Raw genomic sequence first — 72089 nt, 5'->3', positions numbered from 1 at the left:
GTGTTCGGTAGATGCAAAAAAAATAGTAAAATTAGAAAATTTATTTTTTGACCATAATGTCCCAAATGAGAGACCAGTTTCTGAGACGGACCCAAATAGATATATACGTAATGTCATTACGGTGTCATGACATTGCCATAAGCACTAAGGAAAAAAAATGCAGCCCATCTTTTTGCAAAAACTCTCTTTTTTGATTTTGTTTTTCTAAATTAGGCCTCGCTGGCTTTGGTCTGTCACATAACAACAATTTTGTCACTGAAATGCCAGAAATGTGTCAAGCTATAAACTGATTGCCATGACATTCTAGCTCAGATCTGCCAGGAAAAAGTCACCATGCAGCCTTTGGTTAGTAGCAATTATCTGAGGGGTTGAGGCAAATTGGCATCAAATTGGCATCAAATTGTCTGTTTTAACTGATGCTTATTGGAATAAGCTTTTCTAAATGATCATGTAAACCTATATAGACCATTAGATAAGGTGCTATCTATCTATCTATCTATCTATCTATCTATCTATCTATCTATCTATCTATCTATCTATCTATCTATCTATCTATCTATCTATCTATCAGTCATGAGAAAAAGAAAGTCAGTTCTTCAATTCTGTTTTTATTTATCAGGGGTAAATAACAGTTGTGTGGTGACAAATGCAGATGGTCACACACGGCAATGAATCAGGTGTAAATCTACAATCTAACAAGTCACAAAGTAAAAGCATGATATAATATGTGATTTATAGGTGCATTATGTGAGTGTAGATTGTGTAATTGTGTAGATTACAGCATCAAACTTGTGCTATTAATATGAACTAACATATTTTTTGGTCAGTTTATTTCTCTAAATGAACCTTGGTTACTCAAATTCCCTTCAGATTAATTACTTTCTATCAGGTTAAGTCCTGACCATGTGACATCTCACCAAGCCTTTCAGTAATTAAACACACAGAAATGCATTCATTAAAATTGGACATGGATTGGACATGCTTAAGCTGGAAGTATGATGATTAAAATGATGCTCATGTTCCCTCGGCAGAATGAACAGGATTAACTTCGTTTAATGTGGAAGAGCCATACGGTCACATGCACAGAGCTGAGAAAGAGGGAAGGTTCAGCGCTGAGATACAACACAGAAGAAAACAAGCAAAATCAGTCTGTCAGTGTATATTGTATACAGCAGATGTTCCCACAAATGTGGACTTTGAGAGAATTAACCATGCTGCACCAGAGCAAGATTTATTTTTTTTTTTTTTGCCTGTATAGGGTTCGATTTTGAGGTTTTTTGGCAAATGAATAAACATTCACCTGATTTTTAAAGTAGCCACTGCAGAAACAAATACAACCCCAATTCCAAAAAAAAAGTCGGGACGCTGTGTAAACTGTAAATAAAAACAGAATGTGATAAATTGGAAATCATGGAAACCCTATATTACATTGAAGATAGTACAAAGACAACATATCAAATGTCGAAACTGAGAAATTTTATTTTATTTTTTTGAAAAATATATGCTCAATTTGAATTTGATGTCAGCAACACGTTTCAAAAAAGTTGGGACGGGTCAACAAAAGACTGAAAAAGTTGTGTAATGCTAAAAAAAAAAAAAAAACTAATTAGGTTAATTGCCAACAGGTAAGTAAGGTATAAAAAGAGCATCCCAGAGAGGCGGAGTCTCTCAGAAGTAAAGATGGGGAGGGGTTCACAATAAATAATAATAATAATAATTATTATCTACATAATTAAAATCCATACATTAAAATGCGGGGCGGCACGGTGGTGTAGTGGTTAGCGCTGTCGCCTCACAGCAAGAAGGTCCGGGTTCGAGCCCTGTGGCCGGTGAGGGCCTTTCTGTGCGGAGTTTGCATGTTCTCCCCGTGTCCGCGTGGGTTTCCTCCGGGTGCTCCGGTTTCCCCTACAGTCCAAAGACATGCAGGTTAGGTTAACTGGTGACTCTAAATTGACCGTAGGTGTGAATGTGAGTGTGAATGGTTGTCTGTGTCTATGTGTCAGCCCTGTGATGACCTGGCGACTTGTCCAGGGTGTACCCCGCCTTTCGCCCGTAGTCAGCTGGGATAGGCTCCAGCTTGCCTGTGACCCTGTAGAACAGGATAAAGCGGCTAGAGATAATGAGATGAGATGAGACATTAAAATGCTTTCCAAAGGGAAAACAGGCAATTTTAAAAAAAAAGTATAATGTAAGAATCCCAAAACAGCAAAAAGGAAATGGAATCAAAATTAAGGTGAATTAACTACATTACAGGCATTTAGCAGACGCTCTTATCCAGAGCAATGTACAACATACCCAGAGTAGCAGGTACCTTAGTCAAGGGCACCTCAGCCATTCTTGCTGGTCCAGGGAATCAAACCAGTGACTTTTTGGTCCCAAAGCTGCTTCGCTAACCATTAGGCCATGGCTGAATTAAGGTGAAACAGTAATTGTATGAATAAAAAAGGAATTGTAGCTCAGAAAAAAAAAATTTAAATTAAATATTTAATGATTGAAAGCAAAACAGTTTCTAAAAATAATTGGTCTTGAAATTATATTTAAAAAATTAGAGAAAAGTCATATAAGCGAGAGAACGTGTTTATATAAGTCTTGACACACAAAACAGCAGGATAGAGAGAAAAGGACATCTAGTAGTTTGTGTTCCTGAATTCAGATGTTCTCTAATTCTCTATACACTTCCAGGATTGTGTTGTATGCATCATGTGATCTAAATCTCCAATCAGAATACAGAAACTAATACAACACTTAACCTTCATCCTACCAAGTGGGGTCCATCTGGACCCCGCACCTATATGTTTGTTTGCCATTTTAAAAATATGTGACATACTGCCTCACCGTTTTATGAATTTGTCGGAATTTATGTCTTAATTAAAACACTAAAGCACCGGAAGATCAGCTTTTTGCATTGTGAAGGTATAATTAATTTGTTACTGGGGTCCAACCGGACCCCAGAGTAAAGTTTTTATCTGTCTTTCATTTTATAATTGAATAGCACACTGAAAGTTAACTTCTTTTATTTCTTTTATGTTCCATAATGAAACTACCAAGGCATTCCTTCTTGGGGTCCGTGTGGACCCCACTGCTGCAATAAGCACAGGCTGCAAAACAAAAGCCCTAAATTATTTTACAATTACTTTTTTGTTTTAAATTCTGTAAGAAAAGACCTAAGTTGTAATCCAGAATGTTTTACAGCTGCATGAGCTGCAAAAATCATGGATATAATGCCAATTTTTTTTTTGTGGCGCTATAATTTGCTATATGTATGCTAGTTATTGCAATATTATTGCAATGTTATTGCATTTATAATACATCATTGATATTCAGCCATAGTGGATTTTGTTCTTCAATAAAGTTATGTCTGTTTGCTGCATTGAATTGGTTCTTACTGCATTGATTTCAAGCTATTCCCTCCTGGGGTCCATACGGACCCCGCCTGGTAGTTTGTGTATGTAAAATTGGCTGGTAGGATGAAGGTTAAGTGTGTTCTTTATGCCTTGGGCCCTTTAGTGTATTGCTGTTATTAATACAAGATGTTCTGAACAAAACTTATCTGGTGATTTTGTCTTTATAAGCTTTAATTTTAAAGAAAAGTATTGGGGTCCAAACGGACCCCACATGGTAAGATTAAGGTGTAAAATAGCATGGTAGGATGAGGGTTAAAATACACTCGCCGGTCACTTTAATAGGAACTTGTTCTTGATTCTTGGCTGCAGGAGTGGAACCCAATGTGCTCTTCTGTTTTCTGTTGCATGCTGAGATGCTTTTCTGCTCACCACGGTTGTAAAGAGTTGCTATGAGTTACTATATCCTTCCTGGCATAAAAGCTCGAACCAATCTGACCATTTTCCTCTGACCTCTCTTATCAACAAGGCGTTTGTTTCCACTCACAGAACTGTCGCTCACTCAGTGTTTTTTGTTTTCCGCACCATTCTGTGTAAACTCTAGAGACCGTTGTGTGTGAAAACCCCAGGAGATCAGCAGTTTCGGAAATACTCAAACCATATGGAATCAATTTTGTGCCAAAATGTTCATACAATACTTTTGAAATATCAAACAAAAACGACAAATCAAAATACAAAAAAACAAAAAAAAGTCCATTTTTTTAGACTGGCAAACAAATTATTCATCTAATCGTGCAAAATATCAGTCTATTACTCTTCAGAAACCTTTTATTTTTGTTCCATGTCTTTCTCAGTTTTGTTTGACGTAATTTATTTTGGTTGCGATTCCAGCTCTCTCATTTGCGCTCCCTGACTTTTTGCTTGCAGTTTTGGCACAAATTTCACGTGTGGGTGGGCTGTCCAGGAATGCATTCCCATTGGCTAACTTGTGTTTGACTGACAGCTACGCTCAGCGATTCCCTACTCGGATTCTGGCGGACTGTTTGACGAGTGACCGATCCATTGACAGTAAACAAGGATCGAGTGGACTTCAGTGGCGACTATGATATTGAATTTACACTTTGTTGAATTAATTCAATATCATAGTCGCCACTGAAGTCCACTTGATCCTTGTTTACCGTCAATGGATCGGTCACTCGTCAAACAGTCCGCCAGAATCCGAGTAGGGAATGGCTGAGTGTAGCTGTCAGTCAAACACAAGTTAGCCAATGGGAATGCATTCCTGGACAGCCCACCCACACGTGAAGTTTGTGCCAAAACTGCAAGCAAAAAGTCAGGGAGCGCAAACGAGAAAGTTGGAATTGCAACCAAAATAAATTACGTCAAACAAAACCGAGAAAGACGCGGAACAAAAATAAAAGGTTTCTGAAGAGTAATAGACTGATATTTTGCACGATTACACGAATAATTTGTTTGCCAGTCTAAAAAAATTGACTTTTTTTTGTTTTTTTTGGATTTTGATTTGTCATTTTTGTTTGATATTTCAAAAGTATTGTATGAACATTTTGGCACAAAATTGATTCCATAAAACCAGTCCATCTGGCTCAAACCAACACCCGCCACAGTGAAAGTCACAATTTGAGATATCACAATTTTTCTCATGCTGTTGTTTGAAGTGAACATTAACTGAAGCTCTTGATTTGTACCTGCGTGATTTTATGCTGTCAAGGGATCGGCTGATTAGATAACTGCATAAAACAGCAGGGTGTTCCTGATAAACTGGCCAGTGAGTGTAGATCTTTAGCCTTTCAATTAGAACCATTGAGCTACTTGTATAAAATAAACATAAGGTGCATCTTGTAAGCTGCTTTTTAAACATACTACTGCTAAAAGCATGTTACTGACAGTGCTGTAGAATAATTTGACGGGCTCATCGCTTGCCCTGCTTACTGGGAATGCTCTTAAAGCTACCACTAAAAAGGTGCAAGTCAAAGCATCCACTCGATGGTCATCTCAAGAGAACCATCTAAAATATGCAGAGCAAAAAGCCTGAGCTCAGGAGAGCAGGACAAGAGACTGACTGTCATCATAACAGGAAGTGATGAAGAACAGGACGTGGGATGTGAGAATGGAGGTCATATGCGAACCACATGGAAATGGAGTCAATGCAGCGTCTTCTATCATTTTGGTGACGCACACTCTTTGTGAGAGAGAAAAACTACACTAAGATCAATGGCCCTGACATGCTCATATTGTTGCAAATATCCATTTAAGTACACACTGTCAAGTCAAGTCAAGTCAAGTTTATTTGTATAGCACTTTTAACAATAAACATTGTTGCAAAGCAGCTTTACAGAATTTGAACGACTTAAAACATGAGCTAATTTTATCCCTAATCTATCCCCAGGGGCGGCACGGTGGTGTAGTGGTTAGCGCTGTCGCCTCACAGCAAGAAGGTCCGGGTTCGAGCCCCGTGGCCGGCGAGGGCCTTTCTGTGCGGAGTTTGCATGTTCTCCCCGTGTCCGCGTGGGTTTCCTCCGGGTGCTCCGGTTTCCCCCACAGTCCAAAGACATGCAGGTTAGGTTAACTGGTGACTCTAAATTGACCGTAGGTGTGAATGTGAGTGTGAATGGTTGTCTGTGTCTATGTGTCAGCCCTGTGATGACCTGGCGACTTGTCCAGGGTGTACCCTGCCTTTCGCCCGTAGTCAGCTGGGATAGGCTCCAGCTTGCCTGCGACCCTGTAGAACAGGATAAAGCGGCTAGAGATAATGAGATGAGATGAGATACCACTCAGTGCCAACCATCCATTATCTGTAGCCTCTTATCCTGTGCAGGGTCACGGGCAAGCTGAGCCTATCCCAGCTGACTATGGACGAGAGGCGGGGTACACCCTGGACAAGTCGCCAGGTCATCACAGGGCTGACACATAGACACAGACAACCATTCACACTCACATTCACACCTACGGTCAATTTAGAGTCACCAGTTAACCTAACCTGCATGTCTTTGGACTGTGGGGGAAACCGGAGCACCCGGAGGAAACCCACGCGGACACGGGGAGAACATGCAAACTCCGCACAGAAAGGCCCTCGCCGGCCACGGGGCTCGAACCCGGACCTTCTTGCTGTGAGGCGACAGTGCTAACCACTACACCACCCCTCAATGCCAGCCAATATTATTTAATTATATGATCGCTTGCTTCCTAAATGGCTTCTACATCAATAGTTCCTATTAAAAAAGCCTCAAGGCTGATTAGATATTTACGTATTCTTTCAAAATGTATTTCATCGCAGTATTTCATCACATAATACTTTAAAAGTAGCACATTTGACTTTCACTTGAATACATTTTAGTAAGATTTTGACATATCGTCGATACTTTCACTGCAATATACTGTAATTTCTCCATCCCTGACATGTGACTGAGTTGAAGTGCTAAAAGATTGTAGAAGAATATTGTGATGAGATGTGACATGGTTGCCGCTTCACACCTCCAGGGTCTCTGGTTTGATCCTGATCTCGGGTAACTGTCTTTTCTCTGTGTGCACAAACCTGAGACTTGGGGGGGAAAACTGGCTTTGAGAAGTGCAAATCTTTTAGGGTGTCCACGTTGGACCATCTACAGCAGCAGAGAGTGAGTCACATGTTCAGAAATCAAACATTAGGATGAATTTGGTCGTTCTGGAGGGTGAGAGGAGTGTAACAAGAACAGTACCACATCACATCACATCATGTCACATTTCAGGGCAGTCACCGGGACTGAAAAGCAAAACGTTAGAACATGCTACAAGGAATGATCACATGATAACATAAAGGTCTAAAATTTCAAGCCTAATCAGTAACTGTTACTCCAAGTCAGTTTTTATATTTGCATCAGTAAAAGGAACACATACAGTATAAAAAAAATTTTGAAATGTAGGACAAAACAGGAGTTGCCCAAACACGTACAATGTTTATTCATGCAACTTTAATTCAGATATATCGGATCAGTCCATTAGTCGTGCTTGACTGGTGATGAAACAAACATGAAAAGTGGCATTTGTGAAAAAAAATACAATAATTATCACCGCTCCATTACTCTCTCAATCAATTCACCTTGATTGATTAGTGACTCATTGTATTTTGAAACGAAAGGAAGGGTTCTATGTTTTTGCTCTCTGTTAACTACCATCATCCTCAGTCCAAGTCCAAGCAACCAAGAACGTTGGGGAAAATCTGGGAATCCCTGAGGACTGATGGTGCGTTCATGTGCTATGGGAATTATGGTAAATACCAAACGCCGACATGGAAAGCACACATGAACGCCCCCTCTTGTGGTATTTTCCACTGGGCAACTCGTAGAAAATTTTGATACACGAGTTGCCGAGATGAGATGGTTGCTGCGTTCATGTGCTATGGGAAGATGATATTTTCCAGTTGGGAAGTGGTATTTACCAATGTGTTGTGTTCACATGCTTTTGTTGTTGTTGACAAATTAAAGATGGTGGACCAGATTCAGAATCAGGCCTGTTATTTGGCTAAAACAATTATAGATTGCCTTGTTCATCAGCTGCAGCAGGAATATGAGTTATCAAAAGTCAAAAGGTAAATAATGCTGAATATTTCCTGATCATGACAAGTAGAGATTTTCTTAACACATTGAATGCCATGCAGTTTTTGGAAATTTGGCTGTAGCCACAATGAGAGTAGCCAGTATCTAGATCATTGTTGGCGTTCTTTGGACAGCCACAGAATATTTTGTATTAGGCTATAATATACATATAATAATAATAATAATATAATATACATAACATGACTCGTTTAAAAGGTGAGAGTCAGCTTTCCGTAGGTGAAAACCACTTCTTTCTTGGTTCATAAGCTTGTACCGCTCGCCGCCATGCTGAAAAGGTTAAAGTTCATCTCATCTCGGCAACTCGTGTATCAAAATTTTCTACGAGTTGCCCAGTGGAAAATACCACAAGAGGGGGCGTTCATGTGTGCTTTCCATGTCAGCGTTTGGTATTTACCATAATTCCCATAGCACATGAACGCACCAGAACTTTAACCTTTTCAACATGGCGGCGAGCGGTACAAGACTAGCTTATGAACCAAGAAAGAAGTGGTTTTCACCTACGGAAAGCTGACTCTCACCTTTTAAACGAGTCATGTTATGTATATTATATTATTATAATACGTATATTATAGCCTAATACAAAATATTCTGTGGCTGTCCAAAGAACGCCAGCAATGATCTAGATACTGGCTACTCTCATTGTGGCTACAGCCAAATTTCCAAAAACTGCGTGGCATTCAATGTGTTAAGAAAATCTCTACTTGTCATGATCAGGAAATATTCAGCATTATTTACCTTTTGACTTTTGATAACTCATATTCCTGCTGCAGCTGATGAACAAGGCAATCTATAATTGTTTTAGCCAAATAACAGGCCTGATTCTGAATCTGGTCCACCATCTTTAATTTGTCAACAACAACAAAAGCATGTGAACACAACACACTGGTAAATACCACTTCCCAACTGGAAAATATCATCTTCCCATAGCACATGAATGCAGCATGATTTGGGAAAACTGTGGTTTAATAATTTCTTCTCCCAAGTGCTACCACCAGGGGACACTGTCACATAAGTTGCTACAACATTCTGCTTTTTGTTCCAGTTCACATTTTAAGTAACTAAGAAATTGTAATTGCAGTTGATTTATTTTTTCAATGGCACCTTGTCCATTTCACAACAGCCTCTATAAACACTATCACAGATAATGCTCAGGCAGACACCAAACACTGCACTCACACTTCAACGACCAAATAATAACGGCATTAATACTGCAAATCTGTAATTAAAAAAAAAAAAACTGGCAAAAACAACACCGTACTACTAAGACAGATTATCACGACAATACAACCTGCTGTAACCCCGCCTTCAAAATCAGAGCAATATGAGATAATTAGCCTGCAGGTGGTACTGTAAGGGTCAGAGGTTAAAGGTGACAACAGACATTCCTGGACTGAGTGATCACCAATGACTGGTTGCACCATGGGACATGACCTCATGTCAGTCATCCTCCAGTTAACATCGAGACTCCAATGCCAGTTTGGAAGCCTCAGGCACCTTAAACACAGAGTCAAAAATTGAGGTGAAGCTGAGTGTGAAAAGTGATCAGAGCAAACACCCCCCTCACCACCAACACCACCACCATCTCACAAGGAGATGTCTTCAGGACAGAGACTTTGCCTTTGGTGGTATACCTTGTCAACAACATCACTGATTATTTAGCTACATCAGCACAACATGTCATGTTTTATTCCTTACTAATTCAACACACACATATTACTTAAAGCGAGACGGCCTTTCGACTTCATAAAATTGGTGAAATTTAGTTCCTTCTGAAATTTGGTCATTGTGATATATGTTTATTTCCGGAGCTCTTATTTTATTTCTTTTTCTATTTTTTTTTCTTTCCTGTGTGTTTGTGTAGTTTGGTGTTTGTTTGAGTGTTTTGTCCGCCGGTTGTGGTGTAGCTCCGGACCCAGTTTGGGGCGTCGGTTCCCTCCAGGCCTTGGTTCGCTGTGGGCGATGCCTGCACTCCCAGCTGTGGACTGCAGTGAGCCTGTTGCTCAATTTACATCGTGGTTGTCCAGCGCTCTGTGCTTTAACGCTTGGCGTGATGTTCCGAATGATGTTGCTCGGTGGCATCGCGGCGGCTGTGCAGGCGGTTTGGGACACACCAGCACTCTGCGTGGCGGAGCTTCTCTGCTCGCTGTGTGGATCCACGGCGTGGTGTTCGAGCGATGTTGCTGACGGCGTCACGGCGGCGGTGCTGGAGATGTGGGACTTGTTTTCGTGCGCCTTTTGGTGGGGCTGTGGCTGCTACACCACGGGAATTACATCCTGACCCCTACTTGGTGGACTTTTTACTTTTTATTATATTTTTATTTTATTTTTTTTTCCTTTCCTTGTCTATAATTGTAAAGCGTCCTTGGGTTTTTTGAAAGGCGTTATATAAATTTAACTTATTATTATTATTATTATTATTATTATTTCTGTAATAGCTCACAAAATATCAGGCCATTCTGTGGCTGGGAGGTTATTTAATTTGAGGGGATTAAAGCAAATAATGTGCATGAAATCACTCGCTTTGTGCAGTCAAGCAGACAGAGGAAGTCCGTGTGTGTGCGCGCATGCGCAGGTTTTCTTCTTCTTCTTCTTCTTTTGGGTTTTACGGCAGCTGGCATCCAGTGTTGCATTACTGCCATCTACAGGTTTACCTTTGACTGTGCACTGACAGTTCCATCATTCTGTCGCTAAACGAACAGTTGATCACACCGAGGTGCTCGCTGACTGCCGATATTTATTAATTTGGTCCTGCATTTCCTTTCCTTCGCAAATGTCTTTTCTTCTCTCTTTCCATTACTGTAGTCAGTCTTTCACGTTTCATTTGCACACTCACGTCTGCCATTTTCCTCTCCTGTTTCAAATTTGTATCCCACAATGCCTTGTGCGAACGGGGAAAGCCCACCACGTCATGCATGATGTAGTATCTTGAATTGGGTCATGGTGAAGCAGGAAAAAAATAGTGAAGAATTTAGGGCCACGTGGTCTTAAATTCATTAATTGTTCTATTTAGAAAAAAACTAATAAAATTGGAAGCCTGTGATTTGAATTCAGTAGCTTTCGGTCCACTAAACAAAAATAATTGGGTGTCGGGAAAATTTTTTTATGACCTGCACTTGAAAAATCTGAAAGGCTGTCTAGCTTTAAGGGCTTCCATTGACTTTACGCAACCCAAAGCAGGATACTGAATATCAATGAATGAAAGATTAATTATATAGTCATGGATACATCTCAGGGTATGACATTGTTCTTGCTTTACGTAATCTCCTCTATCATTTTTATGAACATACAACATACTGTTCTTCTTCTTCAAAAATATACATGTCATAGTCATAAACCATCTTCATTTATCAGATACCTCTGATGTACTGCAAACTTTCCGCTGCCTGCATCTGGAACACCTGCAAACTGAAAGGCCATAAATCACAGCTAGCAAGAGTGCGTGCTTCTAATTTGTTTCTTTCAAAGCCTAATGTACTTCCATGAATAAGTGACAGTCATAGCTCAAATACAGACACATAGAGCACATGTTGTTCACGGTCAAGTGCAAGTACTTTTACATCTTTAATACACTCATGTAGCTGTATCCTGTATCCTTATACATACTCTAAAACATATTGTAAATTGTAATTGTAATAGTTACTACACTCTCAGAAAATAAAGTACATTATTGTACCTTTAGAGGAACAACAGCTTGTCATTGGTGTAGTATCCTCTAAGGTACTTATTTTTACCCTACTGCTTAAGAATATATATGTACCTTTTTGGCCCTTAAAAGGTACACATAGCTACCTTGAGGTCCAATAATGAGCCCTAGGGGGTATATTAGTGTAGATTGTGTCTTGGGGGACAGAAATGGACTCCTACTGTAACCGTATTTCCGACAGTGTACACTATTCACCCTGTTTGTTTGTTACAGACTGTTGGGCAATATGCATCGGATAATTTGTTTGCAGGTACACTACCGTTCAAAAGTTTGGGGTCACCCAGACAATTTTGTGTTTTCCATGAAAAGTCACACTTTTATTTCCCACCATAAGTTGTAAAATGAATAGAAAATATAGTCAAGACATTTTTCTGGCCATTTTGAGCATTTAATCGACCCCACAAATGTGATGCTCCAGAAACTCAATCTGCTCAAAGGAAGGTCAGTTTTATAGCTTCTCTAAAGAGCTAAACTGTTTTCAGCTGTGCTAACATGATTGTACAAGGGTTTTCTAATCCTCCATTAGCCTTCTGAGGCAATGAGCAAACACATTGTACCATTAGAACACTGGAGTGATAGTTGCTGGAAATGGGCCTCTATACACCTATGGAGATATTGCACCAAAAACCAGACATTTGCAGCTAGAATAGTCATTTACCACATTAGCAATGTATAGAGTGGATTTCTGATTAGTTTAAAGTGATCTTCATTGAAAAGAACAGTGCTTTTCTTTCAAAAATAAGGAAATCGGGGGCGTCGTGGCTCAGGAGGCTAAGGCGCCATACCATAAATCCGGGGACCCGGGTTCGATTCCGACCCGAGGTCATTTCCCGATCCCTCCCTGTCTCTCTCTCCCACTCATTTCCTGTCCTGTCTCTACACTGTCCTATCCAATAAAGGTGAAAAAAGCACAAAAAATATATTAAAAAAAATAAATAAATAAATAAGGAAATCAGAAGCACTTGATTGCCAGGTATGTTACACACACGAGGAATTTGACTCCGGTTCGACTTAGCTTTCATAGTACAGGAGTACGAGAGAGCAAAGTCCCGTAGCAGCCGTCTGCGGCGCCATCTTGGATGGAAATTTCAAAGTGACCCCAAACTTTTGAACGGTAGTGTAAGGTTGAGGTGAACAGCAAGCAGTAACCAACAATCCTGTAAAAGAACATCTATTCAAGGCCTTCAATATACTCACCAGTATACATGCTCTGGGCTTGTAGTACCTGAGTCCAGGACTCGTGACTTAATTTTAAGGACTCACGACTTGACTTGGACTTGAGCACTGATGACTCGGACTCGTGCATTAACTGCATTCGGACTCATAAACTGGAGACGAGGACTCTGATTTTTTCTTTTATTTTTGTAACATGCCATAATAATTTGGCATAAGATATTTATATTTATATCTAGATTAATTTTTATACTAATTTCGTGCAAGAGAACGCACATTCGCCTGTTCATATGTCATGTTCAGGAACAAACTAACGTTAATGGCGCTAAAATGCCTGGAGAGAACGCCTCTAGGATTGTTCGCTTTGACTTCTCGTGCAGTGGGAAAACTCAAACTTCTGTGTGTTCGATATGTAGAAGAACTATCGAGTAGACGACGGGGACAACCTCGAACTTCAATCGTCATTTGGCAAGACTCCACCCAGAGAAGGAAGTGACACGCTATGTTTATTGCTCTGTTGATAGTGGGCGGGGCTTGCTGAGCGATGAACTAGCTAGTGTTAACCCTCTCTCATGTTATTTGCCCTGTTGATAGTGGGCGGGGCTTGCTGAGCGATGAACAAGCTTTTTATCTGTAGCCTATTCACTAAAATGGTGCAGTCGAGCAGTAACGTTAGTCCAACACAGTAGCAGAGACGCTTTCACATAAAATCAGCAACATCCACCGTCAAATGGTGCGGATGGAGTCTTGTTCTCGGACTTGACTTGGATCAATAGTGGACTCAATTCGAAATTTTTTTTAATGACTTGGACTTGAATACTGTGGACTCAAGACTCGGACTCGAGGTTGAGTGACTCGATTACAACACTGACAAGCTCCAGTAAATTCAGAGTGACCACGATGATGATTCCTGAAGACAACACTGGTTGCTAAAGTCACTGAACCTTCTTCTTCTTCTTCTTCTTCTGGCTGTTCCCGTTAGGAGTCACCACAGCGGATAATGTCCCTCCATCTCCTCCTGTCCTCTGTATCTTCTTCTGTCACACCAACCGTCCTCATGTCCTCCTTCACCACATCCATAAATCTCATCTTTGGCCCTCCTTCTACCTGGCAACTCCATCTCCAGCATTCTTTTCCCAATATACCCTACATGTCCAAACCATCTCAATCTCACCTCTTTCACTTTGTCTCCAAGCCATCCTACATGTCCTGTTCCTCGAAAAAACCTCCTTGTTTCTAATCCTGTCCAACTTTGTCACTCCCAGAGAGAATCTCAACATCTTCAACTCTGCTACATCCAGTTCAGTTCAGCCTCCTGTCTTTTTGTCATTCTACTATAACATTAAATATAAAAACACATCCCGTTCAGTATGAATAACAAAAGTAATCCAATGTCAACAGTCGTTCAGATGTTTCTGAAGAACTGAAAATCGCAAAAGTCAACGATCCAACCTACACTGAAACTCAGATCCGTGTAGAGGAACTCAGAGCTCGCATGAATATTGAAGCAGAAATTGGAAACTGGATTTTTCAAGCTTTATTCCTAATTTATTGTCGGGAAAATTCCTTTCTGTCTGTCAGTGCTAAGAAAGATAAGTCTTGTGCATGAGTTATCTTTCCGTGCATGAGGGGGAGCGCTGATTAATTCAGGAAACACAGAGATAGACAAGCGTTGATAACGTGTGTTTCAAAGGAGTAGACTGGAGGCTCATAGTGTTTTCATAAGATCATATTGACCGTGTTCATTTCATTACTTACCCCAGGCTGTTTTTTTTTTTTTTAAATTACATAACAAATCTGTAAACTGTATTTGAAACTGATTAGGATTATAAAGTATATTTATGGGAATGGAAACAACAGCATTCTTCATGATTGTGTGGGAAAGTAAATTAGAGATGGAGGAAATGAACCAATGACTAAGGGCCCGTTTACACGAGGACGCTGTTGGGTAAAAACGACTAAATATTTTATCAGAAGTGCCTTTCGTTTACACGGGGACGGCGTTTCCGAGGCTGAAAAACGGATAAAATTGAAAACGCCTTCCAGAGTGGATAAGTTAAAAACAGCCCCCATTGCATATCCGTCTAAACTACCCAATACGCGAAACTCTGCTCGGATCTGCTCACGTCGGGTACGCGTTTACGTCATACATATGTCATATACTGCACATGCCAGCCCGGGAAGTAAGAAAGTAAGTAAAAAAGTAAGAGCATGTCTGATTACATCGATCCAACGGACCTTCAAGCTGCTCTGTGTTTTAATGCAGTAGATGTGTTTTCCTGCTCACCCGCCCAGCTGGAGCTCCTCAGTTTGGTGTCGCCAAGTTACACACACACACACACACGCGCACGCGCGCCGCCTATTCAAGCCGCTCGTGAAACCATAAACCCGAGACTGAAAACAAAACTAGCAGCCGAACGGATTTATTTTGCTGAGATGGACACTGCCTTTTCTCTTCTTCACCGAAACAAGAGTGAGTGTTACTTAATAAAGGCAGATTAAAAGAGTTTCGGTTTGCTCCTGCTCCTCCCTCGAGCACTACAGTACCTCAGCCGGACCGGTGTTCTGTAAAGTTATCCTAGCAAGTTCTCATACAGACCGTTTTATTATTCAAAACAAGTCATTACAAATTATTTGACTCGGCCAAAGACTCGACCAATACGCACAAAACATAAAAATCGGCAAATGCGTGAAATTCTCACCGATTTTCTATCAGCCCAGCTGATCGGTGGGACAAAACTACTGTTAAATTTTCCTACCCTCCTGGATTTCGCGCATGTGTAGTAGGCTTGGTAGGATAACTTGACAGAACAGCGGCGCAGATGTGCAGATCAGACAAGACGGAAGATGTTGCGCATGCGTGCAGACATAGCGGAGACATTTATGCGTCACCGTATAGACGCAGATTTCCTCCTTGAAAACGGTCGTGTAGACGCGGAAAAAAGTGAGAACGAAAACGGACTTTTGCGTTTTTGTTTTATACCGTCCCCGTGTAAAGTGGGCCTAACAGTGAATATAATCTCAGTAACATATGCACACACATTTTAGTGCTGTAATATGAAATGTTTTCTGTCTTGTTCGTTTGTTCATTCATCTTGAGTAGCCGCTGGTCAGAGTCATGTGGATCTGGAGCCTATCCCGGGAACACTGGGTTCGAGGCGGGAATACGCCCTGGAATGGGATGCCAATCACAACACGCTCTTGTTGATTAGTTTCCTATAACCGCATACCCCGAAAATAATTTATTCCCTACCTATTATTCATTTTGAAATAGTCAGTAATGGTCATATCCATCACCTCACAACCACACCAGTTCACTTTAAATTAAGTGTTTACTGCTTCCTCCTTTAAATCTATGCAAAGTCATTGTAATTTATGTGTAATAAATGTGATGTGCCCTGAGGGTCACGTTCAGTGACATCGCTTCAAAAAGATACAACTACTGTACAAGCAGGTATATATGTTATTATTATACATACAGGACACTTTTTTGATGGAATAAAAACATGTGTTCTATTCCCTTCTAGCAGGTTTCATTCATTTAGTTTGATACGTAGCATGCAATATTGTTAGCATATCCTATGTGTATTACGTCACTGTACCCAATGGAGAATGAGCGTTGAATATGGTTTATGATATTGTATGGTTGTCAAGACAACATGATGTCACATGTCGGAGACGTAAAACGTCCGTGCTAGCGAGTGACTGGGACAATTTGTAAATAAACATGGCTGCCAGGTTTGCTTTGTTAAATATGGAAGATTTTGAGAGAATTTTGAAAGAGAAAGATGCGTTGAACACCTGAAAGGAATGTATAATAATAATAATAATAATCTCATCATCTCTCGCCGCTTTATCCTTCTACAGGGTCGCAGGCAAGCTGGAGCCTATCCCAGCTGACTACGGGCGAAAGGCGGGGTACACCCTGGACAAGTCGCCAGGTCATCACAGGGCTGACACATAGACACAGACAACCATTCACACTCACATTCACACCTACGCTCAATTTAGAGTCACCAGTTAACCTAACCTGCATGTCTTTGGACTGTGGGGGAAACCGGAGCACCCGGAGGAAACCCACACGGACACGGGGAGAACATGCAAACTCCGCACAGAAAGGCCCTCGCCGGCCACGGGGCTCGAACCCGGACCTTCTTGCTGTGAGGCGACAGCGCTAACCACTACACCACCGTGCCGCCAATAATAATAATAATAATAATAATATTGGCTGGCTTTTTTTCATGGTATATCAGATATTTTCCATTCTGTCAGTAAAAGCGTTGAAACCAGCAGCACTAACCGAGCTATAAACATGGCCACTCAGAACTACAATAACCAAGATTCACAGTGCCCCCTGTCACCGGAGTATTGAACTCAGCTGTTGCTCATCTCTCAATCAACCACCACAGTATTTAAACCTCTCCCTCACACAGTTTCACTGTGAAGTATCGTTCTGAATTCCCAGTCCGTACCAAACCTCTATATCTCTGCCTGTTTCTTGCTGTTCTTTGACTCTTGCTATCCTTTTACCATTTACGCTTCCTGTTTTGCCTACGTTACCCTGTTCGCTGATTGACTGACCCTCGCCTGCCTTCTGACTACGATTAGAGCGCCATGATTTGGCTCTGTACTGTTTGCTCCCCGCTTTTTCCAGCAATTACATCTGTAAGTGCCTGCATCCTGACACATTCAGCTACTCGTCTTTGACTCATTCAGTATTATGCTAGCTGAATGGAATATATCTGATATACCATGAAAAAAAGCCAGCCAATATTATTAAATTATTCTATTCACATTCACTGGATATGAGCAATCATGCGCTCTGATTAGCTACTTTACTACTAGGCTATCAGCTCATATACCGTGAATAGAGAAAAACAAAATGGCGGAGTGTGTTACTGAACCAACCGAGGATGAAATAAAAACTCTACTTGAAAACAACCCCCCCCCTAAAAAAAGCGCAACATGTGGAATAAAAGTATCTGATGGTAAGAAACTATCTGTTTTTATTTTTCAAGATCACATTTTTCACAAATTGCTCCTGTCATTTGTTGACATTCTTCATCTTTAATCATTAAAATATTTATTATTATTTTTTTTTTAGACTGGTTCAAAAGCTCAAAGAAGTTTGAAAATTACAGAACTGAAATGTCCAAGGAAGAATTAAATAAATGTCTAAAACTATTCTATACCTCGCCACGACAGCAAGATGGCACCGCCTACAAAAAAACAACACTAAAATCAAATCGTGCAGTCAATATTGTTTTTTAAGAAGTCTGCCTAAGGGGAAAAGATTTTGTTGGATGTTTTGTATAAAGTTTTTATTTATTGAATTTGCAAAAAATAAAAATGCTGTTTCTTGGTGGTGTAGTGGTTAGCGCTGTCGTCTCACAGCAAGAAGGTCCGGGTTCGAGCCCCATGGCCAGCGAGGGCCTTTCTGTGCAGAGTTTGCATGTTCTCCCCGTGTCCGCGTGGGTTTCCTCCGGGTGCTCCGGTTTCCCCCACAGTCCAACGACATGCAGGTTAGGTTAACTGGTGACTCTAAATTGACCGTAGGTGTGAATGTGAAGGTGTGTGAATGGTTGTCTGTGTCTATGTGTCAGCCCTGTGATGACCTGGTGACTTGTCCAGGGTGTACCCCGCCTTTCGCCCGTAGTCAGCTGGAATAGACTCTAGCTTGCCCGCAACCCTGTAGAACAGGATAAGTGGTTACAGATAATGGATGAGATGGATGAATGGATAGGTATATGGATGCTGTTTCTCAAAATCCAGTGAATGTGGATAGAATAAAACAGTTATTCCACTCAATCTCATCATACATGGCTTATAGCTGACTCAGAGCTACTTGTCTCATTGGCTATCAGCTCGTGTACAACTCGATTTCATGGAATAACTTTTAATTATATTAAAATAAGTCTCTGTGACACAGGGACACCCAGTGACCCCAGTCATCTCTCCACTCCCTAATCCAGGCTCATGTATTTGTGCTTTTATTTCCGTGGTCAAGTTTCCAAAAGAGTCCTTCACTTTTCTTTTGGAGGTATTCATGTCGACAGAATTGGAGATGAAGCTTTCAGGCTGGGACACTGGGAGACAGTTTCAGGGGAGATGAATGGCATATTTTAGATCCTGAACCTTTGTATTCGTGGCTCAAGGCGACTTCAATGCATTCCACGTCTCTTCTCTAAACACGGCTCCAAAACACGACCCTCACTGAACCCTGACTCTCACATGAACCCAGGGGTCGGACGCATGCTATTTCCATTTCAACCAAACCTGAAGCCCACACACACACACACACACACGCGCACGCACACACACACTTGTCTTACTATCCTTGTGCACACCTTCCATTGAGAATTATTAAAGCCGCTAATTAATGCTGCTCTTAACCTCCTTAAGCAAAAAGAGAATTTTTGGCTTTTTTTTTTAAATAAAGGCTTCAGCTTTCATTTACAAAAAGGGCCCACATACATTTTTCCTCATGGGTATCAACCAGTGGCGGCTGGTAGCCTTTCAAACAGGGGAGGCTGGTCGGTTACGATATTTCCAGATTTTAAAAGAAAAAACATCAATTTTGCCCATACTCTTGCCTCTGATATGGCTGATTGTTGGCAGGGTCACAAACTGTGAAATAACAGGGTTTTTTTGGCCCATTAGCCTACTGTCCAATATACATGATGGTGGTGTTGGGGGGGGGGGTATATTTTAACATTTTATATTTTAAAATTGTGGCATGTTGTTTAAAAATTGATCATTATTGAAAGCAGCTCTTTGTCAGGAACCTCAGCAGTAACAGCAGAGTGTTCTGGAATAGGCACAAGCACTGACCTTGGGGAGCCAAACATAGAGCTGGGTGCCACACATTCCATTCAATGACACTCTCCCTATACTTTACTTATTTTGACTGAGGAATGTTTTATTGACAATTTTGATAACCCTTCACTTTTAATCCAGGTCTGTAGTGTGAAATGTTCTCGGCTGTGTTTTTGTTTAAAAATGTTTTCCAAATTGTAGCTGTGTTTAATTCATATCCAGAAAAATATATATTCCAATATAATATACTCAGCATAAACATTTTAAATAGATTCTATATTTTTGGTCCATCCATGACATATTACTAAAGTAGCCTATTTACTGTTGTTGATGTGGGTCACGTATTATTCCCTACCTTTTTCACCAAGTCAGTTTGAGGCGTTGGTCTACCCTGCTCTTTAATTTTAATTTTTTCCTCAAAAGGAAGACTGGCAAATGGCTTCGTCAAAATTAAATCAGCAATGCTCGGCATCCGTGCGCAGCTTTCTTGCTAGCTGACTAGCCCCCTCAAGTTCAAGTTCAGTCACTCAAATAAACGAAATTTCTGGAACTAAGATAGCAAACTTGGCAACACTATATTTACACTTTATTTACAATGAAAATATATACAAACTAAAAAAGCTGGTAGAAACCGTATGTAATGAATGAAATCGAAATGTAAGCTGATCTCTTACAATACACCACAGCACTTGCGAATCTGCATGGGACTGAACTGAAATTCACCGCTGCCTGTCTATATTTGAAACGAGCTGTCAATCAAAGAAAATATCCGGCCGCTTTCACCAATCACCAGTCTCCTCGCGGAAAGCTTTGCCATGTCCCTCCCACTGTGAGGCTCGGAGTCCGGTGGGCGGGCGTTTTCGCAGTATTTGTCCAATAACCGTCTTGCATTTTGATATTGAAAAGCGCATAGCTCCCAAATGCCACTGAAGTCCACTGAGGCTGGGAGTCCGTGGGAGTCCGTGGGCGGGCGTTTTCGCAGTATTTGTCCAATAATCGTCTTGCATTTTGATATTGAAAAGCGCAGAGCTCCCAAATGCCATTGAAGTCCACTGAGGCTGGGCTGCATCGCGCTGTCACGAGGGGGAAAAACTCACGCACACATTAGGCGAACTGGGGAAAGTTATAACGGAATGATTTCGCGCTGTAGTGGGTTGAGCACATATATTTCTATGATTCTGGATCTGAAATAGCAATGTTATAAGGTCGGCTATAACATAAGCCTAGCGCAATTCATCCTACACGATGTTCGTCATTTTTAGAGGAGGCTGAGCCTCCCTCGTTGTCTTAGAGCAATCGCCTGTGTTTCACTCACAGGATAAGACTAAATTAGCTGGGGGAAAACCAGGCCCTATCACTCCTCCTAACCAAATTGCCTTGTGTAAGCTCATCTCATCTCATCTCATTATCTGTAGCCGCTTTATCCTGTTCTACAGGGTCGCAGGCAAGCTGGAGCCTATCCCAGCTGACTACGGGCGAAAGGCGGGGTACACCCTGGACAAGTCGCCAGGTCATCACAGGGCTGACACATAGACACAGACAACCATTCACACTCACATTCACACCTACGCTCAATTTAGAGTCACCAGTTAACCTAACCTGCATGTCTTTGGACTGTGGGGGAAACCGGAGCACCCGGAGGAAACCCACGCGGACACGGGGAGAACATGCAAACTCCACACAGAAAGGCCCTCGCCGGCCACGGGGCTCGAACCCGGACCTTCTTGCTGTGAGGCGACAGCGCTAACCACTACACCACCGTGCCGCCCCTTGTGTAAGCTTTCCGATGGTAAATTTTACTGAGATTCATTCACATTTTGAGGTACATTCTGACATATATTCACATTGTGAAGTATGTATAATCTGAGGCACGTTCATATTCCGAGACACATTGTAAAGTAAGTTCACATTCTGAGATATAGTTACATCTGAGGTGTATTCTGAAAGACGTTTTTGAGGTAAATTCACGTTCAAAGGTACATTTACATGCTTAGGTATATTCACATTGGGAAGTAGCTACAATCTGAGGTACATTTTTGAGGTAATTTCATATTCCAAGGTACATTGTCAAGTAAACTTGATTTCTAGGGCCCATTTAACAAACAAGAAGAGCTGTCCCAAAGGTTCTGCACAGTGAACCAATAATAAAAGAACATAGAATAGATAGTCATAAGATAGAAAACAGCTGAACATTATTTTTTGAATAAATGCACACTTTATACCTGGAAAGTACCTCGAGATATTATTTTCCACTAAAAGCCTAAGAGTAGGAGTGTTTTACAGTAAGACAAGATTTAAAACTATCAAGGGAGAGGTAGGCCCTTTTACCAAGAGGGAGTCCATTCCAGAGGTGAGGGGCAGCAACTGAGAAAGTGCAGATCTCCCTTTTATTTTAACCGGGACTGGGGTACCTGAGTGTCCTGGGAGCAGAGTACAGAGCCAGGAGTTCACAAACGTACTGTGGAGACTGCCCATGCAGTACCTTATAAACATACAATAAAATTTTAATGTCAATTGAAAAGCTAACTGTCTACCGGTGCAGTGAATCCAGGACAGGTGAGATTTGTGGTGTCTCTTTTTAGCTCCTGTTAGCAGTCTCGCTGATGCATTGTGGATGAGCTATAGGTGAGCTAGAGTCAGCTTCAGGAGACCAAAAGACAGAGAAGTGATCAGTGCATGGACAACAGTTGCCAAATCTTTCTAATCTGGCAACAGAGCAAAGATGAAAAGAAGCTGCTCTTGGCAATGACATTAATCCACTTCCCAAAATTTAGACATGGCAAGAATAACACCGGGCAGCACGGTGGTGTAGTGGTTAGCGCTGTCGCCTCACAGCAAGAAGGTCCTGGGTTCGAGCCCCGGGGCCGGCGAGGGCCTTTCTGTGCGGAGTTTGCATGTTCTCCCCGTGTCCGCGTGGGTTTCCTCCGGGTGCTCCGGTTTCCCCCACAGTCCAAAGACATGCAGGTTAGGTTAACTGGTGACTCTAAATTGACCGTAGGTGTGAATGGTTGTCTATGTGTCAGCCCTGTGATGACCTGGCAACTTCTCCAGGGTGTACCCCGCCTTTCGCCCGTAGTCAGCTGGGATAGGCTCCAGCTTGCCTGCGACCCTGTAGAAGGATAAAGCGGCTAGAGATAATGAGATGAGATGAGAAGAATAACACCAAGATTTCTGACAGTCTTTATGATTGATAGATAGTGAACCAAGCTGATTACCAACAACAGTGAGAGAGGGTGCAGGGTCAAAGATAATGACTTCTGTTTTATTTTCATTCAGTTGAAAGAAGTTATTTGCCATGCAGCAGTTCATGTCAATTTGGCAGTTTAACAGGTTACTTATGGCACAGGTTTTGTCAAGTTTAATAAGGACGTAGAACCGTGTATTGTTAGCATAACAGTGGTAAGGAATACAATATTTCTGAAAGATAGAACCTACAGGAAGCATATAAAGGGAATATAAAAGGGAGCTCAAAATGGAACCTTGAAATGGGTGCAGATGATGAGAAGGAACTGCCAATGTTAACAGAAAAGGTTCTGCCCTTGAGGTCAGGGGTGAACCAGTTCAGAGAAGAACCATGACATTGAAGCAAGATGTTTTGGTCAGTAGTATTGAATGCCGCACTGAGATCCAGTTGGACTAAAACTGCACATAGACCACAATCAGTGTTCACTGAAATGTCATTTGTGACTTTTAACAGTTCTGAGTAGTGTTCAGTTAAATTAGTGTAGATAAGAGAAGAGCTGAGTGAAAACATTTTCCATGACCTTGGAAAGAAATGAGAAGTTAGAAATAGGCCTTTAGCCATGATGAACAGAGGGATTGAGATTGAGCTTCTTGAGTAAATGTTGAACAATGGTGTGTTTGAGATGTGGGGGTACACTACCATTTATTAAATAACTGTTTATTATGGCTAGAACAAGGGGACCAACTGTAGCAAAAACCTCCATAAAAAGGCATGTGGGGACGGCGTCCAATGTGCAGTCTGTTGGCTTCAAATATAGAACAATGATCGCAGTGAGCTGAGAAAGAGATAATTGGCTGGAAGTGATTAAGATGGCTGAATGGTAGTATTGGAGCAGATGATCTTTGATGGAGGTGGAACGCTTGACCTGATATCCTGGATTTTACTGATGAAGAAATTTATGAAAAACTCACACATGTCAGGTGAAGCTTCCAGGAAAGTAGTGATGACAGGATTGAGGATGGAGTTGATGGTGTTTTTTTTTTTACGGTCTTTACAGTGGATTCATTTTGTTTCAAGAATTCTAGGAAAATTGCATAAGATACATGTAGCCTGTCTTTTTTCCACCAATGCTCAGCCATCGTGCACTCCCATCTCGGAGCATGTGTGGTTTCATTTAGCCAGGATTACATATTGGTTTTAGCAAAAGGTCTCCGAAGCTTTAGAGTTGCAACGAAATCAAGAGTGTTATTACATACACTATATAAGAGGCCCAGCAGCTCCATTCTGAGGTACATTGTTTAGTAAATTCACATTCAGAGGTACAGTCTGATGTACATTCAGGGCATATAACAAAAGAATAAGGTTTTAGCAAAAGCTAGACATTGTGAGGTGGCAATGGGGCTGACGTTACCTCCTCCACTTTCGAGCAGCTGCACCTTGCACCAACATTTCTCTGCTTGCACTGAGATTCATTTCACTTGCGTGCGGTGAGTTGTTGTAGGTAACGCCCGGAAAACCCAGAGTGGATTTTCAGTGGTATGTGTATTCTCTTATCGATCAAGTGGAATGGATTCTTTCACGAAGCAATAGAAACGGCGCTGGGTGAACTAATATTTTATGTTAAGTGTGGGGGGGTCCAAACGAAAAATTATGAAATGTGAAGGGGACATGTCCCCTTCACATTCAATGGTGGCGACGCCCATGAAACACACGCTCACTGCGAAGTATTGAGTTACATTGTGGATGCTTTACCGAGCCTTAGCTCTTTGTTTGCAATCCCGGTTTCCTGATTCCTGTTTGCGCTTTTGTCCTTGCCTATGATACTTTTGTGCCTTGCTTGACCATCCACTTTCTTTCATATTTACGATTCCTGCTCGCCATTTTGGATTGTTTGCCTGTGTCTTTTTTCTTAATAAAACTACTTCTGCAATTACATCCATCTCCAAGCCTTCCCTGACAGCTTGAAGTGATGAAGGTGGCTGAATGGCAGTATTGGAGCAGATAATCTTCTGATGGAGATGGAACGCTTTACCTGATATCCTGGATTTTATTGATGAAGAAATTTATGAAGAACTCGCACATGTCAGGTGAAGCTTCCAGGAAAGTATTGATTAAAGGATTGAGGATGGAGTTGATGGTGGTCCAGGAGCATTTTTGTGTGTGTGATTAATCCAGATTTTTTTTTTTGCAGTCTTTACAGTGGATTCATTTTGTTTCAAGAATTCTAGGAAAATACACAAGATGCATGTAGTCTGTCTTTTTTTCCACCAATGCTCAGCCATCGTGCACTCCCATCTCAGAGCATGTGTGGTTTCATTTAGCCAGGATTACATATTGTTTTTAGCGAAAGGTCTCCGAAGCTTTAGAGTTGCAACGAAATCGAGAGTGTCATTGCATACAAATCTGTGGTTGGTTGAAGACAGCAACTGGACTTGCTTGAAGATTCTTGAAAACGTTTCGCCTCTCATCCTAAAGGCTTCCTCAGTTCTGTCTGACTAAAGGGAGTATCCAGTATTTATCCTCTCGTGGATCATCATAGAATCCGAATCAGAATGCTGATGGCTGCATTGTAGGTGGCTGATAAAAGATGTCATAGACACCCACCTCTGTTCAATGATGGTCGTTCCAGGTTGACAAAAATGAACGATCCTCTCTGGCTAAGATGTCTGCCAGTTTTCTGGAAGTCCTCTCATACTCCCGCACCAGTCGAAGGGATCTCATCCCAAAGTGTGTAGAAACATATCTGTGACGAATCTCAGTCATCCAGGTACATAGTAATCTGTGGCTGGTTGAAGAGAGCAACTGGACTTGCTTGAAGGTTCTTGAAAATGTTTCAACCTGGAACGACCATCATTGAACAGAGGTGGGTGTCTATGACATCTTTTATCAGCCACCTACAATGCAGCCATCAGCATTCTGATTCGGATTCTATGATGATCCATGAGAGGATAAATACTGGATACTCCCTTTAGTCAGACAGAACTGAGGATGCCTTTAGGATGAGAGGCGAAACATTTTCAAGAATCTTCAAGCAAGTCCAGTTGCTCTCTTCAACCAACCACAGATTACTATGTACCTGGATGACTGAGATTCGTCACAGATATGTTATTACTAGTGCTGTCAAAAATGTCGCGTTATTAACGCGTTAACTTGACTCAATTTTAACGGCGATAATTTTTTTTATCGCGAGATTAACGCTCTGTGACATGATGCCACGCCCCGCACAGCCAGAGTCCTCTGCCTTCCCCCGAAGAGCCACGGTGCTCGGCTTAGGTTTCGTTTTCCCATCGTCGGCTCCAGCCCCACTTTGCAGTGGCTGTGACAAGACGTGTTATGCTCTGCAATAAAAAAAAAAAAAAAACATTGGTACAACCAGTGTTCAAACTATGCCGATATTTTTGGGGGGTCCCTTTATTCCCTTGGGGGGTGCTTGCGCTTGTCTCAGAGCGCGGCTCTCCATCGCGCGCTCACTTCAGATATGCAAATGCTTCCCGTTACACACGATTGCTGTGTCAATAAACATCATTTTGACAATACTTTAGAGACCCCCCAACATTTCCCAAATCATGTTTTCAAGGGATCTCATGTCTGTTTCAGGGGATCTCGGATCCCCCGAGTACCCCCGTAGTTCGAACGGTGAGCAAGCCCATTCACTGTTTTATGCTGATAAGAGAATTACAATGGTTTTTCATGTGACAAAAATGTGCGATTAAATTGCGATTAATCGCGAGTTAACTATGACAGTCGCGACATTAATCGCGATTAAATATTTTAATCGCTTGACAGCACTAGTTATTACATACACTATATAAGAGGCCCAGCAGCTCCATTCTGAGGTACATTGTTCAGTAAATTCACATTTAGAGGTGCAGTCTGATGTACATTTACCGTACCTTCTGGGATACTTTGCTACAAATGAAGATAAGCTGCATGTCATTAATTCAGCTCTCTGTTAAGCTGTGTTGTATACATGCAAACAAGTAAAAGAAGAAAAGACTCCATTCTGTAATGACTTTCACGGCACATAGCTGTACTTTATGCAAACAAATTCTTCATGATACCTAAAATGCACACATCGTATCCTGGACTTCTGATGAAAACTGTTATCAGTTTCTGAAAGCACAGAGGACTGAAACACTGCCACACACCTGATTATGAGATATCATCAGTTGCTTAGGTAATATGAAAAACAGCTGTGTGGAAACAGAAGACAGGAAAAAAAGAACACAAAGAGACCTACAGTATACAGTACATCACCATCATATCATATTCACTGTATACAGTGTTTGATAAAAGTTATGAGTTTGCCAATATGAAGTTGATACCATGCAGTGGACAAACGAGAACATACGTTTCAGGGGTTAATGGAGTTCATCGCTGCTGAGATATTAAAGCAGTAAGGTCTCTGTCATCTGGCCTCAGTTTATGCAAAGGGTTTGGTGGTTCCTTTTCACCAGAACTGAGAGCCTGCAAGTTGTGGATGTTGTTGCTGATGGAAAATAAAGCCCTGAAAGCAAAGGGATGGGTGGGGTTGATGAAAGAGGACAGAGATATAATGACATGTCTGTCCAGTTCAGGAGCAGAAGGTGAGAAGAAGACAAATGAACACACATCCTGGGAGGATTTATATTCACTGCTCCAGTAAAGTCCATCAGAAACATTACAGGTATGGATATCTTATTTTTTATGTGTGTATAGTTTAGTAAGAATCAAATAGTACCATTAATATCGATATAATATCTCATCTCATTATCTCTAGCCGCTTTATCCTGTTCTACAGGGTCGCAGGCAAGCTGGAGCCTATCCCAGCTGACTATGGGCGAAAGGCGGGGTACACCCTGGACAAGTCGCCAGGTCATCACAGGGCCAACACATAGACAACCATTCACACTCACATTCACACCTACGGTCAATTTAAAACCCACACGGACACGGGGAGAACATGCAAACTCCACACAGAAAGGCCCTCGCCGGCCCCGGGGCTCGAACCCAGGACCTTCTTGCTGTGAGGCGACAGCGCTAACCACTACACCACCGTGCCGCCCCGATATAATATCAAAGGTACAATACTCTGTAACTATACTGTAACACATATAAGAAATAATGTGTAGTCTATACAAATAAGTGAAGTGTTATTTGAAATCATTATGTTTCTTACCAAAATGGATCAGCTTATTTCAGTTGCACGGCTCTTCTCAAGAGAGTTTGCGAAGAACAGCTGTTTTTGGGTTCTGTTTTCATGCCAGCATGAGCATGTGTTGCGATTTTGTTTGAGTCCAAGCCTATCTGCACGATTTTGCTATTTCAATGGTCACAAATGAAGGCATTGTAAGAATGGACTATGGGGTGTGCCGTTTGATATTCACAGACGCAGACGCATCGGTGATTCTCATCCATGGATTGCAGAGTGTTTATCTTCACCCCTCTAATAAAAGTTCAGTCTTTCTCTGACTTTAACCATAATATTTAGATAAAACTCTCCAGGATTGGGCTTTTTAAATCAGTCCCCCCAGGATTTCACGGGCCTTTTTTGTGATTGTTGCGGGCTAAAATGTCTGATGTTGCGGGGGGGGGGTTCCAGAAAGTTGCGGTGTTTTTTAGGTTTTTGTTGCGATTACATTGCGGGAGGAAGTGAAAGTAATTGTTGCGATTTTTTCTTTTTGTGATTAGAATTGAGTGATATGTTAAATATTAAGTTATTACTGAAAAACTATTGATTAAAAAAACAAAGACACTGAGAAATGGTCCTATAAACATCTTTACCAATATAAAAGATTACCAGGGCTACAAAAATGCAGAAAAATAGGCTTTACTTATCCAAATGCACCTGTTGGTTCAAAAGTTAAAGTCCAGAGAACCTCACAGCACAACATGAAGTTACCTTAAAATATAATATAAATGCCTCAGCTTTCATGTAAGAAAAAAACTATTAATGCTAGTACTGTGTGCAGGCAGTCTCTCCTGAAGACTAAATTAAACGATAATTATAAACTAATAAAATAAATGGCTCAGGCTTCATAGAAGAAAAAAAAAACAATTTGAACAGAATCTCACAGTATGATGCTGAAGCTGCCTAAACAATGGAAAATAAAATACCATTTTGGCAAAAATGTTGGCATCCATTAATTTCTCGTATTAAGTAAAAAAATAATGTAAAGTGCACACAGTCCTTCACTGTAAACATAACACACTTTCAGTAACAGAATTTAAGCCTACATAAACACTGACTCGCACATGCTGCTTCTCTTGAACGTATACACGGAAGTAAGGCAGAAGGTAGTTTGTCGATGTCACCTCAAGACGACGCCAACGATTGGTCAAATTTGCGGGAAAGTTGCGGTGATTGGATATAATTGCAACACCGCCCTGAATTCGCAGGGATTGGTTGAATTTGCGTTGAAGTTGCAAATCACAACATCGTGAAATCCTGGAGGGTCTGTTTAATTCTCCTGGGATATAGAGATGTTTGTTTAAAAAAAAATAGCTTTGCTCGAGATTGTGTGTTTTACCATCACGTCAGGACCAGAATCAGCATCAGACTCAACTTCGCAGAACACATTGCAGCCTACAAACATGGCTTCCAGGAACATCTCGACCACGTCACATACTGATCACCTCCACCTGGACTCGGTCACACACGGACAGGTTCACACACTCACATCAACTCTAGCTGAGGATTTTCAGAAGCCATACTCAATGTAAAGTACGCTCCAGTGTCTATTAGCTTGACATATCAAACCTTCATTTATCCTTTAAACCTTTATTTGTTTCTCTGGTTTTTGCCGTGTTCAGACCCTCCACGATTTTGCGATGTTGCGATTTGCAACTTCAACGCAAATTCAACCAATCCCCGCGATTGGTAACCATCATACTGTGAAATTCTGTTCAAATTGTTTTTTTTTCTTCTATGAAGCCTGAGCCATTTATTTTATTAGTTTATAATTATTGTTTAATTTAGTCTTCAGGAGAGACTGCCTGCACACAGTACTAGTATTAATAGTTTTTTTTTTCTTACATGAAAGCTGAGGCATTTATATTATATTTTAAGGTAACTTCATGTTGTGCTGTGAGGTCCTATGCACTTTAACTTTTGAACCAACAGGAGCATTTGGATAAGTAAAGCCTATTTTTCTGCATTTTTGTAGTCCTGGTAATCTTTTATATTGGTAAAGTTGTTTATAGGACCATTTCTCAGTGTCTTTGTTTTTTTAATCAATAGTTTTTCAGTAATAACTTAATATTTAACATATCACTCAATTTTAATCACAAAAAGAGAAAATCCCAACAATTTCTCGCAACTTTCACTAAAAACAGTCTTTAAACTGTAATAGACTTTTAGCTTATATATTGAACTACAAGTGAACGAAATCTCAGTGAATTTGAATGAAGACCACATGAGTTTTGTTGCCTGTAAAATTTGGTTCCATGGCCCAAGAACATAAATAATAATGAGAGATTACAAGGAAGTTTGATTCCTGAACGTTTCACATGACAACTTCCAAAGAAACTTCACTTTCTTACATAAAGCAGTGTATTAGGTGGGTCAGGATCTCAAATTAAGATTATGACAATAAATCCTTATTTTTATTCTTCAGGCCACAACTTTTGTCTGAATTTCAGTGAAAAACAAACGACACAATTATGTTGATGATTGCAAGTTTCAAATGACCGGTGTTTTATTTCTCAACTTATAAACTTGATCTTGGTGTCATTTTAAAGGGTTTTTCAAGCTCTTTCTGTCTCTTTTAGTGTTTAACCATGTTGAAAGTTTTGCTCAGCTGTGACTGCTTTAATAAAAACCTGAAGTGAGAATATGCGGTGTTTTGGAAGCATGGACTTCATATGAATGTAATTTTAGTGCGTTTCCTCATTTTACTGAAAGGTCTCCAAAGCACGATTATAACAGAAAAGATTTTTGTACGATTTAAAGATGTTTTATCATTGACTGACTGTGCAGAGCTGGAAAGACTTTTTTTTTTATTTAGTTTGTTTTCATTCATCTTCCATTTCAGTTGTTTTGCTCCATCATAGTCAGCATGATTACCATACTATGGTATGTTATATGGTTACTATGCATACCGTTCAATCTCAGTGTTGTTGTCCTTAGTGACTCTGAACAGTCTGAGAGCCTCAGAAACATGTTACAGTTATACAGCAGGCTGCACCCATGGTGTCTGACAGTCTTTCTGACGCAGCCTGCACAAACTCACACTTCAGTTTTTGAACATATGAGGAAAAATAACTTTAATAAAAGTATCTTTTTTTAAATTCTCATCTCATTATCTCTAGCCGCTTTATCCTGTTCTACAGGGTCGCAGGCAAGCTGGAGCCTATCCCAGCTGACTACGGGCGAAAGGCGGGGTACACCCTGGACAAGTCGCCAGGTCATCACAGGGCTGACACATAGACACAGACAACCATTCACACTCACATTCACACCTACGGTCAATTTAGAGTCACCAGTTAACCTAACCTGCATGTCTTTGGACTGTGGGGGAAACCGGAGCACCCGGAGGAAACCCACGTGGAAACGGGGAGAACATGCAAACTCCACACAGAAAGGCCCTCGCCGGCCACGGGGCTCGAACCCAGGACCTTCTTGCTGTGAGGCGACAGCGCTAACCACTACACCACTGTGCCGCCCTTTTTAAATTCTATATGGGAAAAATAATTAGTGTGTGAAGCACTTCAACTAAAAGCACTTCAACTCAGTGGCCACTTTATTAGGAATATGTGTGTGCTCACACACGTACACATACACCATATTAACCATTAGCATTTAGCACATTAGTCTTCGCATGTTAGCATGCTAACAGTGAACATGTCTGTAGAGCTCTCTTAGGTGTGGGTGGAGCACAGAGGACGGCAGGACAAAGCTTCAGGTAAGAATAGGCTTTTATTGCCAGACTTTTCAGTATAACAACAGTTCTATTCGGGTAAATACACACACACACGCTGTGTTCTTGTCCCGGGAAGAGCTCCCCTCTGCTCTCCCTCTGCCTCCTTAAATAGGGCACGGTTACTGGGAAGACACACAAACATGTTAATTACCGTCAGGTGTAGTGATTCTGCCACTCACCTTCCCTGGCTCCGCCCTCCAGTCACAGACCGGCGCTTGACCACACCCACGCTGCCACATACCCCCACCGCCCGACTCAGGCCGGGCGGCCGTCCGGCCCGCAGCTGACTCCCCCCCCCCCTTGACGGGACAGGAAGTCCGCCACGACCATCTGCGCCCCCGGCCTGTGGACCACCTTGAAATTGAAGGGTTGGAGTGCCAGATACCAGTGGGTGATCCACGCGTTGGCATCTTTCATGCGGTGGAGCCACTGGAGGGGCGCGTGGTCTGAACAGAGGGTGAAAGGGCGCCCCAGCAGGTAGTAACGGAGGGCGAGGACCGCCCACTTGATTGCCAGGCATTCTTTCTCAATCGTGCTGTAGCGCCCCTCACGCACCGACAGCTTCCTGCTAATGTACAGGATGGGGCGGTCCTCCCCCTCCACCTCCTGGGACAACACCGCCCCCAGCCCTCTGTCCGACGCGTCGGTCTACAACACAAAAGGGAGAGAAAAGTCAGGGGAGTGTAATAGTGGCCCCCCACACAGTGCAGCCTTTACCTCAGAGAAAGCCCGCTGGCACTGCTCCGTCCACTGGACCGGATCTGGCGCCCCCTTTTTAGTGAGGTCAGTCAGCGGGCTGGTGACGTCCGAATAATTAGGTATAAACCTACGATAGTAGCCAGCCAGCCCCAGGAACTGTCTCACCCCCTTTTTGGTCTTGGGCAGGCCGCAATCGCTGCTGTCTTATTAATTTGGGGACGCACCTGCCCGTTGCCCAAGTGGAAGCCCAGATACCGTACTTCCACCCGCCCAATCGCACACTTCTTTGGGTTGGCAGTGAGACCCGCCCGCCTCAGCGACCTAAGGACGGCCCTCAGGTGTTGCAAGTGTCGCTGCCAGTCGTTACTATAAATGATAATATCATCAAGATATGCGGCCACATAGGTGGCGTGGGGCCGGAGGACCCTGTCCATCAGCCGCTGAAATGTAGCGGGCGCCCCAAATAGCCCAAAAGGAAGTGTGACAAATTGGTGTAAGCCGAACGGTGTGGAAAAGGCTGTTTTCTCCCGGGATAATGGAGTCAAGGGGATCTGCCAATATCCCTTCGTCAAATCCAGTGTCGAGTAAAAGTGAGCCGTGCCTAGTCGATCGAGCAGCTCGTCAATACGAGGCATTGGGTACGCGTCGAATTTAGACACAGCGTTGACTTTTCTATTGTAGGTATCATGCCGCCATCTTGTGTCAGAACTACAATTCCCAGGCAACTTCCGTGTGATCTACGTCACGCGTGGGCGGGATCACCTACGTCAGTCTGCCATGCACGCATAAATCCAAGCGGAAGCTCTGCCATTTTGTCTCTCGCGTCTGGCTTCCGATGGATCTGGACGTATAAAGAGGCACTCTCCACCAAAAAGACGTCTTCTTTCTTGCAAGATCCATCACTCAGCGCGATTTTCTTTCTTACCCTTGGCAAAGGTAAACTCTAGAGTCGCGCGATCTTTAAACTCAACCTGAGTTACAACCGGTTTACTTGCATTAGAAGTGACGTCACGACTGCAGCCCAGGCAGTTAAAAGTTAAGAAGCGATTGAATCCTTTTTAACTCAAAAGCGCTGTGCATCTTATTCTGATCAGAGACTTTTCCTCACGAACGCTGAGGTTCGGACCAAGAATCCTCTGCTTTCCACGGGAACCACCCGAGTGCTCCGCTGGACCCGAAAGTTTTCTACGCCTCCATCACGAGCGGCTCACGTGCTCCCACGGCGAGGCCTGAAACTACACCGGCGAATAGTTCTTCATATCTTGCTAAAGGCAGGATTAAGTAAAATTTTGGCATTTGGGCATAATTAGGATAGTCTTAGGAATTTGCTTTTATTTGAAATAGTGTGAATTTAAACCCAGGTTTATCTGTTACACTGTTAGACACGCAGCGTGTTGATTTATTTTGGTTCTATGTTCTCTCAATTGTTTAATAGATAGGCTGTGCATGCTTTCTTATTCTGACTAACACCTTCATTTCCTTATCATACATTTTGACCTTATCAAGGCTTCAGTGAGTTTGGTAACGTTATGAGTGTGGAATCTTCTTGTGACTGAGAAAACACGTGCTCAACAGGCCTGATACACTTCAGATAGCTTCCCTTTGTCTTTAGCAACACGTGCTCAGTAGGCCTCACCAGGCCTAATAAACACACTTTAACTAGGCCATAGGGCCTTTAGCAAACTCACACTAGCAACACAAGGCTAAACACAGAGCTAATCCTTTGTTCTGTTTAGATAACATTCTTTTGTTTAGCTACCAACAAGCTAGGCCTCCACCACGTGTAGTTAGCTACACGAGGCTAAACACATGGTCAAGTCCTTCACACACACACACACACACACACACACACACACCTCACTTCTTGTATATATTGATTTATTATTTTATCTTTTTATCTTTGTATAATAAATTCATTTATTAAACAAACTGTGTTTATTTGTGTGAACAACAATATCTGAAGTCCCCAATCTTCTCAAAGAATTCAAAAAGGGTGCATATGTTATGTAATATGGTAAGTGATCGTAATAATTTGGAAATATACCATAATTTAGCTGTTTGGTAATTTATTATTAAGCACCAGGATTAATGGTATGATTCACTAAATGATTCATTGAATGATTCACTAAATGATTCATTGAATGATTCACTAAATGATTCATTGAACGATTCACTAAATGATTCATTGAACGATTCATTGAACGATTCACTGAATGATTCACTTCAAATGAGACTGATTCTATGGTATGATTCAATTCAAACGAGTCAAATTAAACGATTCAATGGGATTGATTCATTTTAATTATTGACCTTCAAAATTTAATGAGACTGATTTAACGAGATTGATCACTTAATTTCAATAATTAACTGATTGCACCCACACTATAGTCCACACAGAACCGGACCGACCCGTCGGCCTTAGGTACCAAGACCACCGGGCTGCTCCAGTCACTGTGGGACTCCTCGACGATGCCCATTTCGAGCATGGTCTGAAGTTCTTCCCGAACCACCTTTTTTTTGTGTTCGGGTAGCCTGTAAGGGCGGCTACGCACTACCACCCCCGGGGGCGTCTCTATGTGGTGTTCTATGAGGTTAGTGCGACCGGGCAGGGGCGAGAACACATCCGAAAACTTGGCCTGCAACTGGGCGACCTCCGTGAGTTGGGTCGGGGAGAGGTGGTCTCCACAGGGGACCGGAGAGGTACGTGATGCCAATGTCCCTTTTTGAACCTCCGGCCCCAGCTCCGCTTTCTCCGGAACTACCGACACCAACGCCACGGGGACCTCCTCATTCCAGAGTTTAAGTAGATTGAGGTGGTAGATCTGTAGCGCCCCCCCCCCGTCCGTTCGCCTCACCTCATAGTCGACGTCCCTGACTCGCCGTGTGACCTCAAAGGGTCCTTGCCACTTGGCGATTAATTTGGAGCTCGACGTGGGCAACAGTACGAGTACCTTATCTCCCGGAGTGAACTCTCTAAGGCGCGTGCCCTTGTTGTACAGGCAGGCTTGCCGTTCCTGGGCCTGCCGCAAATTCTCCTGAGTTAGGTGGGTGAGCATGTGGAGTTTTGCGCGCAGGTCCATAATGTACGGAATTTCGTTTTTACTCTGTGAAAGTCCCTCCTCCCAATTTTCTCACAGCACATCTAAAATGCCGCGCGGCTTACGCCCGTATAACAATTCAAACAGGGAGAACCCCGTGGAGGCTTGGGGGACCTCTCGCACTGCAAATAACAAGGGTTCGAGCCATTTATCCCAGTTACGTGCATCCTCACTTACGAATTTTTTGATTATATTCTTGAGGGTGCGATTGAACCGTTCAACTAAACCGTCCGTTTGTGGGTGATAAACGCTGGTGTGGATCGGCTTGATACCTAATAGCCCATACAGTTCGCTCAGTGTTCGTGACATAAACGAGGTGCCTTGGTCAGTCAGAATCTCTTTCGGGATTCCAACTCGGGAGATGACACGGAAGAGGGCCTCCGCAATACTGCGTGCTGAGATATTGCGAAGAGGCACCGCTTCCGGGTATCGCGTTGCATAGTCCACCAGAACTAATATAAAGCGGTACCCTCGTGTTGACCGATCTAATGGCCCGACGAGATCCATCCCAATTCTTTCGAACGGGGTCTCGATTAATGGTAGGGGGCGCAAAGGCACTTTTGGAATGGCCGCTGGATTTACTAACTGGCATTCGCGGCACGCCGTACACCACCTACGGACATTGCCGCGAATCCCCAGCCAATAGAATTGGGCCATTATTCGGGCTAGTGTCTTATCCTGCCCTAGGTGTCCAGCCATGGGATTAAAGTGAGCCGCCTGAAATACCAATTCCCGGCGGCTCTTTGGAATTAACAGCTGTGTGACTCGCTCTTTCGTCTGAGTGTCCTGCGTCACTCGGTATAATCTATCCTTCATAATAGAAAAATAGGGGAAGGACGGGGTAGCGTTCGGCTGGAGCATTTGACCATCGATCGATTACTCTCACTTGGTCAAACGCATGTCGCAGAGTCTCATCTCGCGATTGTTCTAATGGGAAATCCGCGAGGGATTCCCCAACAGAAAGAGGAGGAGCCGGCGGCTCCTCACTCTGTCGCGGAGATGACGTAGACGGCTCTGCGACAGCAGCTCCAGCCAAAGCGACACCGGGACCTCCCCCTGTCAAATGGCAGGACCCACTCTTTACTAGGGGCGTCATTAAACCCCGAAATCCCGGCCAATCAGTCCCCAAAATTAAAGAGTGGGTAAGGCGAGGATTAACTGTCGCCTTCACTATAGATTTTTCCCCTCTGAAAAATATGTGGACCGACACCAAAGGGTAGCTGTGAACATCCCCGTGCACACACATCACCTTCACCCCCTGTGCTCCCCCCAATGCCTCGTCTTGCACCAGGCTTTGGCGGATCAAGGTCTGATTACAACCAGAATCCACCAACGCCTGATATGTAGCCCCTTGGACACTCACCGGTATGCGATACGCTCCGGCCCGATCGAGGGCAGCTTCTGGCGCGTCGGGGATCCGTACCACTGCTCCCACCTCCATTGCTGCGCACTGTTGTTGCAGGTGGCCCGCTCCCCGCAGCGCCAGCAAACCGGCCCGGGCTTTCCCTCTGCACCGGTGCTCTGGAGCTCACTCACCTGAGGGGGGGGAGAGACAGACACAGAAGGGAGAAATGGGAGGGCACCACGGGTGCGGCGGGCCGGCTGGGGTGGAGCCGGCCCCCGTCTCCATGGTGGGGGAATGGGGTGAGGACGGGACACAGAAAGGAGGGGAGAAAGAGAGAGAGAAGAGGAGAGAAGAGAAGACGTCATCGGCTGTCCTGCCGCCGGAACAGCCGCCAAATGATCCTCCGCCAGTCCTACTGCCTGATCCAGCGACGCCGGGCGGTGGCACTGGACCCACTCCGCGGTTCCGGCTGGTAAGCGGGCGATGAACTGCTCCAGCACCACCTGATCGATGATTCCCTCGGCGTTGCGATCGTCGGCCCTCAGCTACCGCCAGCAGGCGTCCCGGAGCTGCTGGCCGAACGCGAACGGCCGGCCGACTTCCTCCAACCGCAGCGTGCGGAAGCGCTGGCGCTGTTGTTCTGGTGTGCACCCCACGCACTGGAGGACGGCCCGGCGAAGGTCCGCGTAGGCCAGCCGGCGGTCGGCGGGGAGCTGTAGTGCGGCCAGCTGCGCCTCTCCTATCAGGAGGGGGAGGAGGCGCGCCGCGCGCTGCTCCATCGGCCACCCCGAGGCTTCGGCGACCTGTTCGAACAATGCGAGGAACGCCTCGGGGTCGTCCTGCGGGCCCATCTTGGTCACGGTGAGGGGAGACGGGCCCGTGGCCGGGGCGCTGGTGGACCCCGCCGACGCGAGGAGATGCCGGAACGCCTCGCGATCTTCCTGCTGGGCCAGCACCAGGGCTTCGAAGCGCCGCTCTTGTTCCTTTCGGAGCGTGACGAGCACCTGGTGCTGGCTTTGCTGAGCCGTGGCGAGGGCGTGGACCAGGTCCACAAACGGGGAGGATTCCATGGGGCTGCTGGGTTGGTGCTCCACCTTTCTCCCGGGTTTCGGCACCACTGTAGAGCTCTCTTAGGTGTGGGTGGAGCACAGAGGACGGCAGGACAAAGCTTCAGGTAAGAACAGGCTTTTATTGCCAGACTTTTCAGTATAACAACAGTTCTATTCGGGTAAATACACACACGCTGTGTTCTTGTCCCGGGAAGAGCTCCCCTCTGCTCTCCCTCTGCCTCCTTAAATAGGGCGCGGTTACTGGGAAGACACACAAACACAGCTTAATTACCGTCAGGTGTAGTGATTCTGCCACTCACCTTCCCTGGCTCCACCCTCCTGTCACAGACCGGCACTTGACCACGCCCCCGCTGCCACAATGTCATAACATGTTTGTCTTAGCTTATTAATAATTTATCTTGGGTAATATTGACATTTTGACGACTGATATCCTGCCCATGATGGATAGTGGAAGGTTCATCCATCGCTGGAGATCATCATCTATTGAATTGAGCAGGGGGGTAAAATTTAGACTAAATAAATCTGACAGCCTGGAGGAAACCTTTATCCCTAAATATGTAATATAATTAGTACATAGTGGGATAGGTGATGAATGGGCTGTCACATCCCAGCTGTTGGAGTGTAGTGGAAGAATTGCAGACTTACCTATTCCAATTGATTGAGTATTCAGAAATATTAGAGAATGTGTCAATAAGTTTAAGGGTTTCTTTTACTGATACTGTGGGGTCTTGAAAAAGTAGGATGTCGTCGGCATAGAGGCTGATTTTATGATGCATATTTAGAGTCTGAACTCCTTTAATGTGGGGGTTCTGACAGATGGCAGTAGCTAGAGGTTCAATGAAGATGGTAAACAATAAAGGGGAGAGTGGGCATCCCTGTCTAGTTCCCCGGTGCAGAGTGATACTGTGTGATGTTAGTCCATTGGTGATCACTGTGGCTGAGGATGAAGTGTAGAGAATCTTAATCCAATTAATAAACGAGTCCCCGAAACCAAACCACCCTAATGTGGAAAACAGGAAATTCCAGTTGACCCTATCAAAAGCTTTTTCCGCATCAAGAGTTGCTATAATGTTTTTTTTTCTTGTAAAGTTGAGGAGTGATGCATTATGTTAAACAATCTACGGGTGTTGGAGGAAGAAATTCTGCCTTTGATGAAGCCAGTCTGATCTGGGTGGATAATGGATGGGGAGACCTCTTCTAATCTGTGCGCTAACGTTTTGGTGATTATTTTATTGTCAACATTGAGTAGGGAGATTGACCGGTAGCTGGATGGCATTGTTGGATCCTTATTGGGCTTAAGGAGGAGTGAAATTGAAGCTGTGGTGATACTAGTTGGAAGTCTTTTTTTGTTTTGTTTTGATTCATTGATCATCCTGATAAAAAGTGGAGCCAAAATGGACCAAAATTGTTTGTAGAACTCCGCAGGGAAGCCATCTGGACCTGGTGCTTTGTTATTAGGCATACGTTTAAGAGCCTCGAACAGTTCTTGTTGAGTTAGAGGTGACTCTAGTTTATTTGTTTGGTTTTCATTAAGTTGTGGTAAGTTGATGCTGTTAAGAAATGAGTCAATGGTGTCCTGGTTGGGGTTTATTTCTGAAGAGTATAGTTTATTGTAAAAATTGTAGAAAACCTGATTTATTTCTTCAGGTAAGCTGGTTAGCTTCCCTGCTGAGTTCTTTATGACTGGGATTGTTGCTTTTTCTATGCTCCATCTAATTTGATTTGCTCAGTATTTACCTGATTTATTGCTATAGTGGAAATTTTTCTTGCCTTAAACGATGGATCATCAATTGAGTTTGTTTATTAAGTATTTCATTGATTTTGAATTTACATTTCCTTAGTTCAATCTGCGTTTCTTCTGTTGGGTTACTTGCATCAATCTCTTCCAATTGTTTCATTTTGTTATTTAGTTTTACTTCCTGTTCTTTTTCTTTCTTTTTTTTTGTATACTGAAAATGAGATTATTCTTCCTCTAAGCACTGCCTTTCCTGTTTCCCACAGAAGGGAAGGAGATGATCCAGAGGAATCATTCATTTCTAGAAAGTATGCCCACTCTTTCCTAATAAAACTGTTAAATTTGGGGTCTTGCAAGAGGGAAGTATTGAAGCGCCATCTATTACTATTTCTGTGGGGGGGGGGGGGTTCTGTTCCATTTGATTGTTACAGGGGCATGATCACTAATGACTATGGGATGAATTGTTGAATCAGAGATATTTGGCATGATAGAATAGCTAGTGAGAAAATGGTCAATGCGGGAATAAGAGTGGAGCAATTCCAGCGTTATGGACGTGACACTTGAACTCAAAATGGCAACACATGACCCAGTGCATGTTTTATTGTCTCCCAGTATTTAAACAGTGTTGCATATTTTAAGGCTGTACCATACTGGAGAAGTGATAGAACAAGAACAATTCCCATAGTACATCTAGGGCATGCCAGAAAATGCCAATAAAAGATGCGTTATGGACGTGAAAGAAAAAGTATCACTTTTCTTGGGTGACTGTACATTTTTATCAAACTCTGTGAAATTGTAAACCTAATGTCGAAATGGAGATATCCATTTGATAGAGGGGTCCAAGGTGAATATTTAAAAAATCTTTGTTTAAAATATTTTATATTTCATGCAGAGTTTCGGAAGGAAAAGTCAGCGTTATGGATGTGACGAAATTCCGTTACGGATGTGACGCGTCTGAAATAGACATGGCGTATGTTTAGAAAATCAGCAATTTAACCACCATAACCCTTTGAAAAACTCTCTAAATATCAGCTAAAACTATCAAAGTTCTTAAATAATATTTAGGATGGCTATTGTTTTGCTGTTTTGTGGATTTTTGCATACATTTCTGTGGCTTGTAGCAATAATATAGAATTGTACATGATCAAAGTTGATTTTAGCTTGGGTTTTACATTATAAGAAAGAAAGACTGACAGTGACATATTAGGTTGGTTACAAATTGGTTCAACTTATTCACATCTGTAAAATACAGGCCTAAGTGATATCTCTGGGAGTGGTTTTGATGTATTACATGTTGCTTTATTTTTGCATGGTGAGGTTGACATTTACATGGAATTGCCCAGTGGTGGACTGGTGAGAAAAAAGAGTAGTCTTTAGAGTCTGGGTGCTGAAGCCGCCAACTATCAACAAGGCCAAAATCACTCATGAACTGTTTTATTGTTTTTGTGGATTGCCAAATTCGTTTAAAATAAATTATTTATTCTCAATGATTCCGACACAGCCCTCCCCTTCCTGGTTTAAATCACTAGACTCAACAATTATTAAATTCTACTGGAAAAATAAGACACCAAGAATCAAACTGACCACTCTACAAAAACCTAAAATACTCGGAGGACTAGAGGCTCCACACTTCCAACATTATGCCCTGCCCAACCAGCTTTGTTACATATACAAATGGTTACATCCCACCCCCTCAGACAACACCAGGTTAGACATAGAACAAACCATTTGCAAGGATATTCAGATCTCAGACCTTCCTTTCTGTAGTCAGTCAGTTAAAAAACATCCATCCTTCAAAGCACTAACAATATCATCTAGTCTGACAGCTTGGTGGAAATTCTATTACATCACTGATTTACCTGTAGCACCGTCAAATCGCACCCCGATCTGGAATAACCCTGATTTCACTGTCAACAAAAAAACACTCAATTTTCTCACATGGATAGGCAAGGGCATCACTCAACTTCATCACATTATTCAAGACAAAAATCTGGCTTCATTCCCTTGTTTGGTCCAGAAGCACGTCATTGAGAGTAAACACTTTTTAGAATACCTACAAATTAAATTATCTATCCAAGCTAAAATTAATATCCAGACAGCTAACCTAGACATCCCCTCACCAATCATGGAGTTGATCAACATTACTGTAAGAGACCCTACGTGTGGGTGGAGCACAGAGGACGGCAGGACAGAGATCAGGTTTTATAAATTGGCTTTATTGCCACACTTTTCAGTCTAACAATAATTTTCACAGACACACACAACCGGCGTCTGGTTCAGGGTTTGAGCTCCTTCTGCTCTCGCTCTCCCTCCTGATATAGGGCGCAGTCACTGGGAAGACACACAAACAGGTTAATTGCCCTCAGGTGACGCGATTCTGCCACTTACCTTCCCTGACTCCGCCCTCCTGTCACAGACCGGCGCTTGACCACGCCCCCGCTGCCACATACCCCCACCGCCCGACTCAGGCCGGGCGGCCGTCCAGCCTGCAGCCAACTCCCCCCCCCCCCCTTGACGGGAGAGGAAGTCCGCCACGACCATCTGCGCCCCTGGCCTGTGGACCACCTTGAAATTAAAGGGTTGGAGCGCCAGATACCAACGGGTGATCCGCGCGTTGGCATCTTTCATGCGGTGGAGCCACTGGAGGGGCGCGTGGTCCGAACAGAGGGTGAAAGGGCGCCCCAGCAGGTAGTACCGGAGGGCGAGAACCGCCCACTTAATGGCCAGACACTCTTTCTCTATGGTGCTGTAGTGCCCCTCACGCACCGACAGCTTCCTGCTGATATACAGGACAGGGCGGTCCTCCCCCTCCACCTCCTGGGACAAAACCGCCCCCAGCCCTCTGTCCAACGCATCGGTCTGCAACATAAAAGGGAGAGAAAAGTCAGGGGAGTGTAGAAGTGGCCCCCCACACAGTGCAGCCTTTACCTCTGAGAAAGCCCGCTGGCACTGCTCCGTCCACTGGACCGGATCTGGTGCCCCCTTTTTAGTGAGATCAGTCAGCGGGCTGGTGACGTCCGAATAATTAGGTATAAACCTGCGATAATAGCCAGCCAGCCCCAGGAACTGTCTCACCCCCTTTTTGGTCTTGGGCCTCGGGCAGGCCGCAATTGCTGCCGTCTTATTAATTTGGGGACGCACCTGCCCGTTGCCCAAGTGGAAGCCCAGATACCGTACTTCCACCCGCCCAATCGCACACTTCTTTGGGTTGGCTGTGAGCCCCGCTCGCCTCAGTGACCTAAGGACGGCCCTCAGATGTTCGAGGTGCCGCTGCCAGTCATTGCTATAGATGATTATGTCATCTAAATATGCTGCCGCATACGTGGCGTGAGGGCGGAGGACTCTGTCCATCAGCCGCTGAAACGTTGCGGGCGCCCCAAACAGCCCAAACGGAAGGGTGACGAATTGGTGTAAACCAAACGGTGTGGAAAAGGCCGTTTTTTCTCGGGATAGTGGAGTCAAGGGGATCTGCCAATATCCCTTCGTCAAATCCAGTGTCGAATAAAAGCGAGCAGTGCCGAGTCGATCGAGCAACTCATCAATACGAGGCATTGGGTACGCGTCGAATTTAGACACCGCGTTGACTTTTCTATAGTCCACACAGAACCGGACCGACCCGTCGGCCTTGGGTACCAAGACCACCGGGCTGCTCCAGTCACTGTAGGACTCCTCGACGATGCCCATTTCGAGCATGGTCTGAAGTTCTTCCCGAACCACCTTTTTTTTGTGTTCGGGTAGCCTGTAAGGGCGGCTACGCACTACCACCCCCGGGGGCGTCTCTATGTGGTGCTCTATGAGGTTAGTGCGACCGGGCAGGGGCGAGAACACATCCGAAAACTCGGTCTGCAACTGGGCGACCTCCGTGAGTTGGGTCGGGGAGAGGTGGTCTCCACAGGGGACCGGAGAGGTACGTGATGCCAATGTCCCTTTTTGAACCTCCGGCCCCAGCTCCGCCTTCTCTGGAACTACCGACACCAACGCCACGGGGACCTCCTCGTTCCAGAGTTTAAGCAGGTTGAGGTGGTAAATCTGTAGCGCCCCACCCCTGTCCGTTCGCCTCACCTCATAGTCGACGTCCCCGACTCGCCGTGTGACCTCAAAGGGTCCTTGCCACTTGGCGATCAATTTGGAGCTCGACGTGGGCAACAGTACGAGTACCTTATCTCCCGGAGTGAACTCTCTAAGGCGCGTACCCTTCTTGTACAGGCGGGCTTGCCGTTCCTGGGCCTGCCGCAAATTCTCCTGAGTTAGGTGGGTGAGCGTGTGGAGTTTTGCACGCAGGTCCATAACGTACTGAATTTCGTTCTTACTTTGTGAAGGTCCCTCCTCCCATTTTTCCCGCAGCACGTCCAGGATGCCGCGCGGCTTACGCCCATATAATAATTCAAATGGGGAGAACCCCGTGGAGGCTTGGGGGACCTCTCGCACTGAGAACAGCAAGGGTTCGAGCCACTTATCCCAGTTACGTGCGTCCTCACTTACGAATTTTTTAATAATATTTTTGAGGGTGCGGTTGAATCGTTCCACTAAACCGTCCGTTTGTGGGTGATACACGCTGGTGCGGATCGGCTTAATCCCCAATAACCCATACAGTTCGCGCAGTGTTCGTGACATAAACGTAGTGCCTTGATCAGTCAGAATCTCTTTCGGGATTCCAACTCGGGAGATGACGCGGAAGAGTGCCTCGGCAATACTGCGTGCTGAGATATTGCGCAGAGGCACTGCTTCCGGGTATCGCGTTGCATAGTCCACCAGAACTAATATAAAGCGGTACCCTCGTGCTGACCGATCTAATGGCCCGACGAGATCCATCCCAATTCTTTCAAACGGGGTCTCGATTAACGGTAGAGGGCGCAAAGGCGCTTTTGGAATGGCCGCTGGGTTTACTAACTGGCATTCGCGGCATGCCGTACACCACCTACGGACATCGCCGCGAATCCCCGGCCAATAGAAACGGGCCATTATTCGGGCTAGTGTTTTATCCTGCCCCAAGTGTCCGGCCATGGGATTAAAGTGAGCCGCCTGGAATACCAATTCCCGGCGGCTCTTCGGAATTAAAAGCTGCGTGACGCGCTCTTTAGTTTGAGTGTCCTGCGTCACTCGGTATAATCTATCCTTCATAATCGCGAAGTAGGGGAAGGACGGGGTGGCGTTCGGCTGGAGCGTTTGACCATCGATTACTCTCACTTGGTCAAACGCATGCCGCAGATTCTCGTCTCGCGACTGCTCTAATGGGAAATCCGCGAGGGATTCCCCAATAGAGAGAGGAGGAGCCGGCGGCTCCTCACTCTGACGCGGAGATGACGTAGACGGCTCTGTGACAGCTGCTCCCGCCAAAGCGACACCGGGACCTCCCCCTGTCAAATGGCAGGAGCCACTCTCGACTAGGCGTGTCATTAAACCCCGAAATCCCGGCCAATCAGTCCCCAAAATTAGAGAGTGGGTAAGGCGAGGATTAACCGCCGCCTTCACTATAAATTTTTCCCCTCTGAAAATAATGTGGACCGACACCAAAGGGTAGCTGTGAACATCCCCGTGCACACAACACCTTCACCCCTTGTGCTCCCCCCAATGCCTCGTTTTGAACCAGGCTTTGGCGAATTGAGGTCTGATTACAACCAGAATCCACCAACGCCTGATATGTAGCCCCTTGGATACTCACTGGTATGCGATACGCTCCGGCCCGATCGAGGGCGGCCTCTGGCGCGTCGGGGATCTGAACCACCGCGCCCATTTCCATTGCCGTGCACTGCTGTTGAAGGTGGCCTGGCTCCCCGCAGCGCCAGCAAACCGGCCCGGGCTTTCCCTCTGCACCGGTGATCTGGGGCTCACTCACCTGAGGTGGGGGAGAGACAGACACAGAAGGGAGAAACGGGAGGGCACCGCGGGTGCGGCGGGCCGGCTGGGGGGGTGCCGGCCCCCGCCTCCGCGGAGGGGGAATGGGGCGAGGACAGGACACAGGAGGAGGGGGAGAGAGAGAGAGAGAAGAGGAGAGAAGAGAAGATGCCATCTGCTGTCCTGCCGCCGGGACAGCCGCCAAATGATCCTCCGCCAGCTCGACTGCCTGATCCAGCGACGCCGGGCGGTGGCACTGGACCCACTCCGCGGTTCCGGCTGGTAAGCGGGCGATGAACTGTTCCAGTACCACCTGGTCGACGATTCCCTCGGCGTTGCGATCGTTGGCCCTCAGCCACCGCCAGCAGGCGTCCCGGAGCTGCTGGCCGAACGCGAACGGCCGGCCGACTTCCTCCAGTCGCAGCGTGCGGAAGCGCTGGCGCTGTTGCTCCGGTGTGCGCCCCACGCGCTGGAGGACGGCCCGGCGGAGGTCCACGTAGGCCAGCCGGCGGTCGGCGGGGAGCTGTAGCGCGGCCAGCTGTGCCTCTCCCGTGAGCAGGGGGAGGAGGTGCGCCGCGCGCTGCTCCATCGGCCACCCCGAGGCTTCGGCGACCTGTTCAAACAACGTGATGAACGCCTCGGGGTCGTCCTGCGGGCCCATCTTGGTGACAATGAGGGGAGACGGGCCCGCGGCCGGAGCGCTGGTGGACCCCGCCGACGCGAGGAGATGCCGGAACGCCTCGCGATCTTCCTGCTGGGCCAGCACCAGGGCTTCGAAGCGCTGCTCCTGCTCCTTTCGGAGCGTGACGAGTGCCTGGTGCTGGCTTTGCTGAGCCGTGGCGAGGGCGTGGACCAGATCGGCGAACGGGGAGGATTCCATGGGGCTGCTGGTTTGGTGCTCCACTGTCCCGGGTTTCGGCACCACTGTAAGAGACCCTACGTGTGGGTGGAGCACAGAGGACGGCAGGACAGAGATCAGGTTTTATAAATTGGCTTTATTGCCACACTTTTCAGTCTAACAATAATTTTCACAGACACACACAACCGGCGTCTGGTTCAGGGTTTGAGCTCCTTCTGCTCTCGCTCTCCCTCCTGATATAGGGCGCAGTCACTGGGAAGACACACAAACAGGTTAATTGCTCTCAGGTGACGCGATTCTGCCACTTACCTTCCCTGACTCCGCCCTCCTGTCACAGACCGACGCTTGACCACGCCCCCGCTGCCACAATTACCTCTCCCCAAAAAATTCTTTCCAAAATATACAACATTATATCTCGTTTAGAAAAAACTTTAAGCCTACCATATCACAAATGGGAATCAGTCATCCATGCTTTTATCACATCACGACTGGATTACTGCAATTCTTTTTATCTTGGCCTCCCTCAAACCTCACTTAGACGTTTACAGCTGGTCCAAAACGCAGCTGCACATCTGTTAACTGGCACCAGGAGACGTGAGCACATCACTCCCATTCTGGCCTCCTTGCACTGGCTCCCAGTCTTTTTCAGAATACAATTTAAAGTCTTATTATTTGTTTTTAAAGCACTCAGTGGGCTGGACCCAGCCTACATTAATGACCTTTTACAGCCCCACTCAGTCCAAAGGTCTCTAAGATCCTCTAACACAGGGCTTCTTCATGTACCTCGCTCGCGGCTGAAGCAGAGAGGTGACAGAGCTTTTTCTGTTGCTGCTCCACGTCTCTGGAATCAGCTCCCACCGGACATCAGATCTGCTCCCTCCATCTCTGCCTTTAAATCTAGGCTAAAAACCCATCTCTACTCCTTGGCCTTTCCCTAACCATCAGCTTATTGTTATTATTATAGTTTTATTTTTTTTTTTAATTTTTCTTTTTTATCATTTGTCTTTTAATACTGACTCTGTACAGCACTTTGGTCAGTGTATGCTGTGTTTAAATGTGCTATACAAATTAAACTTACTTACTTACTTACTTAGATTTGTCCATTACTCCTGGTGCCAACTTCTGGACCCAAATCTGTAAAAACATCAACCTCATGACAAAAAATAGCAATCTACAATTAACACAGTACAAGGTTCTTCACAGATTTCACTTCACAGCACAGAAACTATATAAAATGGGCTTTGACTCTGATTTGTGTTCTCACCAGGGGTGTAGTGGGCGTGGTACGCGGGGGTACGCCGTCCACCCACTTCTCCCGAGGTGAGATTCAAAAAAAAAAAAAGACAATAAATTTAAAGAAATACTCAAGTCTTTAAGAAGGAGTGCATGGTAGGGCTTAACCCAATGGCTGCATGTCATGTATTTTGTATATGCAGGTGCCTCAATCCCGCCAGACTAAATGCTTGATTTATTCGATTGGTGCCTTTTATAATAAATTTCAGCCCATTGCTGGTTTGTATGCGATGTGAGTGAGTGACGTGACTTTTTTTGAACTTCTGGACACATGCTGTAGCTGTTGCCACGGCAGTAAGTAGGCTAGTAAATATATCGAATTCCGAATGCAGCTCGGCTCAAATGAACATGAATCGAACATGAACAAAGGTGTTCGTGTATCATAATTTCCAATATTTCGGCTTCACGCCTGATAGTCCATGTTAAACCTATGCAAGGTTTATGTTGAGTTCCAGCAGCAGAGTGGTGCTGTCTACGACGATGCATTTGGAAGGAGAAGGCGAATTTGTTCCTCTTTAGCCATTTCGGCATATTTATTGGAGACAAAATAAACCGCGGCTTTTCACCATAACAGTTGGGCTGTACTGACAAACACGAATGAAAATTGCGCACACAAAAATGTCTGAAAAAAAGTGTCTTCTTGTGCCCTCTTGTGTTGTTAAAAGAACGTAACATTTATACAAATCATTCATACCAAACATAGGCGACCAAACAAAGGCTACCGCTTCTGACATGATATCAAATCGATGACGTCACGAATCGCATACCCCCACTTTAAAAATCTCCACTACACCACTGGTTCTCACTGTATGCAAAATAACCCAGACACATACATTCATGCTGTCTGGCATTGCACTCCAATCAACAGGTTTTGGATAAGTGTCGCAGAATCACTCTCTACCATTCTACCATTCCCTATGTATACTTGGTGATACAACCGCAATCAATATACCGTAAGCACCTCATGCAATAAACAGACCCTCCAGGATAAATATATTACGTTCATTATGTCTTCTTCTTAAATCAAAATAATTAGTTTTTCTTTTGTTTCAGACATGTAAAAGCTTTTTTACCTTTACCTGACATGTTTCGACGGTGTAACTTTATTTATTAAACGAAAGTTATGGAAAAGAGTGCATAAAAGAGTTTCGCCGCCTAGAACAACTGACGAAGAAACAGGCACGCCAAAGAAATCATTTAAAATTCAACCTGCGATGCCGAGATGAAGGAATTACGCCGGCAAGTTTAAACATCAAGACTCCCATTCCAACCAAAAACACAAAGAAGGCCGTGGACAGAGCGAAAAAGACACTAATCAAAGAAAGGATACGATGCACAACGAACAAAATAAAAAACATCAGCGCGGAGTTAGAACAACAATTGAAACACTGGAAACAACTTTTCCCCCTCACCAAAGAAATGGACACACTGATACAAGAACACCTGCACGAAATACATGAAAAGGAATTTACAAAAACGAAGACTCGGCACATCGGAAAACTGGAAAGATTAATCACCAAGAAAAGACAACAAGAGCAGAACAACATCACGACAAATAAGAAATGGATACACAATATATCAACTCATAAACTGACTGAAGCAGAGCGCAGCATCCTGACGCGAGGACTTAATTATGCCGTTACACCGCACAAGATCCCACACGAGGATTTCATCCTAGCAACGGAGCTGGCATGCGAAAGAATACAGGATCAGGGACATAAAGCAGAATTACGCAATAAAATAGCAGGAATACTGAAATCCGCAAAACTACCACCAAGTAACATATCAAAGCAGGAAGAAAGAGCAATAAGAAGTTTGGCCAAGAATAAAAACATCATGATATTACCCGCAGACAAAGGCAGAACAATAGTCATAATGGATACAGCACAATATGAAAACCAAATGAACAGTATGTTGGCAGACACCACCACATATGAGATCCTCAAGAAAGACCCCACAGAGGACAAGAAGAAAAAACTAAAAGCTTTACTGAAGCCTTTATTGGAAGCCAACAAAATTGATAAACAGACATACAACAATTTAATACCCACAGCCAGCATAACCCCCCGGATCTATGGCACACCAAAAATACATAAACCAGGAGCACCGTTACGTCCAATTGTGGACAGCATCGGATCAATCACTTACAACCTGTCTAAAGCGCTTGCGGAGATAATCAAACCACTACTGGGCCAAACAGAACAACACTGCAAAAATTCAAAACAACTAGCAGAACAACTCAGTAAGATAAAAGTGGAAAAGGATGAAATATTAATATCACACGACGTTGTCTCCCTATTCACAAAAACACCGGTGGAAGCTACACTGAGAATCGTATGACAGCGCCTCAAGACAGACAAGACTCTCAAGAAACGTACACAGTTATCAGTAGAAGACATCAGTCAACTGCTCAGTTTCATTGCCACATCCACATACTTCCAGTTCCGCGGAACAATATACAGGCAGAAGGAGGGGTTTGCGATGGGGGACCCACTCTCCGCCTTAATGTGCGGCTTCTTCATGGAACACCTTGAAAGAGAGGCTATTACATCTGCCCCAGAAGAATGCAGGCCCACATTATGGAGGAGGTATGTAGATGACATCCTGGAGAAAGTGAAAGTCGGACGCACCCAACAATTGACAGATCATCTCAACTCTATAGACGACACCGGCAACATAAAATTCACGCACGAAGAGGAAACAGAAAAATCAATAGCGTTTTTGGACATAAAAATTCACCACACAGACGACGGAGACATCAAAATAACAATCTACAGAAAACCGACACACACTGATCAATATCTGCTCTGGACGTCCGAACACCCCATCGCACACAAACTGTCAGTTGTCAGAACACTCTACGAACGTGCATCAATCATAACCGACCCCACAGAACGCGCAACAGAAGAACAACACATACGGCAAGCTCTGATCACATGTCAATACCCACCATGGGCCATACATAAAGGCGCACAACAAGTGAAAACAAAAGAAAAGACGCAGGAAAAAGGAAGAAAACAGACAACCCAAAAACAGGAAAGTAAAGCAGTAGTGACTCTACCGTATGTCAGAGGAGTCACAGAACAAATCCAAAGAGCCATGAAAAAACACAACATACAAACACCCGTGAAACCACACACCAAACTACGACAGCTACTAGTTCACCCTAAGGACAAAATTGACCAAAACAGTAAATGTAATGTCATATATGAAATACCATGCCTGTCATGCAATAAAACCTACATTGGGGAGACAGGAAGGAGTTTTAGCATACGAAAAAAGGAACATAAAAAAGAATGTGAAAAAGAAACAGAACAGAGACAAACAAGAGCAATAAAAGAAAAAGCTATGCAAGAGAACCTGAAATCAGCAATAACAGACCACTGCAGAAGGGAAAATCATATAATGGACTGGGACAATGCTCAGATCATACAGCAAGAGAACAACAGACACCACCGTTGGATCAAGGAGTCAATAGAAATCAGAAAGCGTAGCCCAAGAACAATAAACAGGGATGAGGGGGCGTACATGCTCTCCCACACCTGGAGCGCCGTCCTGAGGGGGCAACACTGACAGCGGGAGGCGTGACCGACCTGTCAATATTGGCAGGGAGGTCACGCCTCCACAACATCAGCTGATTATAAAGGCACGTCACACACCAACATCCGGGTGACCCTCTGATGAAGACGGAAGTTACACCGTCGAAACATGTCAGGTAAAGGTAAAAAAGCTTTTAGACCCTCCAGGATTTCGTGATGTTGCGATTTGCAACATCAACGCAAATTCAACCAATCCCCGCGAATTCAGAGCGGTGCTTCAATTATATCCAATCACCGCAACTTTCCCGCAAATTTGACCAATCGTTGGCGTCGTCTTGAGGTGACGTCGACAAACTACCTTCCGCCTTACTTCCGTGTATACGTTCAAGAGAAGCAGCATGTGCGAGTCAGTGTTTATATAGGCTTAAATTCTGTTACTGAAAGTGTGTTATGTTTACAGTGAAGGACTGTGTGCACATTTTTTACTTAATACAAGAAATTAATGGATGCCAACATTTTTTGCCAAAATGGTATTTTATTTTCCATTGTTTAGGCAGCTTCAGCATCATCCTGTGAAATTCTGTTCAAATTGTTTTTTTTTCTTCTATGAAGCCTGAGCCATTTATTTTATTAGTTTATAATTATTGTTTAATTTAGTCTTCAGGAGAGACTGCCTGCACACAGTACTAGTATTAATAGGTTTTTTTTTTCTTACATGAAAGCTGAGGCATTTACATTATATTTTAAGGTAACTTCATGTTGTGCTGTGAGGTTCTATGCACTAACTTTTGAACCAACAGGAGCATTTGGATAAGTAAAGCCTATTTTTCTGCATTTTTGTAGTCCTGGTAATCTTTTATATTGGTAAAGATGTTTATAGGACCATTTCTCAGTGTCTTTGTTTTTTTAATCAATAGTTTTTCAGTAATAACTTAATATTTAACATATCACTCAATTTTAATCACAAAAAGAGAAAATCGCAACAATTTCTCGCAACTTTCACTTCCTCCCGCAATGTAATCGCAACAAAAACCTAAAAAACACCGCAACTTTCATCGCAATTTTTTGGAAAACCCCCACAACATCAGACATTTTAGCCCGCAACAATCACAAAAAAGGCCCGCGAAATCCTGGGGGGACTGAATAAAATACTGCTAGTAGCGCTGACTATCGCCAAGAAAACAAATCCTTATGAACTGGAAATCAAGGAATACTGTACACATCACTCATTGGAAAAATTTGTTATCGGATTATATATCATTGGACAATATATCCACTCCAAACTTAAACAACACTCAGGATACACCCTCCCCTTGGACAACCTTCATCATCTTCTTACAGTTATGACCTGACCCTCTGCACCTGAGATCCAACTCACAACTTTACATCCACATGTAAATAGCTATATAAAATAGGGCGGCGGATGGTAGCTGGAACAATTATTTTTATTATTATTATTTTTTTGTGTGTGTGCATGTGTGTGTGTGTGTATATATATATATATATATATATATATATATATATATATATATATATATATATATATAATCTCATTATCTCTAGCCTATAAATCTCTCTTTCCCCCCTCCTTTTTTAATTTATTTTTTTCCTCTCCTTTCCTCCTTTCTCTTTCTCTCTGCCTCTCTCTACTTCACTCATCCCTGTTCTGCCTGGGCCCCATGGGTGGCTCGGGCAGCCCGGTCCTGTCAGGTTGCCACATGGGACCGGTGTTGGTTTGTGCTGTGGGGTATTCGTGGGTTCTAGGCCCCCGTCGCGCACTCGCCCTTTGCGCGCACACACATACCTCTTCCTGGCAATACGCAACATGCCTTATTCTCTTTTAAATGCACTACATATTAGTTTGCATACATCATACATCTACCAATAACAAGAACAACAAATAGACTAGGGCAAGCGAGGCGTGCATGCAGATGCCTCTGCAGGTGTTTCACTGCACGCCTTGCTTCTTTTAATGCTTACACAATTTAGAGGAGGCATATATCCATGAGTACGCAGGGTTGTTGTGGCGTGCAGGGCGAAATCTGGGCAGAGACTCACCCTGAGCGCACACTTCTTTTAATGCAATACATCAGAGAGAGCCCACAATATAGCCATTTACATTCTTATATAGGACAAATACGGTATGTTGCGTGATGGTCTGGAGTTGAGGTGTGGTGGGGCGGAGGTGCTGGGGGCCCTGGGCCAAGGGCCGTGGGCTGGTTAGCACACAGGGCCTTCCCTCTGCCGTCTCATTGTGGTATCTTGTGCGGGGGCGGGACGACACCGTGGTCATACTTGGCAATCCTTATAATCAGTCAGTTAATCAAATTTTTTCTTATTCTTATCCATATTCTTATTTCTCTTATTATCCTACATAATGTTAATATTACTCATTTCCTTTGTAACCCTCCTTCTCTGCGATCTAGCCTCCATCTACCCGGTCCAACAGTAAGTCAGTACTACTCCTTATATACACTCAGTCACACACATACACGGACATCTCCATATACACGGAGTGCAGAATTATTAGGCAAGTTGTATTTTTGAGGATTAGTTTTATTATTGAACAACAGCTATGTTCTCAATCAAACGAAAAGACTCATAAATATCAAAGCTGAATATGTATGGAAGTTAGAGTGGGGTGTTTTTAGTTTTGGCCATTTTAGGAGAATATGTATGTGTTCAGGTAACTTTCACTGTGCAGAATTATTAGGCAACTTAATAAAAACCAAATGTGTAGCCATTTCACTTATTTATTTTCACCAGGTACACGGATATGACAACTCCAGATTTGCAAATAAACATATCTGACATTCAAACACAAAACAAAAACAAAATCAGTGACCAATATAGCCACCCTTCTTCATGAGGACGCTCAAAAGCCTTCCATCCATAGATTCTGTCAATTTCTTTATCTGTTCACGACCAACATTGTGTGCAGCAGCAACCACGGCCTCCCAGACGCTGTTCAGAGAGGTGTACTGTTTTCCCTCTTTGTAGACCTCACGTTTTATAATGGACCACAGGTTCTCTATGGGGTTTAGGTCAGGTGAACAAGGGGGCCATGTCATTATTTTTTTCACCTTTCAGACCTTTACTGGCTAGCCACGCAGTGGAGTATTTGGACGCATGAGATGGAGCGTTATCCTGCATGAAAATCATGTTCTTCTTGAAAGATGCTGACTTTTTCCTATACCACTGCTTGAAGGTTTCTTCCAGGAACTGGCAGTAGGTCTGGGAGTTGAGTTTGAGTCCATCCTCAACTCGAAAAGGTCCAACAAGCTCGTCTTTGATGATACCAGCCCATAGCAGTACTCCACCTCCACCTTGCTGGCGTCTGAGTCGGAGTGGAGCTCTGTGCCCATTACTGATCCAGCCACAGGCCCATCCATCTGGCCCATCAAGAGTCACTCTCATCTCATCAGACCACAGCACCTTAGAAAAATCAGTCTTAAGATATTTCTTGGCCCAGTCTTGACGTTTTATCTTGTGTGCCTTACTCAGTGGTGGTCGTTTTTCAGCCTTCCTTACCTTGGCCATGTCCCTCAGTATTGCACACCTTGTACTCTTTGACACTCCAGGAATGTTGCAACTCTGGAATATGGCAGAACTGGATGCTAATGGCTGCTTGTTAGCTTCACGCTTGATTTTCCGCAGATCATGTGCAGTTATTTTGCGCCTTTTTTCCCCCCGCACGCTTCTTTCGACCCTGTTGACTATTTGCAATGAAACGCTTGATTGTTCGGTGATCACGTTTCAACATCTTCGCAATTTCAAGAGTGCTGCATCCGTCTGCAAGACATCTCACAATTTTATACTTTTCAAAGTCTATTAGCTCTCTCTTCTGACCCATTTTGCCATTATGCACACCTGATATAGGGTGTTGATGTCATTAGACCACACCCCCTCTCATTACACAGATGCACAGCACCTGATATACTTAATTGGTAGTAGGCTTTCAATCCTAAACAGCTTGGAGTGGGACAACATGCATTAAAAGGATGTTGTGGTCAAAATACTCACTTGCCTAATAATTCTGCACTCAGTGTACACATTATTCCTCACTGTTAATTTTGGTTTTTCACTCAACTTTAAATTCGGTGTTGTGTTTGAATTCTGTTTTTTTTTTTTGTGTAGTTGTATTGTCATTGTTTTGTATTATTGTATTGTATACGAATAAATAAAAAAAAGCTTATTAGCATGTTAACTGTTCACATGTTAGCATGCTACCTGTTAGCATTGTTGCTGTTAGCATATTAGCATGCTAGCCGTTAGCATAGTAGCTATTAACATGCTAACAGTCAACATGTTAATGATGGCATGCTAGCTATTAACATGATGGGTGTTAGCATGTTAGCCGTTTGCATATTAGCATACTAACAGTTAGCATGTTAGCCATACCATTATAACATATTAACTGTTAGTATTTTTGCCTTAGCATGTTAGCTGTTAACATGCTAGCAGTTAATATTCCCGCATGGTAGCAGTTTGCATGTTAGCATTAGTGCATTGGCACATTAGCAGTTAGCATGCTAACACTTTGCTGCATTGGTGCAATGACGCTGTGAGCTCAGCCATTTAAAATGCAGATTTTAGAGTGTGAGGTCTCGTGTCTGATCTAGTTTCTGTTGGTGACCCTCTGCACACACTTTGCATTTTCTCTGTGGAAATGCAGTCTAGTTATTATTCTTCAATCTTTGTTTGTTTTTACCCCCACAAATATCTCCAGCACACATGGAACCATCCTGATGTTGTTGGGGTTTTTTTGGTTCGTGTGTGTATTCTTAGTCAGACAAAGTGAAATGCAGAACCTGTATGAATACCGTATGTAATGTATACTCATGCAGAAATAACTGGGTTAAAATGAAATGTATTTATTTAGAAAAAATCAATGTATTTTGATGAGCTTTTCACATCTACTCACCAATTTTTATTGACATTTTCGATATGAGTGATGTTGCATGTGTATTAATTTTAATAAGTAATAGTGATTTACACATGTAAATACATTTATTTACTTGCTTACAGGCATGAATCCTGAATGGGTTTTTGTTCTCCTGTTCTTCTCAGGTCAGTGTTGTGTGCACTATAAACTGTGTGTTTATTAGAGAATCACGACTGACAATCTGGTTTTCTTCAGTTCTTAAGACAATGTTTAATCGGCGTTTGTGCATGAAGCTGTTGAGGCACATACCAACATCGTGTGTTTCATCGAGATCCAATTATATTCATGTGTGATTATGATTTAATGTGTGTTTTATTTATGAGAATCGAGATGCACATGTAGCCCATCCTATTACCATTCAAATAAATAAGAGGACCAAAGTGGGTTCGCGCTAAGTTATAGCAAGTAGTGGTACCTGTCAATGTAATTATCCTAAAGCGAGTGGAGTCTGACAAGTAATATACGGAATTTTCAAAAGGAAAAATATTTATTCAGAACACCAGGTGCATACTCAATAGCAACATAAATTGTTGTCTGTGACCAATGTTCAAAAGGGTAAATAAAAAAAAAGGAAAAATCCCAACCAATACAATACAAACGACACTTATGTTACCCCTGTGTAAACCAGAAGAAATAAAATAACCAAGGATGTTACACACTAATTGCGTTCATAAATTTCCCCGTAACAAATAGTAAGTACCCCTTTAACCAAACAAAAGGCTTCCCCTTTACAAGTAAATCCGTCACACGGTCGCCCCACTATAACTGTAAACTAAACAAATGTTTCCCCAAGCACTCAGACCCCGTCCACACGTAGCCGGGTATCTGCTAAATCGAAGATATTTTTCTACGTTTTGGCCTGTCATCCACATGAAAACACATCAAAAACGAATATTTAAAAAAACTCCGGGCAAAGTGAAGATTTTTTGAAAACTCCGTGTGTGCCTTTTCGTGTAGACAGAGATAACCGGAGTTTTGCGTTTTAGAACGTCACAATCTGCGCCAAAAAAATGACAACAAATCTGCCCTGACGTCAAACGTGCGACCTTTGTTTACTGCAGAACACTGTAAAATATAATAAGTTGACTTTACTTAAAAAAAATATGCAAAGTCGTTGCCTCAAAAAAAGTCATTTATGTTGATTTAGATAAATTAGATTGGGTTAACTTATTTTTTGTGAGTTTGCAGTACTCACATAAACTTATATTAATTTGATTACATTAACTTATTTATTGTGAGTTTGCAGTACTCATCTTATATAATTTTAATTACATTAACTTGTACTGTAAACTTAAAATAAATAAGTTAATGTAATCAAAATTATATAAGATGAGTACTGCAAACTCACAATAAATAAGTTAATGTAATCAAATTAATATAAGTTTATGTGAGTACTGCAAACTCAAAATAAATAAGTTAATGTAATCAAACTAATCTAAGTTAATTTGAGTACTGCAAACTCACAAAAAATAAGTTAACCCAATCTAATTTATTTTTATCAACATAAATGACTTTTTTTGAGGCAACGACTTTGCATATTTTTTTTAAGTAAAGTCAACTTATTATATTTTACAGTGAAGCCAGATTAAGCATGGACTTAAGCTAGCCGCACACCACGGCGATCCACGCGGTACCGAACCGACCCATTTCAGAGCCGACTCCCGACTGTTGACGAGTGCAGTCGCGATTGAAGCGACACGTGACAACTTAATAGCTTTGTGATTGGCTATTGGATATAGTTACTGTTAAATCCAACACTTGAAGATGCTACAGGCTGAATTACAAATGACACAACATGGAATATGTAGCGCACTATCTAGGCTGCATGAGCTATTATTCCCAACCTTAAATAGTGCACTTATATAGGGGAGTTAAAGCGATTTGGAATTCAGCCACACAACTTGAGCAGAGTGGCTTTCCAGCCCACTGTGTCTATGGATAAAGCTTCAGTCTATGGAATTACAGTGTATACCTGCATTAGGTGCTACCAACACGTATTTCTCGCACTAGAAATTGTGTTTAATGATGTCACGTGTTATATGCGAAAGATATGATTGGCTATTGCTAGCGACTCTCGCCGATCAGTCTGGCTCCCGATTAGTTTTTCGAATCGGCTGTGAGATGAGTCGGGACCATCGAAAACTAGTCTTTACGCCTGACTCGCGACTTCAGTTGGCTCGGTACGCTGAAAATCGGCGTAGTGTGCGGCTAGCTAAAGAGTAATGGATCGGAGTAGTGCCTTGAAAGCGTTAATTATTGTGCAGGTGCTATTTACATGTTTAATTTTAGAAGCCCAACTACTGCTCCAAGAGCACAGGCGATGTGATTAGGGGGTAGGATTTGGGGAAATAACCATCTACAGGTTTGGAATGCTTATGAATGTGATTGAAAACGCAGATGTTCGGTTATGTGTGGAAGGGATTTTTTTCGAAGACGAGGTGGTGTGGATAAAACATTTTTATAAACGGAGGGGGGGAAAATGTTCGGTTTTAAAAATACCCAGCTACGTGTGTACATGGCATCAGAGAAACCGCGACGCTTACTTCACACTTTTATGGCCCTTTTCCACTACCCTTTTTCAGCTCACTTCAGCTCGCTTCAGCTCACTTCAGCCCGACACGGCTCGCGTTTCGACTACCAAAAACCAGCACGACTCAGCTCGTTTCAGCCCTGCTTAGCCCCTAAAACTCGCACCGTTTTGGAGTGGGGCTGAAGCGAGCCAAGCCGTGCCGAGTGAGGCTGGGGGCGTGAGCAGACACTCCCCTGTGCACTGATTGGTGAGGAGGAGTGTCCTCACATGCCCACACACGCCCCGCGAGCGCGCTGGGATCTGTAAACACCGCAAACCCGGAAGAAGAATAATTACGAATTACGAGAATTTCTGAAGCCTTATGCGCCTCGCCTCATCTATACGCTCTTGCCAGTATCTGTTGGCGTTGTTGGTGACAACAAGCCACAGCACCAAGACCAGCAATACTAACGACTCCATGTCCTCCATGTTTATTGTTTACTATTCGGGTCGTGAGATACCGCTTAAAAGCTCACTGAATCAGTGCCATACAGAGCATCGTGGACGAGTTTGCGGAGCGCAAGGCTCGTCGTATGCCCTTCAAATAATGCGCACAGTAGGCTATTGATGTTTTATTATGAGCCATGTACAGTATGTCACCTAATGTTTTTTTGTTTCTGAGTTACATGTTCGTTTGAAGGACTTAATGTACAAAATAACATAGTTGCACCCCGTAGTGTTGAAATTGGTAAACACAGTGCATTCAGTGAGGTTTGCACCGCCCTCCTTTTATTTCTGACTCTTCCTGTCACCGTTGCAACCTCTGAGCGCTCATTCGTATGCCCTTCAAATAATGTGCGCAGTATAGGCTATTGATGTTTTATTATGAGCCATGTACAGTATCCTAATGTTTTTTGTTTCTGAGTTACATGTTCGTTTGAAGGACTTGATGTACTAAATAACATAGTTGCACCCGGTAGTGTTGAAATTGGTAAACACCGCAGTTGCGGACATTTTGTAGCCTAAAATGATGTTATGATAAGCTTTAATAAAGGGCCCGGTCATTTGCCCCGCCCCCGGCCCGGCTCTGACTTGTTCCGCCACTGTCACTGATGTCACTGTTTGCGCTGCTTAACGACATCACGTGACGTCCACCCACTTTCGCTAACTCCACCCAATGTGTCCACCCACTTCCAGCCAGCACGGTTCAGCACGGTTGTAGTCGAAATGCAACTCCAACAGCCCCGCTCAGCCCGACTCAGCTCGACTCGGCACGGCACGGCTCAGCCGCGTTTGTAGTGGAAAAGCGGCATTAGTTACAATCACACAAATGCACCGGTGCACCAAAAGAAAAACAAAAGAAAAAGCCGGCTATGAAAATAACAAACGTTGCAGGCCTGTTGTGTCTCACTAGTTTTGTTTCCTTCCACAAGTCTGTTATTATTCACGACACCCAGCGAGCTGTAGCGGGATGATTTTTATGTTGTCGCATATCGCCCATGCAACCATCCGACACGAAGCGCGAGCCTCCCTCGTTGCCCGGATGAACCACTGACTTTACCCGGGTCGTCAGTGGCGCTATCCGGGGCGCGTTGATCCCTCGATGGTTACCTGGTGGAACCTCAGACGTGCCTGGTAGTCTGAGGCGCTAACCAAGCAACGTTCGCTGTCTTCTTTGTCTAACTATAGCCAACAACGGCTGCGTGACTATGCACTTCTCTTTTTATAACGAGCTGCTGGCACCACTCATGTGCGTTGCCTTAACTCGGTGTCCACCTCGCAATGTAGTTGCTGCCCGGTATAAAATCAAGCCTCCCCAAACTCGGATGGCTTGGTTCATCAACAATAAACTGTTACAAATTATCAGTAACTGAGTAAATAATGAAATATTTCTCAAACTTTAGCCTTCTCCAAGCAGCTTGCCCGGAGCTCCCCTTTGTTCTTCTTTCTTTTTTTCATTCCCCCCCTCCCTCAAGTCCCGCGATAACTTCATGAACTCACGTATACAGTATCTGATGGAACATCTCTCATTAAATCTTATCTAGGTGCTTTCACAATGTTTTAACAGAAATAAAAAAAAACAAAAATACAAATATTCTGCTCATCATAAATTTTACCACCATTTATTACTGACAATAAATTGACATGCAAAGATGCAGTCACGTGACTCGGAGATGGCATCCGGGTTACACACATTTCTGGCATTTGTGCTTTTTGTTCTTTCATGATACACCATCTATAATGTTCATTTTTTAAATATTATATCCATTTTATGTTGTACACAGTAGTATGTGGTATCGGGGCAGATATTCCTCACCGCTATCACTTTGTGAATGAGAAGAAAACCTGGAGTGAAGCTCAGACTTACTGCAGAGAGAAATACACTGATTTGGCCTCCATCAACAACATGGAACAGATGATGAAGCTGAGTCACACACTGAAGAAGGAAACTCCAAAGCAAGCTTGGATCGGTCTACAGAGAGAGGACACTGGGAAATGGCAGTGGTCTCTGGCAGACCAAACTTTCTACAGAGACGGAGACACTTACAGAAACTGGAGTTGGAGAGAACCAGACAACAGCGCGACAAATGAGTTCTGTGTTAAAATGGGAAAATCCAATGGCAGATGGTATGATGTCCAGTGTAGCAAGAAAATTCATTTTGTGTGTTATGAAGGTAAGAACTTGCAAATAGATGTGAATAAAAGGGGGAAAAATCAATGGCTTTACAGTAATACATTTTCTTTCCTTGATATTTTTCATCTGATGGCAGAAAAGACATCAATCTGAGTCATGAACAAGTTATTCATGATGTAAATTAAATGTCTTTCAGAAAAGAACACAAACACTGACAGATACATATTTATTAATGAGGCAAAGACCTGGTATGATGCTCAGACCTACTGCCGAAAGAATCACACCGACCTGGTCAGTGTGAGGAACCAAACTGAGAATGAGGAGATCAAGGGAAAGATTAAAAGTTCAGAAAATGAGGACATTTGGATTGGTCTGTTTAATGACTCCTGGAAATGGTCAGATCAGAGTAATTCCTCATTCAGATACTGGAGCTCTAACAAACCCAGTAAAGATTTGAACTGTACTGCAGTGTCTGTGTCTGAGCCACACTACTGGAGTGATGTGAGCTGCACAGAAAAACTCCCATTCATCTGTCATGAGAGTGAGTTACATTACACTTATTCAACACGTCTGTTTATTTATTAGGACACAGGATGAACTGAAACCTTTTTAGGGATGTTAAATATATATAAAACACTGACTGAAGAATTTCACACTGTGTATTATCGACTGTGAAGATGTTGGAATGCATATTTTTATTATGATTTTTTTTTCTTCCCTACAATTTCCAGAAAATCTCATCCTTGTTAGGCAGAATCTGACCTGGAAAAAAGCTCTGACATACTGCAGCAGCCATCATCATGACCTGGTCTCAGTGCACACTGAAGAGACGCAGCACTGGGTGAAGGAAGTGGCTCAAGGCGCCTCCACTGAACACGTGTGGCTCGGCCTGCGTCACACCTGCGCTCTGGGCTTCTGGTACTGGGTGATTGGCGAGGTGATCTGCTACCAGGACTGGGCTCCGGGGAATGGGACAGGGTTCGAAGACTGCAGCCAGGAGGAGAGAGCCGGCGCAGTGCAGTCTGGAGGAGAGCAGCAGTGGATCAGCCTGCCTCAGAACCATACACTCAACTTCATCTGCTCGACATATTAAGGTTTGTCTCAGTGTGCTGTTTGTTGTTGTTATTGATGATGCCATGGACATTTTCGACAGGATATATTTGATCTAACACATTTATAATACCCTGTATATGTTCACACTTGAAGGCTGAAGACAATCTGTGGCTCTCATCATTTGTGTGCAGCATCAGCGACTCCTCATCTCCTTTTCCCATACAGCTTTTAAAATAATCTCTTCTTTTTATCAAAATATTTGGTCCTGTATGTAATCTTTATGGCACACTTACTCCTTTCATATTTTCCAAGCATGATGTTCTTCATGCAGATGATACTCACTCTGATAATGTTTTCCATTGTAATATCGGGTTTTTAGGGGAATCAAGGTGAAGGCATTTACTTGTATTGCACTACAGTCTATTTGATGTATACGTTTCTTTTATTATGTTTTCTGGATAATTAAAGTCGAAGCAGCTACGTAATATTTCAGCTTAAACACCATAAAGCCATAAATACAAGATGCTTGTTACAACTAAATACCTTGATGAGAGATTTTTCTGCTGGAAGAAAGCTATGCGGTTTGTTATTGACTGGATGATTCTCTGCTGTTATTCATTCACCTCAAAAAGTCTGTCTGTATATACGAACAGATTAATGTGTGTTTTTAAAACTGTATTTTTAATCAGGGCTTGTTGGACTTTCTCTATACCTGTCAGATCATTTAATTTTTTTAACATTAAAATATTGAGTGTTGTGTCTTTTTGGAATGAATTTCTCAAATAAAATTAATTTCAAGTATTCTGTTGGGGGTTTGTTTTTATTTATTAATTTAATATTTATAATTACCTGTCTACACCTGTTTAAATTTTCTGTAAATAATGCGAACACTGTTATAAACAGTTCGGATTAGGGTTAAGGAAATAACAACGGTAGTGTTGGTTATGATTTATAAATGAGATTATTTCTACTAGTTAGAATTCCTCATGGTTTCTTTTGGCCTCCAACACCAAATAACATATAAATCCATTGAATCAGCCGTCATATTTGGAGAGTGGAAGGTGTTTGTCCTCAGAGCTGGTTGTTTTATTGTACAACCCCGATTCCAAAAAAGTTGGGACAAAGTACAAATTGTAAATAAAAATGGAATGCAATGATGTGGAAGTTTCAAAATTCCATATTTTATTCAGAATAGAACATAGATGACATATCAAATGTTTAAACTGAGAAAATGTATCATTTATAGAGAAAAATTAGGTGATTTTAAATTTCATGACAACAACACATCCCAAAAAAGTTGGGACAAGGCCATGTTTACCACTGTGAGACATCCCCTTTTCTCTTTACAACAGTCTGTAAACGTCTGGGGACTGAGGAGACAAGTTGCTCAAGTTTAGGGATAGGAATGTTAACCCATTCTTGTCTAATGTAGGATTCTAGTTGCTCAACTGTCTTAGGTCTTTTTTGTCGTATCTTCCATTTTATGATGCGCCAAATGTTTTCTATGGGTGAAAGATCTGGACTGCAGGCTGGCCAGTTCAGTACCCGGACCCTTCTTCTATGCAGCCATGATGCTGTAATTGATGTAGTATGTGGTTTGGCATTGTCATGTTGGAAAATGCAAGGTCTTCCCTGAAAGAGACGTCGTCTGGATGGGAGCATATGTTGCTCTAGAACCTGGATATACTGTTCAGCATTGATGGTGTCTTTCCAGATGTGTAAGCTGCCCATGCCACACGCACTAATGCAACCCCATACCATCAGAGATGCAGGCTTCTGAACTGAGCACTGATAACAACTTGGGTCGTCCTTCTCCTCTTTAGTCCGAATGACACGGCGTCCCTGATTTCCATAAAGAACTTCAAATTTTGATTCGTCCGACCACAGAACTGTTTTCCACTTTGCCACAGTCCATTTTAAATGAGCCTTGGCCCAGAGAAGACGTCTGCACTTCTGGATCGTGTTTAGATACGGCTTCTTCTTTGAACTATAAAGTTTTAGCTGGCAACGGGCGATGGCACGGTGAATTGTGTTCACAGATAATGTTCTCTGGAAATATTCCTGAGCCCATTTTGTGATTTCCAATACAGAAGCATGCTTGTATGTGATGCAGTGCCGTCTAAGGGCCTGAAGATCACGGGCACCCAGTATGGTTTTCCGGCTTTGACCCTTACACACAGAGATCCTTCCAGATTCTCTGAATCTTCTGATGATATTATGCACTGTAGATGATGATATGTTCAAACTCTTTGCAATTTTACACTGTCGAACTCCTTTCTGATATTGCCCCACTATTTGTCGGCGCAGAATTAGGGGGATTGGTGATCCTCTTCCCATCTTTACTTCTGAGAGCCGCTGCCGCTCCAAGATGCTCTTTTTATACCCAGTCATGTTAATGACCTATTGCCAATTGACCTAATGAGTTGCAATTTGGTCCTCCAGCTGGTCCTTTTTTGTACCTTTAACTTTTCCAGCCTCTTATTGCCCCTGTCCCAACTTTTTTGAGGTGTTTCTGTCATGAAATTTTAAATGAGCCAATATTTGGCATAAAATTTCAAAATGTCTCACTTTCGACATTTGATATGTTGTCTATGTTCTACTGTGAATACGATATCAGTTTTTGAGATTTGCAAATTATTGCATTCTGTTTTTATTTACAATTTGTACTTTGTCCCAACTTTTTTGGAATCGGGGTTGTAGAACCAATCATAGAACCTTGTTGAGGTGAGACAGCCAATCGATTGCTGCAACTTTCTCTTTCACGGGCGATTGCTACAACGAGGGAGGCTCAGCCTCCTCTAAAAATGACGAACATCGTGTAGGATGAATTGCGCTAGGCTTATGTTATAGCCGACCTTATAACATTGCTATTTCAGATCCAGAATCATAGAAATATATGTGCTCAACCCAACTACAGTGCGAAATCATTCCGTTATAACTTTCCCCAGTTCGCCTAATGTGTGCGTGAGTTTTTCCCCCTCGTGACAGCGCGATGCAGCCCAGCCTCAGTGGACTTCAATGGCATTTGGGAGCTATGCGCTTTTCAATATCAAAATGCAAGATGGTTATTGGACAAATACTGCGAAAACGCCCGCCCACCGGACTCCCAGCCTCACAGTGGGAGGGACATGGCAAAGCTTTCCGCGAGGAGACTGGTGATTGGTGAAAGTGGCCGGGCATTTTCTTTGATTGACGGCTCGTTTCAAATATAGACAGGCAGTGGTGAATTTCAGTTCAGTCCCATGCGGATTCGCAAGTGCTGTGGTGTATTGTAAGAGATCAGCTTACAGTTCGATTTCATTCATTACATACGGTTTCTACCAGCTTTTTTAGTTTGTATATATTTTCATTGTAAATAAAGTGTAAATATAGTGTTGTCAAGTTTGCTATCTTAGTTCCAGAAATTTCATTTATTTGAGTGACTGAACTTGAACTTGAGGGGGCTAGTCAGCTCGCAAGAAAGCTGCGCACGGAGGCCAAGCATTGCTGATTTAATTTTGGTGAAGCCATTTGCCAGTCTTCCTTTCGAGGAAAAAATTAAAATTAAAGAGCAGGGTAGACCAACGCCTCAAAGTGACTTGATGAAAAAGGCAGGGAATAATACTCGTTCCTTTCAGCTCTCCTGGTACGAGAAAGTGAATTGGCTAACAGCAAGTGACCCACATCAACAACAGTAAATAGGCTACTTTAGTAATATGTCATGGATGGACCAAAAATATAGAATCTATTTAAAATGTTTATGCTGAGTATATTATATTGGAATATATATTTTTCTGGATATGAATTAAACACAACTACAATTTGGAAAACATTTTTAAACAAAAACACAGCCGAGAACATTTCACACTACAGACCTGGATTAAAAGTGAAGGGTTATCAAAATTGTCAATAAAACATTTCTCAGTCAAAATAAGTAAAATATAGGGAAAGTGTCATTGAATGAAATGTGTGGCACCCAGCTCTATGTTTGGCTCCCCAAGGTCAGTGCTTGTGCCTATTCCAGAACACTCTGCTGTTACTGCTGAGGTTCCTGACAAAGAGCTGCTTTCAATAATGATCAATTTTTAAACAACATGCCACAATTTTAAAATATAAAATGTTAAAATATACACACACACCCCAACACCACCATCATGTATATTGGACAGTAGGCTAATGGGCCAAAAAAACCCTGTTATTTCACAGTTTGTGACCCTGCCAACAATCAGCCAGATCAGAGGCAAGAGTATGGGCAAAATTGATGTGTTTTTTTCTTTTTTCTTTTAAAATCTGGAAATATCGTAACCGACCAGCCTCCCCTATTTGAAAGACTACCAGCCGCCACTGTTCTCTTTCCTACTTGAAAGAGTGCGTTCCAATCTGTGCAATACAACTAGCTGAACTTTTCTCCAGACTACTGGGCCGAATGAAGCATTAATCCCAACACCAGTGCTAAAGCAGCATATGCATAAAAAATCCATCCTGAACCAATTACTGCAGATTTCATTTATATATATATAAATGAATATAACCCATTTATAAACAATGGCATCTTCAGTTGTGTGAAAAGATTTTATTTGAGAATTATTTTCATTGGTTTACTGGTTTAAAATTATTTCATTAACATGTTAGCCTGTTTTCAGTTTAGCTAATGGTTTCCTACATTACCCATAATGCCATTTGACTCCATGCTGTACACACCGAGTACAGGTTGTGATGCATCTACAGCACAGATGCCAAAGTCAAAACCTTGTGATATGTTGTCTCTGTAATTTTGCAAAAAATAATCCAGCCTGGGAACTCACACTTGTCTTTGAGTCATGATGTCCCTTACGAGCCCATACAGGAAGTCAAATCAGAATGGATTTCTCTGAAAACTACATACTTACTTGCAATTACTCAGCACTGCAGGAACCGAGAACGATCATAATTGTTAGAACGCCATTTTCAGGGACTTTTTTGGCTCCTACTTCAGGGTAGGTTCTCTTCCAGCACAAGAGGAACCATGAGTGACGTAAGTGTATGTTGACTGGTCGAACATGAGCCAGTGCAGCACAGGCAAACACCATTTTTAAAAATCTGTGTCAAAACAATTAGCCTTGTAAACAACAGCTCTTAATGTTAGCATTAAAAAAGGAAAAATACAGACAAATGGACCAAAAGTGAAGTCCAGGCTTTATTGAGTGTATATACGGCAGAGGAATTACAGCATGATTTTGACACTTCTCAACAAAATATAAAAATCTCCTCTACTCTTTTCTTCTCACATCAGTCTCGCAAGCCGGAGTCAGTGTTCGTACTGGTGGTGTGAATGCAAACAGAAAAAAACCCTTGAAGGTATGTACAGTGGGGCAAAAAAGTATTTAGTCAGTCACCAATTGTGCAAGTTCTCCCACTTAAAAAGATGAGAGAGGCCTGTAATTTTCATCATAGGTATACCTCAACTATGAGAGACAAAATGAGGGAAAAAAATCCAGAAAATCGCATTGTCTGATTTTTAAATAATTTATTTGCAAATTATGGTGGAAAATAAGTATTTGGTCAATAGCAAAAGTTCATCTCAATACTTTGTTATACACCCTTTGTTGGCAATGACAGAGGTCAAACGTTTTCTGTAAGTCTTCACAAGGTTTTCACACACTGTTGCTGGTATTTTGGCCCATTCCTCCATGCAGATCTCCTCTAGAGCAGTGATGTTTTGGGGCTGTCGCTGGGCAACACGGACTTTCAACTCCCTCCAAAGATTTTCTATGGGGTTGAGATCTGGAGACTGGCTAGGCCACTCCAGGACCTTGAAATGCTTCTTACGAAGCCACTCCTTCATTGCCCGGGCGGTGTGTTTGGGATCATTGTCATGCTGAAAGACCCAGCCACCTTTCATCTTCAATGCCCTTGCTGATGGAAGGAGGTTTTCACTCAAAATCTCATGATACATGGCCCCATTCATTCTTTCCTTTACACGGATCAGTCGTCCTGGTCCCTTTGCAGAAAAACAGCCCCAAAGCATGATGTTTCCACCCCCATGCTTCACAGTAGGTATGGTGTTCTTTGGATGCAACTCGGCATTCTTTCTCCTCCAAACACGACAAGTTGAGTTTTTACCAAAAAGTTCTATTTTGGTTTCATCTGACCATATGACATTCTCCCAATCCTCTTCTGGATCATCCAAATGCTCTCTAGCAAACTTCAGACAGGCCTGGACATGTACTGGCTTAAGCAGGGGGACACGTCTGGCACTGCAGGATTTGAGTCCCTGGCGGCGTAGTGTGTTACTGATGGTAGCCTTTGTTACTTTGGTCCCAGCTCTCTGCAGGTCATTCACTAGGTCCCCCCGTGCGGTTCTGGGATTTTTGCTCACCGTTCTTGTGATCATTTTGACCCCACGGGGTGAGAGCTTGCGTGGAGCCCCAGATCGAGGGAGATTATCAGTGGTCTTGTATGTCTTCCATTTTCTAATAATTGCTCCCACAGTTGATTTCTTCACACCAAGCTGCTTACCTATTGCAGATTCAGTCTTCCCAGCCTGGTGCAGGTCTACAATTTTGTTTCTGGTGTCCTTTGACAGCTCTTTGGTCTTGGCCATAGTGGAGTTTGGAGTGTGACTGTTTGAGGTTGTGGACAGGTGTCTTTTATACTGATAATGAGTTCAAACAGGTGCCATTAATACAGGTAATGAGTGGAGGACAGAGGAGCCTCTTAAAGAAAAAGTTACAGGTCTGTGAGAGCCAGAAATCTTCCTTGTTTGTAGGTGACCAAATACTTATTTTACCAAGGAATTTTCCAATTAATTAATTAAAAATCCTACAATGTGATTTCCTGGATTCTTTCTCCCTACTTGGTCTCTCATAGTTGAAGTGTACCTATGATGAAAATTACAGGCCTCTCTCATCTTTTTAAGTGGGAGAACTTGCACAATTGGTGGCTGACTCAATACTTTTTTGCCCCACTGTAGTTCTCAGGGAGCTTTCCAGCATTTTAGTTTCTGGAACTGTTTGGCCAGAAAGTGCCTCAAGTTCCATGAAAGGGGAACTGCCTGAACCATCCATCCGGAGTGGTTCCCCTTCACATGGAACAAACACCGAATGACAGAAACTCAGTGAAAGGATTCCAAGAAATGACGGTTGTTCATCATGACGGTACTTTATAACAAAAATACTAGTCAAAAGACGGTGGCGACTATGGAAAGATCTTGACATGTGCACATGTTCACATGATGGCTACACACATCCATGTTACATTCAAAAACATACAAAAGCACCAAAATAATAAAGCCAGCCCAGAGGGAACTTTTGCTGCTCAAAGCTTATTCTTCTACAGCTTGGGAGACAAAATTGAGCTTCTCATTTTAGTTTCTATTCTGTATGATCCTTTTCTGATCTTTTTCTCCTAAAATTCACGAGGAGAAATAGGTGAGAGACAGTGGTGGCTGGTAGTCTTTCGAACAGGGGAGGCTGGTCGGTTACGATATTTCCAGATTTTAAAAGAAAAAACACATCAATTTTGCCCATACTCTTGCCTCTGATCTGGCTGATTGTTGGCAGGGTCACAAACTGTGAAATAACAGGGTTTTTTTGGCCCATTAGCCTACTGTCCAATATACATGATGGTGGTGTTGGGGGGGGGTATATTTTAACATTTTATATTTTAAAATTGTGGCATGGGCGGCACGGTGGTGTAGTGGTTAGCGCTGTCGCCTCACAGCAAGAAGGTCCTGGGTTCGAGCCCCGGGGCCGGCGAGGGCCTTTCTGTGTGGAGTTTGCATGTTCTCCCCGTGTCCGCGTGGGTTTCCTCCGGGTGCTCCGGTTTCCCCCACAGTCCAAAGACATGCAGGTTAGGTTAACTGGTGACTCTAAATTGACCGTAGGTGTGAATGTGAGTGTGAATGGTTGTCTGTGTCTATGTGTCAGCCCTGTGATGACCTGGCGACTTGTCCAGGGTGTACCCCGCCTTTCGCCCGTAGTCAGCTGGGATAGGCTCCAGCTTGCCTGCGACCCTGTAGAAGGATAAAGCGGCTAGAGATAATGAGATGAGATGAGATATTTTAAAATTGTGGCATGGGCGGCACGGTGGTGTAGTGGTTAGCGCTGTCGCCTCACAGCAAGAAGGTCCTGGGTTCGAGCCCCGGGGCCGGCGAGGGCCTTTCTGTGTGGAGTTTGCATGTTCTCCCCGTGTCCGCGTGGGTTTCCTCCGGGTGCTCCGGTTTCCCCCACAGTCCAAAGACATGCAGGTTAGGTTAACTGGTGACTCTAAATTGACCGTAGGTGTGAATGTGAGTGTGAATGGTTGTCTGTGTCTATGTGTCAGCCCTGTGATGACCTGGCGACTTGTTCAGGGTGTACCCCGCCTTTCGCCCGTAGTCAGCTGGGATAGGCTCCAGCTTGCCTGCGACCCTGTAGAAGGATAAAGCGGCTAGAGATAATGAGATGAATGAAAATTGTGGCATGTTGTTTAAAAATTGATCATTATTGAAAGCAGCTCTTTGTCAGGAACCTCAGCAGTAACAGCAGAGTGTTCTGGAATAGGCACAAGCACTGACCTTGGGGAGCCAAACATAGAGCTGGGTGCCACACATTTCATTCAATGACACTTTCCCTATATTTTACTTATTTTGACTGAGAAATGTTTTATTGACAATTTTGATAACCCTTCACTTTTAATCCAGGTCTGTAGTGTGAAATGTTCTCGGCTGTGTTTTTGTTTAAAAATGTTTTCCAAATTGTAGCTGTGTTTAATTCATATCCAGAAAAATATATATTCCAATATAATATACTCAGCATAAACATTTTAAATAGATTCTATATTTTTGGTCCATCCATGACATATTACTAAAGTAGCCTATTTATTGTTGTTGATGTGGGTCACGTATTATTCCCTACCTTTTTCACCAAGTCAGTTTGAGGTGTTGGTCTACCCTGCTCTTTAATTTTAATTTTTTCCTCGAAAGGAAGACTGGCAAATGGCTTCGCCAAAATTAAATCAGCAATGCTCGGCATCCGTGCGCAGCTTTCTTGCTAGCTGACTAGCCCCCTCAAGTTCAAGTTCAGTCACTCAAATAAACGAAATTTCTGGAACTAAGATAGCAAACTTGGCAACACTATATTTACACTTTATTTACAATGAAAATATGTACAAACTAAAAAAGCTGGTAGAAACCGTATGTAATGAATGAAATCGAAATGTAAGCTGCTCTCTTACAATACACCACAGCACTTGCGAATCTGCATGGGACTGAACTGAAATTCACCGCTGCCTGTCTATATTTCAAACGAGCTGTCAATCAAAGAAAATATCTGGCCACTTTCACCAATCACCAGTCTCCTCGCGGAAAGCTTTGCCATGTCCCTCCCACTGTGAGGCTCGGAGTCCGGTGGGCGGGCGTTTTCGCAGTATTTGTCCAATAACCGTCTTGCATTTTGATATTGAAAAGCGCATAGCTCCCAAATGCCAGTGAAGTCCACTGAGGCTAGGAGTCCGTGGGAGTCCGTGGGCGGGCGTTTTCGCAGTATTTGTCCAATAATCGTCTTGCATTTTGAGATTGAAAAGCGCATAGCTCCCAAATGCCATTGAAGTCCACTGAGGCTGGGCTGCATCGCGCTGTCACGAGGGGGAAAAACTCACGCACACATTAGGCGAACTGGGGAAAGTTATAACGGAATGATTTCGCGCTGTAGTGGGTTGAGCACATATATTTCTATGATTCTGGATCTGAAATAGCAATGTTATAAGGTTGGCTATAACATAAGCCTAGCGCAATTCATCCTACAT

At 43.3% G+C, this 72089-nt stretch overlaps 1 protein-coding gene across 5 annotated transcripts; it reads left to right on the top strand.

Annotated features, from left to right (window-relative positions):
- The first annotated feature begins 27299 nt into the window (after nucleotides 1-27299).
- LOC132873004 (macrophage mannose receptor 1-like) lies at nucleotides 27300-63146 on the top strand. 5 transcript variants are annotated; one of them, XM_060908173.1, is made up of 7 exons: nucleotides 27300-27496; nucleotides 53630-53651; nucleotides 56232-56273; nucleotides 60946-61332; nucleotides 61489-61833; nucleotides 62024-62386; nucleotides 62499-63146. In XM_060908173.1, the coding sequence occupies exons 3-6, from the start codon at nucleotides 56234-56236 to the stop codon at nucleotides 62383-62385; spliced, it is 1134 nt and encodes a 377-aa protein (XP_060764156.1). In that variant the 5' UTR covers nucleotides 27300-27496; nucleotides 53630-53651; nucleotides 56232-56233; the 3' UTR covers nucleotide 62386; nucleotides 62499-63146. The 5 variants fall into 5 exon arrangements, with proteins under 5 accessions (XP_060764156.1, XP_060764154.1, XP_060764155.1 ...); XM_060908171.1 differs by having other exon boundaries at nucleotides 60943-61332; XM_060908172.1 differs by lacking the exon at nucleotides 53630-53651.
- The last annotated feature ends 8943 nt before the right edge of the window (nucleotides 63147-72089 follow it).

This window comes from Neoarius graeffei, chromosome 25 (genome assembly GCF_027579695.1).
Source record: "Neoarius graeffei isolate fNeoGra1 chromosome 25, fNeoGra1.pri, whole genome shotgun sequence".
Lineage (NCBI taxonomy): Eukaryota > Metazoa > Chordata > Actinopteri > Siluriformes > Ariidae > Neoarius > Neoarius graeffei.
This window is presented reverse-complemented; position numbering and strand designations above follow the sequence as displayed.

Bases quoted from the DNA above. Each gene is read 5' to 3' on its own strand.
- LOC132873004 (XM_060908171.1), top strand. From the start codon at position 56,234: ATGAATCCTGAATGGGTTTTTGTTCTCCTGTTCTTCTCAG. The intron at 56,274-60,942 runs GTCAGTGTTGTG...TGTTGTACACAG, and splicing joins TGTTCTCCTGTTCTTCTCAG to TAGTATGTGGTATCGGGGCA. The intron at 61,333-61,488 runs GTAAGAACTTGC...AATGTCTTTCAG, and splicing joins TCATTTTGTGTGTTATGAAG to AAAAGAACACAAACACTGAC.